The sequence below is a fragment of the Talpa europaea genome (assembly GCF_964194135.1).
Source record: "Talpa europaea genome assembly, contig: HAP1_SCAFFOLD_148, whole genome shotgun sequence".
NCBI classification, from domain to species: Eukaryota; Metazoa; Chordata; class Mammalia; order Eulipotyphla; family Talpidae; genus Talpa; species Talpa europaea.
The window spans coordinates 1-72,089 of record NW_028167971.1 but is presented as its reverse complement, the minus strand read 5'-3'; the positions used below and the strand labels follow the sequence as shown (position 1 = coordinate 72,089).

At 47.7% G+C, this 72,089-nt stretch overlaps 1 protein-coding gene across 1 annotated transcript; it reads left to right on the top strand.

Moving 5' to 3' along the window:
• Positions 1-19,344: 19,344 nt before the first annotated feature.
• On the top strand, positions 19,345-71,451 carry LOC311188067 (calpain-9-like; the record flags this gene model as incomplete). The annotated part of the gene is given in 18 exon segments (XM_084259836.1): positions 19,345-19,548; positions 21,525-21,594; positions 24,480-24,598; positions 24,942-25,075; positions 27,268-27,436; positions 28,287-28,370; positions 29,814-29,899; positions 32,201-32,278; positions 35,154-35,247; positions 35,251-35,314; positions 39,089-39,168; positions 43,033-43,101; positions 43,454-43,575; positions 62,740-62,974; positions 65,501-65,570; positions 68,510-68,628; positions 68,973-69,106; positions 71,283-71,451. Coding segments are annotated over 18 exon segments (2,100 nt in total), but the record flags the coding sequence as incomplete, so codon positions are not given.
• Between the last annotated feature and the right edge of the window lie 638 nt (positions 71,452-72,089).

The window sequence follows — 72,089 nt, the reverse complement described above, 5'->3', positions numbered from 1 at the left end:
AAAAAAATTTCATTATCTTATCCAAGCCTATGACCACACATGTCATAATTACATGTTATCTTCTCTTCCACCCTGACCTCTGACCTGTCCCCTAGCTGGTCTTCAACCAGCAGTGCCTAAACCTATAAATTTTCATAAGCTCAGAGAGATTACCCAGTCTTCCTCAAAAAACCCTCCTGACTTCCAAAGGCTGAAGACAGTCCTCAAACCCCTATCTGGGATCTGCTGAACATGGCCTTTACAGTATTTAACAACCGAGAGGAACGGGACAGGGCAGAGAGGGAACTCCGCAGTCACCAGAAGGCTGAGCTTCAAGCTCAGGCCCCAATAGCTGCCTTGAGACCGCCAGGCCCTGCTCCTCCAATGACTGCAGCGCCTGCTGCCCGACAGAGGACGACAATGGGCCCCATGGGCCCCAACCAACCAACCGCCGCCGAAGCCTGCTTCAAATGTGGTCAAGAAGGCCACTGGTCCAGACAATGCCCCAACCCCAGCCCTCCAGGGACCGTGCCTCATCTGAAACGTCCAGGGTCACTGGAAAAGTGACTGTCCCTCCATGCCTGGCTATGGTGGGCCAGTCCTTCCAGTCCCTGCAACTCTTGCCACCGGCGGTCTTGTGTTTGGCGGCTGAGGACTGAAGAGGCCCAGACTTATCAACTCCGATAACCTTTGAGGAGCCCAGGGTAACGGTCAAGGTAGCAGGTGAGTCCATCTCCTTTCTGGTTGACACGGGGGCTACCTTCTCTGTCGTCCCCTCCTAATCCGGTCAAGTTTATCCTTCTCAGGTCTTGGTTACAGGTGCTGACGGCCTTCCTTCTCGGCTCAGGACCACTGGTCCACTCTTTCCTAGTCATGCCTTCTTGCCCCACACCACTCCTGGGTCACGATCTTCTGACCAAACTCAGGGCTACTCTCTCATGGTTCCAACACCCTAGCACTGCTCTCATCCTCTCACGGCTCCAAACATCTCCTAATCCTCTTCAGTACTACCTGCTGTCCCGCCGTCTCCTTCCACTGTCAACCCCCTGTTCTGAAATATCTCTATCCTGATTGTTGCCAACCATCGTACCCCAGTCCTCATTCGCCTTAAGGATCCCTCTTCTTTTCCCTCTCACGCCCAGTTTCCAATTTCCCTCACTCACCCTCAGGGTCTCAAACCCATCAGCGAACGACTCCTGGAAAAGGGACTCCTTACTCCTATCAACTCGCCCTGTAATACTCCCATTCTCCCCGTTAAAAAAGCCTGATGATTCTTATCCCTTAGTTCAAGACCTTCGCCTCATTAACGAAGTGGTGGTGCCTATCCATCCCATAGTGCCAAACCCTTACACCCCTCTGTCTCATATACCGTCTTCTACTACACACTTCTCTGTGCTTCACCTCAAAGATGCCTTTTTCACCATCCCTCTAAATCCTCAATGTTACTTACTATTCGCTTGTCCTTAGGAAAATCCGGACACACACCTCCCAGCAACTGGCCTGGACAGTCCTGCCTTAGGGTTCTCGGGACAGCCTCATCTGTTTGTTCAGGCATTAGCTAGTGATCTCTCTGACATGTCATACTCCACCCAGCACTCTCCTCCAGTGTGTTGCTGACTCCTCCTCTGACGTCCTTCTCTGCCACTGTCTCAACAACACACTGCACAACTCCTCAGCTTCCTGTGCTCCAAAGGATACTGCCTCCCCATCCAAAGCTCAACTTTCAGTTCCCACAGTCGTCTATCTGGGTCTTCCACTAACTCCTTCCTCCAAACAGCTGACAGTGGACCACAAACAGGCCATCCGGGACCTTCCCTCCCCTGAATCGACAAAACAAATCCTTTCTTTCTTAGGTTTGGTTGGACTTTTCCGTCATTGGATCCCTAATTTTGCTTTCCCAGCCACGCCACTTTACAATGCAGCAAAAGCCTCCCTGAAGGACCTCTCCAATCCCCCGGAGAGTCCGCAGGGTCACACATATCCTTCTTCAGGCACCCGTCCTTACCCTTCCTGATCCAGAAAAGCCTTTGCTCCTGTTCACAGACGTACGTTGGGGCACTGCGGCAGGCGGCCTTTCCCAGCCTCTCGGACCAGCCCTGCATCCTATCCCTTATCTCTCCAAGCAGATGGATTCCACTGTCAGGGGCTGGCAACCCTGCCTTAGAGTCCTGGCAGCGGCAGCCCAAATCACCCGGGAACCCCTCAAACTTACTCTGGGAAGACCTGTCCAAGTACATTCCTCGCACTGCCTTCAGGACATCCTGTCTCCCCGCTTGCTCTCCACTCTTACTCCTTCCCGTTTACAGTATTTCTATATGCTCTTTATTGAAAACCCTCTGGTGAGTCTCACTCAGTCTAATTCTCTCAACCCAGCCACTCTCCTGCCTGTCTCTGGTCCCTTTTCTGCCGCCCATTTCTGTCCTGAAATCCTGGAAAAAACGCAAACCCTCCTTTGTCAGATGCCTCCTGTGTTTGTAAACTGACAGCTCTTGAGAAGGTGTGCGCGGTCAGCGGAGGGCTGCCTAGGCCACTGTTACCATCAATCAGGCAACTGCTCCAGGAACACACAGACGGGTACTTACCCAGTCCTGCCTCGGATCGCGACCTCCTCAACCAACCTTCCCTACCACTACATCCAGGAGACCAAGTCCTGCTCAAATCGCTTCAGCCAAAGCCACTGCAGCCTTGGTGGACCGGCCCACACATGGTTATTCTCACCACACCTACAGCGGTAACACTTCTGGGACACCCCTCCTGGCACCATCTATCACGGGTCAAACGTGCCCCTGAAGACAAACAGTATGTATGTTATAACCTGGGTCCTGCTAGGATGTGCATTTCTTGTCAAAATCTCCCCTAGCTCAGTGTCATGTGTATGGAAATTCAAAGTTAGGGAGACCTTTGTCTCAGGATCCACTGAGACCACCCACTAGGTGGATACTGCAGAGTGCCCACAGGCCGGATGCACAGCACTTATCACTCTCACCCTAACTCTTTCATCGATTACTAACCCTATGAACACCTTGTTTTGTTTCTTTACCATCAAACCTTAGATCACTGCAAAAATACCTTAGAGAATATGGGGGTGCCCTTACTAGTCATGTACAGTGCACCTTCCAGACAAAGGCCAAATGTTCTCTCTGGTCCGTCATAATACGGGCTTCAATATGAATCAAGTTAGCTCTGCTATTTCAGATCCTTGGGACCAACGTTGGGTACAGGGAGTCCAAGCCGCAGTGTGCACTGGCTGGCATTCCTATCCAGTGGCAACACTGTCCATCTCAAGGGAATATGTCCCTACACAAAATGCCACAGTCCAAGTCTCCCAGGACATCCTCCATTCAGAACAAATCCTATAAAATTAGCTAACATCATCAGAAAAGACCGAGACACCCTCAACCTGGATTCATATAATCCAACACGCTATAACCTTCCTAAATGACTTTTTTGAGACTAACACCTCCTCTTGTTTCCTCTGTGCTTCCCTTCAGAGACCTCTGCTGGTGGCAGTTCCAATTAATCTCAATACCACTACCACCAAAATAACGGACGCTGCTTGCCAGACTCCCCAACTCTCTTTCACCCTATGGGACTCCAATCACAGCTACCCCTGCTATCAAACTGATGCCCTTGTCAGCTTTCATTCCTGTGCTTCTAACATTTCGGTTACGTCTGTGCTGCGAACAACAGCAAAGGGAAACTTTTTCTGGTGCAATGGCTGTCTCTCTCAGTGTATTAATTCTGCTACTCCAGGCCCACGTATCCAAGTCCTTGTGGTCCCACAGTTAGCTCTGTACAGACAGTCTGAGCTAGGTTGGTTATTCTCACCACATCAGACTAAGCGGGCAGCCTTTCTTCCAGTCATGTTTGGAATCAGCCTGGCATCATCGATAGCAGCTGTGAGTATGGCAGGTGGGGCCCTGGGACACAGCCTGATTACTGCCCAGGAATTTCATGAAAGAATAGATACCTCCTTAGAAAAAACCTATGTGTCTTTAGCATCATTGCAAAGACAGCTCACCTCCCTGGCACAGGTCACTCTCCAAAACTGGCGGGCTCTGGACTTGTTAACAGCTAATAAAGGGGGTACCTGCCTGTTTCTCAGAAAAAATGTTGTTACTATATCAACAAATTGGGGATTGTAGAACACAATGTAAAAGCCTTAATAAAACTACGCAAAGACATAGGATGGGAAACCTGGGGACTCCAACTCTCCGCTGACATGGTTTCAAAATCCTATAGTGTCATGGCTCCTCCCACTCTTGGGGCCAATACTAATGATAACCTTATTTTTTCTTTTCACTCCTTGCCTCCTAAAATTCATACAGGCTCGCATTCAGAAAATGTCTCCTACCACCTTTAACCAACTCCTTCTCCACCCATATTCTCCCATCCCTGCAGAAGACCCTCATAACCAGGCCTGAGCCACCCCCTTGGTCTTCGCCCCTTTTCAGCAGGAAGTAGCCAAAGAAAGAACCTTCCCCCTTTTCCTATCAACAAAAGGCTGGTATGAAAGGTCCATGGAGCAGGCCACAATGCAAAAGCCTACCCAGAAGCCCACCTGGGGGGCAGGAATGCGGATACCTGCCTGGAGGACTCAGACAATGAGCCTCCCCCCTTCCCCTACAGTCTCTTCTCAGACAAAGAACCTCTAATTGCCCTACAAACTTTTCCCAGCACACGAAATATAAGCCTGCTTCCCCCTAACAACGTGTGCGGCTTCACTGACCCCCACCTTGGGTGCGTGAGGTCCGCCCGGGGCACAATAAACTTTCCCTCCCTTTGAGAAATGTAGCCTGGCTCTCCTTTTCTTTACTGCACCGAACCTTTCACTAAGGTCTAGTGCTATACCGATTTTGCAGAGGTGGAAACAGAGGCATGTAGAGATCTATCACCCAGAACAGAGTGAGCAAACTCTGCCTTCTTGTCTTTAGCCATGGCAGATCTTGCCTGCCTGCCTTCTAGCTCCAATTTGATTGCTGCACCCTGCTTGCTCATATCATCTGTGGATTTCGTGATTCTTGGGTATATGCCCATGTACACAAACACACACACCTCTACCTCAAAAACACTGAGAAATATTCAGTATTTTCCAGTTATTAGGACACAGCAGACGGAGATGACAGAGGGAGCGTGCAGTTCAGAGTTTCAGGGGCTTGGAAGATACGTCCTGGTGGGACTCACCTTTTCCCTGCTGCCAAGAATGTGGTCTGCAAATGGCATATGGGCATCACTTGGGGAGCTGGTTGGAAATGCAGAGCAACAACATAGTGATTACAGTCAACAGTGCCATGTTCTACACCTCCAAGCTGCTAAAAGACTAAGTCTTAATTGTTCTTGCACAAAAAATAAATGACAATTCTGTGATGCGTAAGGGAACCAGGACCACAGTGGCCACCATACTGTAGTATGAAAATGGGCAGAACCAACAAGTTGTCACTTTCAGCATACAGAGTGTTGCATGTCAATTACATCTCAATAAAATAAGTGAATAAAATAAAACAAACACTACAGAGGAGATATGAAGTCCCAGACCTGTTCCATCAGGTCTTGTTTGAGCTGAGTCCCCAGTGACTCTTAAATGTCCTGCAGTTTGAGGATGCTGGAGAGACAAGCGCCCCCCAAAGTTAGAGTAGAAACTGTGGGGTGATTCATGGTTCCCATGGTGTTTGCTTCCCACTATTTCCTTCTCTCTCTGTTTCTCTGTGCAGCTCTGCTCTCCCTAACAGCCTTCCCCATGTCTCAGGTCTTTCTCTCCCCACCTGACTTCCATCCTACCTTCCCAAATTCAGTAGCAGCTTTGGACTTGGCTACCATTTTATTGACTTGTCCCAGTGGAAGGTTGATGACAGTGTGTAGTAGATGGGGATGGACCCTCTCCTTCTGCTGATTTTGGTCACTCCATCTGCTCTGTCCTCAGTTTTACCATTTGTAGAAAGAGATCTTGGCCTTCACCTCATACCAAAACTTTGGTGATCATCATCATGTGCAATTTGTCAGTTTATAATACTGGCTCACACTACTTTTCTTACATGTGTGTCTCAGATCCCTGACTACATTAAAATTTCAATGAGAACAGAAACTGGTCATTTATCATTTCTAGTATTCACTTCGACCTTTAGCATGTGCCACCATGCAGTGAATGTAGCTCTCTGATTGATAACTGTAAAAAATAACCCCCCAGTATTTAAAAAAAAGGACACACTCAAACGAATTCCTTACGAGAACAAGAGTGACCCTAGACACACTTTTATTTCTCATTGACTTCAAAATTTACCAAAACATGCACAAAGGGAGCGTGACAGTCGCTGTCTGTCCATGCGGCAACAGGGGGGAGGGGAGGGTTGTCTTTCAACAGCAACTTGTCCCTCAAAGACCCAAAAGCAGAGAGGATGCTTTCCATTGTTTCAGGTTCAAGGTGCCACTTCCAACCCAACATCCGCTGGCATGAGAACTGCTAAATACTTTGTCCCTGTCCCCTTCGCCTCAACACACCAAAGTCCTCTGGCAGGTTCTTACCCTCATCCCATAGTTATTTACCAACATAACTGGAAAAATATTTGCCTCCTCTCCTTTCATGCTACACTTGCTCGACTGTGATTTTCCATCAGCATCACAGGGGGAGATTTTAAAATCCAGTGCCCTGGCCATGCCCCAGTCCAATAAATCCAAATACCTAGATATAGACCCAAGCATTGGTATTTCTGTTATTCCCTTGTGAGTCCAGAGTGCAGCAAAGCCATTGTCCTGAATGCAGCCTCCCTCCACCTTGCAAACAGCAGGTCCCAGCCTGAGTTGGCCTCACCTGCAGTTTTTCTGCCAAAAGAATCCAGCAGCCTTCCAGAGGGCAGAGAGGAGAGAAAACCTATTATGCTCTTGCAGCCCCCATGCTGTATTCAGAATGCTGGTGGGAAGGAGGCGGGATGGGGTCAGGACATAGATGAGGAGGAACTCTGTGCCACTTCAGAGGCTTGCTTCCCTTTCTGCAACCCCTCCATAATGGAGGATCACCTCTCTCCTCCAGCTGAGGGCACTCCTCCTTAAAGCAGAAAAGGCACCTTATTTTGCTGCCCACGGTGCCTCAGGCACTCTCTGCTTCTATGGGGAGAAAGCAGGCTTGCTCTCTCTCACCATCCGTGCTGGACTTGAGTTCACCCAGCAAAACTTGAAGTGCTGAGGTGTCCAGTTGAGTTAGAAGTCCATGTTTGCGGGCAAAAGGATCAGATGTAGGTGCTCCTGTGACATAAACTGGTAGAGAAGTGGAAGAAAAACCAGCCAAGAATAACCAGCCCTTCTCTCTCCCTTGATCTCTCACTTCCCAGTTCATCACTTGACAATGAATATTTGAAGCCTCCCTGGCAGGGGTGCAGCCACTCCAGCTGAGACTCTACTTGGGTCATGACCTTCAGAATGTCTCCTGGTATTGAGTCATGATGCCCAGGGCTCTCTCCTCTTCCCTTGCCCAATCTTCTCCTCCCCACCCCTCACCCAACACCATCCGGACCTCAGAAGCATGAAATGGACTCAGCTATGCTCTCTGATTTTATGCTACTTCATTGCAAAACAACTGCCCCAGGTGGCTGGTGACACCGATGCCTTCTGTCCAGTTTCAAGCATCACTAGCAATTCCTCCCTTTACATACCCGTCTCCTCTCACTATTCATCATTCAAAGTGCAGCTCCGTGCGCAGAACCCTGGCTTTGGTGTAACTGCAATCACTGCTCTCATGCATCCTGCAAGGACATGGTTTTATAAATGTATGTGGCCTGAAGTGAGAAGGAAAGGTGGGTGGTCAAAATTGGGCATTTTCAGCATCAAATGTATGTTTCCCTCATGAGGCAAACATCAGAGAATTCTGGATGCTTTCTTAATAGGAGGAGGATCAAAACAAGAAGGGTGGGAATTGTGAGGGACTATAACCAAGATTAAAATACATACATTGTGCAAAAATGAAAAAGATATAAAAATATATAAAATAAAATAAAAATGCTCAAAAAAAAAAAAAAAGAGTACAACAACATGAAATCTCACCCTCCTCTTCTGAGAACTGGTAAATTAGACAGTCTCTGGCCAGTCCAGAAGCTCTCTGTGTCCAAAACTGGTGGGTAAAAAGAGCCAAGTACAATGTTATTCCTCCTCCAGAAGTCCAGATTCATATCATACTTGATCTCCTTCATCTCCACCATCATGGGAAAGAACAGGGCGGAGAAGCCTTGCTCTAGCTCCCTGGCACAGGAAAATCCCCCTGAGTTAGAATAGTGGAAGTAACATAGGATATGGCTCAGTATATATTAGGTCTTGGGCCTCCCTGGTGTTGCAAGGGATTAAGAGGCAAACTATGAAGCTAATTGCAGAACCTGCAGCACGCGTTCAATCCCCAGCCAGGGAGATGCCCATGTGACGCAGCAGACCTCTCCTGTCTCACCTGCTGCTCCCCTCAGCAGTGTATTTCAGTCAGTCTGCCTGTTCTGTTTGCTACTCTGTCTCTGGTGAATCCTCTCACCACCACCCACCCTGCACCTCTGGCCTGTACCCCAGTTCTTGTTGCATAAAAATAAAATAAATCTTTTTTTAAAAAAATAAATGTTAGGTCTTATTTTCCGATTAGCACTATGTATCTTGCTAGCCCCACACCCAACCTCCTTCTCTATCAGGCTCTCGCACTCTGGGTCACTCTTGTGGTGGAGAAGGGTCAACAGAGGGGTGAACAGAGAATGAGGGAAGAAGAATGGCTGGGAGGAAGACCAAATTAAAAGTGGAGCATCATCAGAATACTATGTCCTTACTCATGGCCAAAGCAGCAAGGCATTATGGTCTTCTCCAAAGCCTTCCCTCACCCAGAATGAATGCAGGGTACAAGTATTCTGTGCTAACTATATTATCTAGTTTCTGTACTTGATATTTTACATGTTGGGGTTGTCTAACTTTGTTAAAAGACATAAGATTATATAAAGCAAATGTTATAATAATATATTATTGTGGTTATAAACTATATAGCTATATGTTGATGACACAAAGGAGTGGGGTAGGAAATGAACATATATACATAAATGAATAAAGTTAGTATTTAATGGAATAAATGGTATAAATTAATGTACATATTTAATCTGTAGAGCAACCACTAAGAATATAACAACAACAACACAAAAAAGCTCCCCTAAAAAATTGTTTAGCAAAAAAGCACAAAGGGGCATCAATTTTTTTTAATGAGTTTTCAAAAATAAAGTGGCAATCCTAAATCTAACCATCTCCATAATTATTAAATATAAATAGACTAAACACTATAATCTAAAGGCAATGATTTTCAGACTATAAAAAAGCAAGAGTCAATAGATACTATCTACAAGAGGGACATATTTCATGTAATAAGATACAAATGATGAAAAGGGTATACCATGCAAACAGTCACAATAAGAGTCAAGGTGCCTATACTACTATCAGGCAAGATAGACTTTAAGATAAAAAAAAATGTTACTAGAGACAAGGAGGGGCATTTCATCATGATAAAAGGTAAACACATTAGGAAGATAAAACAATTGTAAATGTAATAGTACCTAATAGCAGAGTCTCAAAATTTAGGAAGCAAAAATGAATAGAATTAAAAGACAAAATAAACAATTTAACAATTACAGCAGAATACTCCACTTTCAGTAGTTGATAGAACTACCCTGTAGATTGTCATTCAATATTCAGACAATCATACATTTTGGTTTCCTCGTCCCCCTAAGACACATCTTAAAACAAACCAAACTGAATCTCCAAGGGCTCATGAGCTACCTGAGGAGCAATTTGAAGCCAATGCCGTCCACTTTCTGTTGGAGCAAAAATCAGATGAAGATGTTGAAGCCTCAGTTGGAGGAAGTGGAGTTCTTCCCAATCTTCAGAGTCCATGATTTCATTAAAAAACCTGAAAAGTATTCTCATAATAGTCTATGTGATTAAGGAAATTTTAAAAATAATCTTCTCTTCTGCTGACATTTTGAAGTGAAATGAGCTGGAAGCCTAAGGGTGGTGTTCCTCGTGGGATGGCAGGTTGCAGTGTGGACACCCTCTCTGTGAGCAGTGCCTGTTCACCTAGGCCAGCTCCGCTCAGAAGGGTGACCCAACTTTCTGGGATGAAAGCTGCACAATGGGAGACACAGTGAAATGTGTGTATTTGATAGCACTGCTTGACACATTGTAAGTCCTTGGGAAAAGACAATATAGAAGGAAAAAATTCTCTAATAGCACCAGAGTGGCCGTGGGCTACAGCCAAGAACATCACTTCTCCGGCCCATTCCCTGGGGCGGCAGAGGTGACTCCCCCAGGCGTCTCCCCACAGGCCTATTCCCAGACACATCAGATGTGCGGCCCTGCCGTCACATCTAAAGAGCCTGCACCCAATTCAGGGGGTGAAAATCTTTCCTCACAAGTCCTTACACTGAGTCCCTCAGGCCTCAACAGGTGGGAGCCATGGGCCTAGACCTGACATGCAGAAACGTCTCCTGGCTGCTTTCTCTGTCCTGTCCTGTGCAGGTGCGCTGAGGGGCAGGGATTCAGAAAGTGCCAGTCATGTGACCTGTTGGCAGGAGTGCTGAGGTTATTGGTGCCAGCTCAGTTCAGTGCACTGGATCATTTGTGATAACAAAGCACCGTTGTGCTGAGAGCCAAGACCTCCTGCCAAGTACCAGTTGGAGGGCTGTGCCCGTGCTGGCACTGCAGTGAATCAACAGTAGGCTGTGCTTGCTACTGAGGCCCGCCTGGGGCATTTTCTCAGCCCACAGTGCCTTTCTGATGGGGGAAGGGGCTGGGGAAATGAAAGTGGGACTAGGGGGAGAAAGGGGGGGAGAAGTATGAGGAGAAAGGGGGATGGGGAGGCAGAAAGAAAATGATAGAGGGATGTCGAGGGGGAGGAAGACTCCCCTTAATGCCTGAATGACACTTTAAGATGGAAGAACTTAGCCAGGGATGTTCCTGAGGATTATCCGTACATCACCACGGAACTCTGCTGGGAGAAAGAGTCACTCTCTTGCCAAAGGAAGGGGAAAACCATCGTTAGGTAACTGAGCCATATGAAACATACATAATCATATTATGGAAATGACACTGGATTTGCAGTCCAGAAACTAGTATTCTCGTCTGGAATTTACCTCCAACCAGCAGGTGACCTTAACCACGACACCTCACCTGTCTGGGCTGCCTTGCCCTGGGCACTTATATGGCTGCTACCTTAACTCTGGACCTCGACGGAGACAGGCAGAGGTGGGCCCGGCAAGCCTCAGAACTCACTGATGTGATTCCTAAGAGGGTTCTGAGAAGAATGAGACCATCTAGAGGATTCTCTAGGCATGTCAAGTCCTGGCTCCTAAAAACCCTTTGTAGACAGTCCTTCCTTTCAGCATCTCAACATACAAAGCTCCTCTGTCTTCGAAACTCACTAGAACACAACTTACCCATTTGGTTTCAACTTTCCTTATGGCGGTCCTTCTGGAAGCGGAAAATGTCCAAAGTTATGTTGAAGTTGATAGTAAAGGGGAAGGCAATGACACAACTGCTGCAGTGAAAGTCCCATTAGATGAACATCCAACCCACGTGCAATAAGCCACTTTGATTTCCCTCATCACTTGCAAATTGTCCTTTTGTCTGATGGAGTCAGGCTGGCCTTTACACTATCAAGGCTGCGTGCAAATAGTCGGGGGCTGCTGGAGATCAGCTCCAGGTAGATGTCGTGTCATGGGTCCCCGAAAGGAGAGCACTGCATCAGCGAAAACTTGGGGGGCTGAGGGGATGTGGGGTGAGGCAGACACAGTCACTCTTCTATTGGTGCAAGTCTCTCCTACTGAGGGTCTCAGCGGGTCTTTATTTATACAGTAAGGTGAGCAGTGAGATTCATCAGCATAAGCATTGACTCAGAACAAAGACAATACATGTTTTCTCATGAACATATAGAGTCTCCCTTGGTCTCCTGTCAAAAGGGCATTTCTTTGGTTACCTTAAAAAACATCAGGGACAATTAGTTTCCTAAGTACAGCTCATTTTCTAACATGATCAATTATTTAAGACAGCACAACATTTGGTAACAATTAGGCACTCAGTTGAACTTTCCTAGTTTCAGAGGGGGCGTGAAAGTCCTATTCTATATTTTATTACTAAAAATCAGCCTATGTCCTTAGCACTCAATTAACTTGGCAAATTTATCAATTACTTCAAAGTGGCCTAAGCAACTCATCAAATCCATGTAGGTTCTACTGAGTCTCTTAACTAGAAATACCTAACCTCCGCGAGGCTTGTGAACTATTGACCTTTCGCATACACCAGGGAATGTACTGCTACTGCAAACAGGTACCCCCTGTGTTAGGCTATGGTTTCCAAGCACAGCTGGTTCACGGCAGTTATCAGGGCCAAAACCTTTTTTTCCTGTCTATACCTTTTAGCATTTTTTACTTTCTTTGATAATGATTCATTCATAAGAACAATAACCCTCTTCTCCGGAGTACAGGAAATCCCCTCTTCTCGGGAGTTTCCCCCAATGCCCGGACCTTATCAAGAGACAGTATGGGTAGCGCAGCCTGCCACAGAAACCCCACTTAGGTGAGTATCAGATTAGTCACATTCAGAAACAGAAGTGAGAATGTGGTTGCCGGAAGCAGAGGGGAAAGTGGGATGGACGGTGTAGGGTAAAGAAAATATCAGGCTTTTCTGCCCTTCCGCCATCGGGATAGATGATGGATCCTTGTCCTGAATGCATGCCTGATGGCGGGCACCTGGAATAGGGTGTGGGCATAGGTAGATGGGATTCAGCTGAGCTAAGACTGTGCTTTTAAGGGCGGCGTCAAGGGGATGCCAGCAGCAGCAGCAGCAGCAGCAGCAGCAGCAGCAGCAGCAGCAGCAGCAGCAGCAGCAGCAGCAGCAGAAGCCGAAGCCGAAGCCGAAAGAGAAGCCGAGAAGCAGCAGAACGAACGCTAAAGAGCTCAGATAGAGTGAAGACTTGCTGGGGGCTGGGAGGCCTGCCAGCCTCCCAGCCCCCCAGCCAGCACCCTTGCCTGCCATATGCCTGGTGAACCCCAAATAAAAAACCTGCAAAACTACTGAGGACTCTGACTCCTCCTTTACCCGGTCTACATGGGATCAGAAAACCTGCACCATGCCCTAGTCCTGCCCCCTACAGACAGTTACTGCTTAATGGCTAGGGTTTCAGAGGGGAGGTGCTCGCCTCCTCCACACGCTTATAACCAAATTACAACTAAGCCAAGGCAGCAGGCTGCGTGCCCATGGAGAGGCTGGGAGTCAACAAGACATGGTCTGTCCACACAACAACACTATTCAGCCACGTGGAGAGACAAGCTATTGCCAATGACAACCAATGCACGGAATTGGAGGGACTCCTATTGTAACAGGGTGGTCCCCAGGAAAAGGGGAGGTTCCAGGTTCTCTGCCCCAGACCAGGAGGGAGGAGCTGTGCAGAGAGGAGGAGAAGCTGCAGAGGGGACTGGAGGAGGAAGGAAGCAGGAAGGAAATAAGAGAAGGTCTGGAGGAGGCACATGGAGCAGAAAGACAGGTGAAGAGGCTGCCCTTGCTTCCTGGTCTTGGACAGGTTGAAACAGATGGGGGTGGAGACCTGGGGTGCCGTGACAGTGGTAGCTTTTTTTTTTTTAAAAAAAGATTTATTTATTTATACAAGAACCAGTGTATAAGCCTGATGTGCAGGAGGGTGAGAGGATTCACCAGAGACAGAGTGGGGAGAGAAGAGGCAGATGGACTGAGATAGACTGCTGAGGGGAGCAGCGGGTGAGACAGGAGAGGTCTGCTCGCCATGTGGGACCCTCGCCATTTGGCCAGGATCGCACTGGCACTGCAGAGGCTGTGGACAGCTTCACAGCGGTGCTCAACTGCCTACAACACCAAGGAGGCCCCAACAGTGGCAGCTTTTATCTTGATTTGAATGTTACTCTTTTCCTCCCAGACTTGTCTGGCTTTTGCTGACCCTTTCCTATGGGTCCCCACCAGGGCGTGCCTTAGACTGAGGCAGGCTCTCAAGACCCCAATACACAGAGGGCAAAGGAGCCCCGTAGCCACTTCTCAGAGGAGACCTCATCACTGTAGATATGTGCAGACACTTGGACATCATTATTATTGGAAGAATAAAATGAAACGCAGGGATGAGCCTAAGCGTTGTGAGATGGTCCAAGAAAGAACATTCCATGACTCCAGAAATGCAGCAGCAGGTGGACCCAATTGACAAGAGCTGAGCTGAAGAAGCTACCAGGTGGGGCCACTGAGCAGACCCCATGCACCTCCCAGTGTGAAGACAGGGGTGGGATACAAGGATGCCAAGCCCAGAAGGACAGGAGGGGGCACCAACCCTGCCCGCCAGGGAGAAACCCACATGCAGACCTGTCCAATCTCCCTGCTGCTCCCCTCAGCAGTGTATTCAGGCAATTCGCTTGTTCTGCCAAAGACCAGCTTTCAGCAAAATGTCGGGTCAGATGTCCCTGAAAGATTGAGATGGCCTAGGTGAAACTCTTTAAGGGCTGAAGGGAAGGGGAGTGAGGCAGACACAAAACACTCTTATTCTGGTGTAAGCATCTCCTGTTGAGGGTCTCAGTGGGTCTTTATACTTTAAGGCAAGGGATGGGATTACGTCATTGTATGCATAGAAGCCAAACAAATCAATCAGTACATTCCTTTCTCATAGACATTTTGTCCCCTATGTATTCTAAGAAAAGAAACGACCTTAAAAGTTAATAGATAATTAAAACTTAGATGCATTATTTTAGCCTAAACAACTACCTAGGTCAGCTAACAGTCCTTCGTAGCCCCCTATCACCAAGGTTACAATATCAGGAGACTCCTCTATCTACATGGCTTACAGCTAGAGATCAGTTGCTTCCCAATAATCAGTTATTAGAAATTTTTTCTATTACTTAGTGACTCCTAGCATAATCAAATTCATGATTCATTACAAGGCTTTTCTACGGAACTTCCATATGAGGAATATTATTGTGACCAGCTCTGGGTTGTTTATCAGACATGCCCTTGCACGGTAATTATTTCCCATTGTCAAGTGGGCCAAATTATTCATTGTTTAATTTGTAAGCAAGTAATTTTCCACGCCATGTACTTACAATATTCTTATAATTTATTGCCCAATGTATATTCCATGAGCTTTTTTTCTTTTAATGACCAAGAACAAAAAACAAAGGGATGTTTAATCTTCAGCCCCAGGGTGTGAGGCACAAGAAATCTTCAGCCCCACAGTGTGTGGCTCTTTAAACTTCGGCCCCACGGTGTGAGGCCCTTTTCTTAGTTGCTTGCCAGTGTCTTACCTGGCTGGGGCAGCTAGGCCCCCTGCAACATTTCCCCTTTTTTTGGTTTATGGTCATCATTTGCATAATTTTTAACTTAATTTGTAATTGTCTAATAGCATGGAAAAGTAATTTGATAATCAATGGGAAGAGAAGTAGCATAAGCATGGTGACAAACAAAATGATACCAATAGTAATAAATGATGGGAACCAGGCGGCCTTAATGGTGCAGTGCTGTAAAGAAGCCAGGAAGGAATCAGCAACCTCGGCAGGAGTGGAAGAGGAGACATGAGCTAAGCTAATTGCCTTGATGTCTTCCTGCAAAGCAGTAAGGTCCAGGGAAACATTTGTGTTATCCCATACACCCAACAAATGATTTTTGACATTGTTCCAAGGAATAGAAGAGGAATTATAAACATGTGGAGTAACACAGATCCATGTATAATCAGAGTGACGTTTAGTGGTCAAGTGAGTTTTGATATGCTGCATTGGATTACCAATATATAATATAGTTTCTTCAAGGATATTCAAACGAGCCTCAAATTTTTTTTCAATGCGATCTTGGACAATTAAAGCATATGTGATGTTATGGGATAATTGATTAACATGTGAGGCAGTATGAACCTGTTGTACAAAGACAGTACTAGAAACAGCAACAGAACTCATAATGGCAATAAGTGCTGTAATACACTTATTGCTGTAATGGCAATAAGTGCTGTAATATAAGCGCCGCTACACACCTTTGAGAGCGACGCAAGCCCCGTTCAATAAGTTGGAGAGCATAAGCTCCAGTGTCATCATACCATGGCTGCTTTAGATGCATGGGAAGAAAAACATAAGAGGCTGATGTAAAATAATAAATGTCATACTAGACCATGAACTAACAGGAGTAATACAATTGGTGAGGATGCAACCTGTACAGTTGACATGAAAAGCATGGTGATGACAAGTAATTGTCAAATGTCCGGGGCCCTCAACAAGAAGGGCGTGTGGGGGGCCTACACAAACCCTTTTGATGGAAGAGTGAATAGAATGTCCTGGTCGTTGAAAGAAGTCAGTTGATGTAGCGGCCAACAGGTGAAACAAATCAGGATATGCATGAGTCCCATTGGAAGCCTTGAAGAAGTAGGTGGGAGCAATCCATCCAGTTGAATACCATCGGGTGATGGGTTCCAAAGGTGGAAGGAGGTGATCCGACTGGTTGTAAATGGTGGAGCCCTGTAGGTAAAACTTATAATTTTTGGAGACATTGGTGGTAGAGGCAACTGCTCCAGGCTCTGAGAAGTTATAAACTGAAAGATTAGTCTGGTAAGGCTGGTAGCGAATCCCTGCTGAGGGAAACATGCGATTATGCCAAAGGGGAAATCTGTGATCATAGTCAGGAGTTTTTTAGGAATCATCTAGGTTGTTATCTCTTTATCTCACTGAGAACAAGCATATTTTAAAACATAAAAGAACGCTTTTATTTTGAGAACAGGAGAAGAGGTAAATTTTTACAGTTTGCCTGTTTTGAGGCTTTTATTAAAATCTGAGGTTTAGAATTTGACTCAAATGTCTATTATTATTTCATATTTTACCAGGTTAAGTAGTTTTAGCATGAAACTTAACCTCTTACAGGAAACTTAACCAATTTACAATAAATAACTTTAAAAACTTTCATTCAACCAATAAGCATTTTGCACAGCTTGTTAGCCAGTCCAAAGTAACTCAGTAATTTTTACCTTAGACAATGTAGACTTTAAAATCAGAAAAACACAGGGAAATAGAACCTTTTTTTCCTAAAATGAACCAAAATATATTTTTAAGGTGGACGATGGAAAAGCCCAGTCCCCCACAGCAGGAAGGCAATAGAGACCTGCCAGTGATCTCAACACCAGAAAAAAGTGCAGGCAGCTGCTTGTTGAGACCAGGGGCAGAACCCACCCATCGCTGCAGTGGGTTTATACTATTTTAATAAAAACCTTTTAGTCATATTATAGTCATATAGTCTCATACAGTCATATTTAACCATTTTTTATTACTTTAACAATTGTGAATGAATTTTGAATACTATTATTTGGAAATAAATTATTTATTTATTTATTTATTTTCTTAAAAGGAACAAATGGCAGAACTCTAGTGGGGGAAACTTTAGTAGGATGAACCTAGCCTCCTCCCCAAATAATTAACAGGAAAAGCTTGAAGCATTCCTTTTTCCAATTATAAGATCATGTCACATTATCTTTTACTTGTCTTTGAGTATTTAATTTTATCTCTTAACAATTTTAGCCAAGTTCGGGCTGGAAATTTGGGCTGGAAATTAATTTGGATTTTGGAATAGTTTTATAATTAGGAGGTGACGCCCGAGCAAGGAGGTCAGCACTGGCTCTGGAATTAATTTTTGACTTTTGAAAAAATAATTTCATCATCTGAGGAATTCTGATCACTTTCCCTAATATTGCAGGCTATTTTTTCTTTTACTTTTGGTTTTGCATCTCTTGCTTTGCCTCCAGCCAGGCAAAAATGATCTATCTGTTCAGGCAATTGTTTTGTTAATATCAGGGTATTGGCTGAGGACTCTTTGATGTCTTCCAGAGACACTGACAGCCGTAATTTTCTAAGTTTTTTATTTATCTTTTCTAATTAAGACCCTTGGTCTAGCATGTACTGCAGCAGTCCCCATAGTGAAAAGGGAAAAGGTTTCTACTGGAACTTTTTTGGGTTCGAGGAGAGGGCAGCTAGGGCCCCTGAGGCACTGTTCTTCTCCCACTCTCTCTGGTGAATCCTCCCTCCCCCCCACTCCTAATCCTGCCCCAACCCCACCCCCACCCCCACCTCTGGTCTACACCCCAGTGCTTAAATACACAAATAAATAAATCTTTTTAAAAAATGAAAAGACCCCCACAGGGGCACACACTGAACCCATCCTGCTTGTGAAAACCAGGAGCAAGGACAGAACAGTTGCAAAAGAGAAAAGTCCATCAGACTGAAGAAGACTACCCAGTTGGAGAACCTTTGAGAAGTTGAAATGGGCCGGGATTGGATTCTGACATGGGAACTAACATGGTTTATTTGGGGGTGATGTGCTGGGTCCCTGGAATATTCTGGTTAAATGCAAAAATGGAGGGTTGTGATGAGAACACCCAGGGTGCTGCAGGGAGGGTATCTATTCCCTGAGGCGGGCTCTGACAGTGAGACGGGGGCACCTGAGCTGCTGGGCTGCTGGGAAAGTCTCCCGCGTTTGCAGTCACCGGAGCATCAGTCACTTTCCCAAGGCCTGTCCCCAAACACAGACAAGACACCGCGACCTTAGTGGAGTGAAGCCCTGAGCAGATCCAGGGCCCGCGCCTTCGTGGGGCTGAGTGAGCAGGAGTCTGGGGTACAGGCAGCCACTCCGGCTCGGGCACCAGGGACCCTGTGGCCATCACCTGGGCCCTGCCCGCGGGGGGTGCTGGGGTGGGCCATCTAGGATGCACACCTGGGAGGGGGGGGAGCGGGGTGAGGGGGAATGGGGGGGATGAAGGGGGGCCAAGCAGATAAGCACATCTGGCTCTCTGCAGTGAAGTTGCCCCTGCTCTATGTTAAGTTAGTGATGTGTGAGGGCTGTGTGAGCCCTGATCACATGATAGGTACCTCAATGACTCACCACCGCCCAGATACAGACGACAATTGTCAACTTGAAGACAGGATTCCAGTTCCCGCAGAGCTCTCCCTGACCAGCGAACACTGCCTGCCACCTCCTGGACCCATGTGGCTCCTGGAGTCCTTCCTCATCCCGCATCCTCCAGCTCCCCCGGGTCTCATCAGGGCATTAGGCAGAGGGTGCTGGGTGCTGCCTTGACCAGAATGGGCCCCGCCCCTCAGCTCCCCTGGGTCTGCAGAGTCCCTGGAGGGAGGAGGGCTCTCTCTGCAGTTTATCATCAGGGCATGCCCCATCCCCCCATCTGGCCTGACAGGGAAATTCCCAGGCAAACCGTTAGACCAAGAGCCACTCAACACAGGAACCCTGAGCTGGTTCCCTTTTGACTGGCCCACACATCTTTGGCCTCCCTGCCATTCACAGACCCCGAGCCTACCTGCCAGTTGGGAGCTGCCAGCAGCCATGCCTTACCTCTACCATGCCCCAGGGCCCCAGGTGCCCCCAGCTCCCAAGGACGCTCGCATCATCCACTCCTCAGGCCAGAGCTTCGAGCAGTTGAGGCAGGAGTGCCTGCGGAAGGGCACGCTGTTTGAGGACCCAGACTTCCCGGCCAACAGCTCCTCTCTCTTCAACAGGGAGAAGCCCATCATGTGGAAACGGCCAAGGGTGAGTGCAGCCAGAAGGTGGGGGTGGCAGGCAGGGGCTTGTAAGGAGGATCCCAGGACCCTGGAGAGGGCAGCAGGAGAGGAGGGAGCAGGAGGGGAGGCAGAACACAAACCTGATCTAGGCCGGCTTCCCAGGGGAAGCCATGCAGAGTGATGGCTGGGAATGATGCAGGGAGCACACAACAGCTGGTGGGGCTGGGGGTGCTCTAAGGGGGACTCCAGGGCATCTGCTGCATCCAGCCCCCAGCAGTCTCACTCCCATGGAGGTCAGGACTTGAGTCTGACAGTGTCTTGGTAGTCAGGGAGAGGAGGTCAAGGCTATTCAGGATGAGTTGGGCCAGTCCCAGGCACCAGGTCCCACCCAAGAGGACAGGGTGGGAGGCAGCCCCAGCCCCCACTCCCAGGAAGGTGTTCACCTGGGTGATGTATGTAAAGTGCTCAGCAGCTTCTGCTCAGAGCCCAGGGTGCTCAGTGTGGACGGGGGCTACGAAGCAAGCGTGCAGTGTCTCCATGATGGGGGTGCATAGGAAGCAAGGGGCTGCCCATCACATTTGTTTTCCCTTCCCGCAGTACCCATGAGCCAGTGTCCATGCCCCCCCCCGACCCCTAACAATTGGAGGTGATGGTCCCAAGGGCCATCAGCTGCTGCCAAGGACAAGGAGTCAGTATTTCCTGTGCTGGGTTAGTCAGGGCTCAGCCTCTGACTGGGGGGTGCTGGCTGCTTTCCCTCAGGTGGGGACCTGCCTTGGAGAACCCCCAAGGGTGGGCTTCAACTTCAAGGAATGGAGTGCAGAGAGGGCTGGGATGCAGGTGATACCCTGCCACCCATCTGTCCAGGGACTGTGGTCACACCAGTCACACCACTGCATCCCCACACCTCAGTCTCCTCCCTGTGAAGCTGAGACACTAGTGCCCACGGCAGACACGGCGTCCTGCTGCGGTTACTGGCATCACCATCATTTGCTCTGCATCCCACCTTCTGAAAGGCACTGGGTGCCCCATGTCTGCCTTCATGCTGTCTCCTTTCATGAAAATAATGAAGATGTTTTAAATACACAGCCTGTCTACTTAAAACACACACATGATTCTGGAACTTCAGGGAAGATTTCATGGTTCTTTATACAGTGGTAAGCTCTTTATTGCTATGCCTGATGTAGGGTGTGTGTGTGTGTGTGTGTGAGTGTGTTCTGACCTATTTACCAGTCCACCTGAATCATGTCTAAACTTCTTCTGGTCATCTAGTATTTTCCTAAACCTGACAAGGCTATCACTGAGTGCCTCAGGCTTTCTCCTGAGAAATTCTAGTTACTTCCTTCCTCCTGGTGGCCTCCCTGCCTCCACTCTTAGCCCATCAAGCCACCCCCCTCCCCCCTCGGGGCTCATGCCATCCCCTGATCAGTGCCCTCTCTGGGGTCAGCACTGCGTACAACGAGTCATGGATTCCCCCAAAGGCCTCGTCCTACCACAGCCTCCCTTTGTCCCGCCACCACAACACACTGTGAACATCACTCAGAATGTTGGGCATGGTGTAGGAAGCTGAGGAAGCTGAGGAAGCTGAGGAAGCAATGGGGTTCTCACAGGCAAGCCAGTGCCAGCCTCACAGAAGACGGGCTCTGAAGGGGGCGTCACAGTCAACAACAGCACCGATGGTTTCATTAAAATAGTATGGGTTAGAAAGAAGACACCAAGTGTGCTTGGGGGGATGAAAGCCTCCTAGGGAGGGTCCCTGAGTGTGAGACCAAGTTCCCCAAGCAGAGAAGAGGCTCCCTGCACTGACAGGCATGTAGGCAGAGGGGATGGAGGGGCCAAGTGATGTGACTGGTGCATCCTACCACGAGGCTGGGCTGTCCCTTTGCTTGTCCCTCCATGGGGAAAACATAATGAAACAGGAATGAAGTGTTCTGCTGCAAGAAAGGAGAGCCCGCCAGGAAGGGGCGGGAGGGCCAGGCCTCACTGACGATGCCCTCATTCTTCCAGGAAATAGTGAAACACCCAGAATTCATGCTCGGAGGGGCCACCAGGACTGACATCTGCCAAGGGAATCTTGGTGAGTGAGAGGGTCACGCACGGAGAGCTGGTGGTCGGACAGATGCTACTGGGGGTCTGAGCTGCCGCCAAGGCACAAGCAGCACAGGTCCCAGCCACTCCCTGCACAGGGATTGGGGAACATGACTGCTCCCATCTTCTGCTTCCCCCTCCTCCCCAGTTGGCCACCTGCTCTGCTGAATGGGAGCCAGAGGACTCCACATCCCTGGCGCTCTGCTCCCCACCAGTTTTCAGAGAATAGATAGACCCAGAGGCACTGCCTGGCTGCTGGCTCCATCAGAACGTTAGCTCGGTTGCCTGCGAGGCCTCCCCTCAGTTCTCATTGCCTCACTTAGTCTTCCCAACCACGCTCCCAATTTTACAGAGAAACCCAAGTTGAGGGAGGCAAAGTAAATTATCCAAAGTCACAGACATGATAGACATGCAGACTCAGGGCCCCAAATTCCTCTTAACCACTTTGCCACACTGCCTCTGGGGTTCATGCTTTAAGGACCACCTCAACCCCCAGAGAAATGAACCAAAGAGAGCAAACTACTGTGAGCGGGAGCAGACACTGAGTTCCCTACAGCTGAGGTCACCACTGTGGTCTGACGGATGAAGTGGGACATGCCGGGAGCTTCGTGACAAGTGGCTGAGTTACCTTCCCAGAACTCAAAAGTCACACCTAGAATGATGAGAGATGGTTGATACACAGACAGACAGACAGACACACGAATCATGACAGAAGATAAACAGATGACGGACAGGGAGGTAGGTAGGTAGATGATAGACACAGACATGGTGGACACATGGAATTATACATTCTAAATATGACCTTGGCTTTTAAAAATATAAAGTGTTCAGGTTGGTCTTCATTTTCTGAGGTTTAGTCCCCCTAAGTGGTTCTCCCTCTTCTCTTCAACATCTCCCTCTTGTTGTCAACCCCATTTTTCCTCTACTCCCCTCACACACCCCTCCATGCATCCCCCTGGTGATACTTTTTGGCTAGGGATTATCATTCACTAGAAAATCGTTGATGGGACTCCTTTGTTTTTTTCAAAGTTTTAATTTGTCACTTTGGTATAAAACTATTTTGAAATTACAACCTTAGTTGATAGTTGATGACAAATATTATTTTGTGGCACTTTTTCTACATCTGAATACTGTATATAACATATGAATGAGGGGCCTCCCCTGGTGGTGCAGCACTTGAGCCCTGGGCTTGGGAACTGCGCACAGCCTCTGCAGCACAAGTTCGCTCCCTGGCCACGTGGTGAGGGACCCACATGGCGTGATAGACCTCTCCTGCCGACCGCTGCTCTCCTCAGCAGTGTAATTCGTCAGTCTGCCTGTTCTGATCCCTGCTGTGGCTCTGGTGAATTCTCTCACCCTTCGCCCTCTGACTGTACCCGGGCTTGTGTAAATAAATAAAAAAATCTTAAAAAAAAAAAAACATATGAATGAAGGAGGGCCTCCCTGGTGGCCTAGGGGTTGAGTCTCAGTGCTGTTACTGCTATGGCCTGAGTTGGATCCCAAGCCAGGGAGCTAACCCACATATGGTGCAGCAGACCTCTCCTGTCTAGCAAGCTGCTGCCCTTAGCAGTGTATTTCAGTAAGTCCAGCTGTTTTGCTCCCCACTCTGTCTCTGGTGAATCCTCTCACCACTCCACATGTGGCCTATAGTTCACTTGTATGCAAAAAAAAACCAAAAAACACGTGAATAAAGAATAACAATAAAATGGACAGCTGTGAACCAGCCCCCCAAATAAGCACTTGACTATCACCAACAACATCGTTGCCCCTCCCTATAAGTGGCCACCTGCATGCTTTCACCCGACAAACTGAACTTTGCGGGCACCCTCACCCAGCATCGTGCTTGAGGTGGTCAAACCTATCCATTGGCACAGACTCAACAGTGATCAGTAATTTTCGTCTCTTTTGGGGGATTTTCCCTTATTTTGACTTGTATAAATGGCATCTGAATCTCTCTTCAAAAGCTGAGCACATTTCTGGTGAAATAGTCTCCGGCAATGACCAAGAAAGGGTTGTGTGACAGTGTCCCATGTCCAGTGGAACAAAAAACTTTCCAGAAATGTCAACTCCCAGGAAGCCACACTTGAGTTGCAATGAATTCAAGTGGTATTATCGACTACAAACAAATAGATTTGGGTTACAATGGGGAGGTCCTGTTGGATAAATAGGTAATTCCCAATGTCTGCTCAGACATCTTTCACAGGCAGCAGCTAGAGCTCTGATAGGTACAGATGAGGTGCCCGCCCCATGCTCACTATGAGCACATGAACGCATGTGGGAGTCTGTACAGTGTAAGCTTAAAACACTGCTTGATGTTCACACTCACTTTTGTGTTTTCCTCTGAATGGGGGCTAACTTGAAGGTTATAGCTGGGGAAACCAGCAGATCAGTCTACAAATCTTGAAAATGCAAGATAAGTGAAAGTAGATGATGCCCATGGAGCTATTACTACCTACAACAATGCTAAGTCTAGCCTGGGAAGGCATGAGCCCCAGCAAAGTGCTCCCTCTGAGCTCACCCCAAGTGCCACGGGAGAAGCAGGCATGAGACGTCACTCACCCTGGCCCGCTGACACTAATTCTCTCAGCCCTGGCCTCCTGGACTTCCACGGAGCTGACGTGCAGTAGAGCACATGGACACGCACGTGGGCATGACCTATACCACTGCCAAGACAAGAGCTGTCTGTGCTAAGTGGGCAGGAGAGCTGGGAAGGGAGGCAGAGGGGAGAGATTTGCTGGTAACCTTTCCTTATTTTAAGATACAGAAAATTACGTGGTCCCATCTGGAATGCCCCACATCTCCTTTGGCCATGGAGTTGTCCTTTTTCCCACAAATTAGCAGTAAGAACCGCGATTGAGGACTTTTCACTGACAGGTGACTGCTGGCTGATAGCCGTCTTTGCCTCCCTGACACTTAATGAGAAAGCGCTGGCCAGAGTGGTCCCCCAGGACCAAAACTTTGGCTCCAGTTATGCTGGGATCTTCCATTTCCGGGTAAGTGAACTTACATCATTGGGGCGCAGTGTGATGTCAGGTGTTTCTGCAGTGTTGGTCTTCATGGGTGCCTTTTCCTCTTGAGAGAGAACTGGTCAGAGAGCCCTGGAGTGTCCACCCCGGCTCTGAGGGGGCCATGCAGGGTCTTTGAGCCCATGTCAGGGGCGGGTGGGATGCTCCGCATGTGGCTCCGTGGACAAAGCACAGCTGAGCCCATCGCAGACCCCACGTGCGAGTTCCCTCCAGATCTGATGGAGAAAAAGCAAAGTGATAACGTGGACAAAGGGGGGCTGGACCTCCTGTGAGACTCAACCCTGCAATCTGCTTCTGCCGCGGATGACAGTTCTGGCAACACAGCAAGTGGGTAGACGTGGTGATTGATGACCGGCTGCCCACCTCCAATGACCACCTGATCTTACTCCACTCGGCCGACAGCAATGAATTCTGGGGCGCCCTGCTGGAGAAAGCCTATGCCAAGTGAGTGTCGCCCAGTGCGGGCAGGCCCCTGTCCCAGGGAGGCCAGTCTCCCTCCTGGGTCCTTTTCAGGGGACAGCTGTGGAGAGGGACACTGAGGCTCTGGGATGGCACGTGTGGGGCGGCAGGGCTACCCGCCTAGGTCCAGCCAGGGCTGGAGGTGGAACAGGAGTGGCTGGGGCAGCTTGCTGTCGGGGTCTAGCTGTGCACATCCTCAGGCACATGGCGACGTGCATCCCTTTCCGCCCCTGCATGTGGATCCTGCCTTTGGCAGCAGCCAGAGTGCAGGGATGTGTTCTGGGCAACGGCCCCGCCAGCACAGCCAGGGCAGAAGCCTCAGGGCTCCTGGCCAGTGGAGACTGAGATGTCACTTTCCCCACTTTGGAATTCTCCTTTCAAATTTTTTAAATTGTAAATTGACTGTTTTAACCATTTTTAACTGTATATTTCAACGGCATTAAGTTCATTCACATTGTTAGGCACAATCACCCACACAGCTTCATCCTGCCAGACTCAAACTCTGCACCATTCACACTACACCCCCTCCTCACCCCCCCCAGCCCCCGGCCACTACCCTGCTACTTTCTGTCTCTGTGGATTTCACTGACCTAGGAACCCCAGCTAAGTAGAATTTCGACAGTCATTTTAATCACCTGAGTGGCCGGAGTTCCTCTGGCAATGTTGCTTTCCAGCCCAGCACCTAGTCAGGAAAAGGCCATGATAGCAGAGCTCCAACGATATCCCTTTGGGCTCAACATGTCATCAATCTGTGGAAATACATCCTCAGAGACAGGAAGCAGGGAGGAAGGCCATGCTTCTACCTCCAAGTGGGTATGTAAGTGGCCAAATAAAGTAAAGGTAAACCGAGGCTCAATTCATCCTGATATCAGCAGGATGGGTTTAAACCATGAAAGTACCCAAGGTGCTCCTTTGCCCACATGCCCACCTGGTCTGCATAAACCCCCTCGGTGCCACTGACAGGCTTGGGGTGAGCAAAGGGGATGCTTTCCAGGCCTGGTGGGGGCAACCCAGTCCTTCAACGAGTCCTACCATCAGGGACCCCTCCTCTCTAGGGTCAGCTTCTCTGTTTAGAGCTGGGTAGGGTGTGGTTTCATTCTCCAGGAGCTCAGAAGAGAGAACCCCTCACTCCTCCCCACCCCCACCCCAAGCTGTGCAAAAGCCTTGAGTCAGTTGGTAGAATTTGAAACCTTTGCCTCAGGGAGAAGAGTACAGAATAGGTTTCCTAAAAAGAAGGCAAATTAGCTCATAGAAAGATGTTCAACATCATTTGTCATTAAGAAACTGCAATGGGGGACTCACTGGTGGTGCAAGGGTTTAAGCACAGCACTATGAAGCAATCTGCAGCTTCTGGAGTGAGTTCAATCCCTGGCTGGCCAGGGGGACACACATGGCGTAGCAGACCTCTCCTGCCTCACCCGCTGCTCCCCTCAGCAGTGTATTTCAGTCAATCTGCCTGTTCTGTTCCCCACTCTGTCTCTGGTGAATCCTCTCACCCCCCACATCTCTGGCCTGTAACCCAGCTATTGTATGCATAAATAAATAAATCTTTAAAAAAAAAAAGAAACTGCAAATGAAAACAATAGTGAACATTGCTACACACAAAAAAGTTTATTTTTTAACTCAAGCAGAGTATACATCCATAAAGTGTGTGTCTATATGCACATTCTGTGTGTAGGTATGTGTATGTGTACATATATAGACATGCTATGTATGCAGTTGTGTGATTGGGAGTATCTGAGACCAGGCAGGAAAAGCTCCTTACCTCTCTGTCTACACGACTAATTCTTTCTTGGTCAGGTCCTGTGAAGAGAGAGAGAGACTTATTTAACATCACAGCAGCCCTAGAGGGGCGAGGACAACTGTCCCCCCACTTTGCACATCATGAAACTGAATCGTGAGTGGGTTCACACAAGAACACTCAGCTTGTAAGAGGTGGGTCTGGCTCTTGAACCCGCAGTCAGAGTAACCCACACCAGGCTCCTATCTCACAGACATTTCTTGTGTCTTCAGAGCATCAAGTAGACCCCAAATCCTACTTCCCATCTTCCTTCCATGCCACCCAGCCAGGGCAGCCTTGGGAGGTTTCTGATTCGGTTAGAAAAACCTCTGGCTGGGGGCGCCACCTGGTGGCCTCCCTTATCCCTGCAGCCGTTTCCAAACTTCTGGATTCACAGGTTGAAAGGGAGCTATGAGGCACTGCATGGGGGTAGCACCACGGAGGCCATGGAGCACTTAACTGGGGGTGCAGCCAAGACCTTCACAACCAAAGAGGCTCCAGAGAACTTCTCTGAGATTCTAGAGAAGACCTTGAAGAGGGGCTCCATGGTGGTCTGCTCCACCGAGGTAAGTCGCTCATCTGTCTCACCTTCCAAGCTCTCTGCCAGAGTCAGAGGCATGAGCAGGTGCCCTGAGCACACACAGGAGGGCTGGCACTTCCAGGACTGGGGAGTGTAAGTGTTTGTTTATTTTAATCAAAGCAAAAGTTTCTATTTAATGTCTTTCAAATGACGAAGCTCAGACACCCTTGCTGTGTCAGGTAGAACAATCCCGACAAATCTCTCTCCCTTTCTCTACCCCAGCGGTGCTGTGTGTCCCCTTCTCAGCTCTGCCCTTGCTCATACAAACAGCCACACACACTCAGGAACGCAGAGCTAGGTTTGATTTCATGAAATGAAACACTGCTGTTTTCTGGAATGGTTGTTGATGTCACACATCATGAAAAATGTATCAGTAGATACTTAACAGTATTTTTCTACTTTCTTTATGTACACAGACACATAGTTTTGCCTCATCTAGTTGTGAAACTTATCCAAGTTTTCTGTGTCCTCTTGAATTAACCTTGGGAATTTGTTCTTTGCTACTAAATGACCCATCTCCTGGTGTTTTAAGCTAGTGACCCTGATGAGTGTAACACAATGTCTCATCGTGCATGTGACCGTGCACCCCCATGAGGGGATGATCAGACAGTTTTGTCTGGGGCCAGAAAGTTAACTCGTTTTTGGGAATGAGGAGCTTCTCATCCTGGGAAGAGGCTGGGAATGCCTCATTGTCACTGCTAAGGGGCCTCCTGCGGAACATTTTGTGTGTCCCTTCCTCCTGGGGAGCTAATAAGCCAGGCCAGGCAGAGCTGAGTCTGGCCTGGTAGGGGAGTGACTTACACGATGGGCCCAACAGTGCTATTTTCATGTCTTAGGCCATGAGTACTGCAGAGTCCGAAGCCTGGACACCTTTTGGTCTCCTTAAGAGTCATGTCTACACTGTGACCGGAACTGATCAGGTAGGTGACGTGCAGTCCTGCTGGTGGGTGCAGGGACAGCCGTGACCATGCTTGTCCTTTTCCTTAGTGCGTTGAAGCTTAAACTGAGCTTTCAGACTTCAGAGAATGTGTCATCTAGAGGAGGGAGCCAGCATGCAAAACCGTAAAACAGGGAAGAAAGCAACAGGAGCTTCCATCATAGTTCCCAACTTGTGCAGCAGATAGGAGAACCTGGTCTTTGTTTTCCTTTTCTTCTCTAATTCCACATCAATCCTGTAATAGCGTTCTCCAGAGAAAAGACTCAATAGGATGGATGGGTGGCTGGCTGGATGGCTGGATGGCTAGATGGCTAATGGATGGATGGATAGATGGATGGATGAATGGATGGATGGTAGGTAGAGATAGATGGATAGATGGAGATTGGTACAGATACAGATACACAGTGGACCCTTTTTGCAGGGGCCCTAGCTGCACATAACTGTTGACTCCTCAAAAGCTTAACTGCAATTGTCCTTTAGTGTCTGTGGGGTATTGGTTTTAGGGCAAACCTCCACCCCTATGGATACCCAAATCCATAGATGCCTAAGTCCCTTATAGTAGGTTCTCCAAATTCAAGATTCAACCAACAAAGCACCATCCAGGGTTGGTTGGATCTGAACTTGGAACTCTCTGATAGAATAAAATCCAAGAAAGTGGAGCCACTCAGTTTGTTCACACTGATATTGTTTTGTCCTGTGTAGTGTGATGTATGTGTGTATATACATATATACCTGTGTGTGTATATACATATATACCTCTGTGTATATACACATATACATACACACCTATATCAGGGGAAACTGCTCTGAGAGCTCAAATGACTGGCTAGTTGATGAGCAGAAGTCTTATTTTCTCTTTCTCCAAAGCCCTTGTGAACTGTGCAGTTCCTGCCCCAGAGCAGAGTAAGGACGGCTGGCTGGGCTTTCTTTACTGACTCCGGCTATTGATATGGACAGCAGAGATCCTCAGATGATACCCCAAATGGGAGAATATTGGCTTTGGAAGACTTAGACGTGGTTTTTATTTATTGTTGCTGTTTAAATTCCCAACATGTGTTTCTATGCTTGTCGTTCAGTTGTGAGTAAGAGGCTAAGGATGAAGGAAAGTCAGGAGTAGCTCACTGAGCACTTCTGAGAATTACTCTTCACCTTTCTCTGTGGATTCTGAGGCTCCCCAGATAAACAAGCCTCTAGGGAATTTGCAGTCTAGCAAGTCACTCATTCATTTGAAGATTCATATAACGTTAGCCAGTATGTTTAGCAGGGCAGTTCCGAGGGCAAGTTAAGAATGGATGAGTTTTGACATGTTTTTAGTGTATAGAAGTCAAGAGTCTTCCGGTAAAGCCAGCCCCGGCTGAGAGGAACCACTCCGGAACTCACACATGAACTGATCCTTTCACATTCCCCTGCTGCCTTTGCCTTCCAGGTAAACTTCCGAGGCCAGAAAACTGAGCTGATCAGAGTCCGGAACCCTTGGGGCAAGGCTGAGTGGAATGGGCCCTGGAGCGACAGGTGGGTCCCCACCGCGTCTCTCAGGCTGGTGCCCACCTTAATGCTGTTCATGGGGTCCAGTGGGCCAAGGCTGGCTGGTGTGTCCTGGGAAGGAGGAGAAGTTTGTCTAACCTGCTCCCCTGGCTTTGCTCCCCTGGCTTCGGATGACCTCAAGTCTTTCCCCTTCATGCCCTGGGGCCCGCCTTGCAGTCAAACTTGACTCTCAGGGAAGACTCTTTGAGTGGCCTGTTGTCTTCCCTGGGATTGTTTTCATGTCGGTGACTTTATTTCCTCCCATGAGGATAGTTCACATCCCCATCTATCGTGGGTCTTTATCTCCACGTTTGAGTGGCCCCAGTGAAGTGTGTGTGTGTGTGTGTGTGTGTGTGTGTGTGTGTGTCTGTACATGTGTGTGGTGGCAATGAGTATTTTGTGTGTGAGAACCCCTGAGTGCTGCCAGCAGGTCAGTACAGGATTCTCTGGCCATTGGCCAGAAGCCCAGTGGCCAAGGAGAGGCAGATAAAGTGGAAGAGGAAATTCAGTCACTACGACTGCCCTGATGACCAGCATTATTTATTTGACTCCAATTATAGGAAAGATCTTCCTTTCAGGCCTGTGTCCCCTCCATGTCCCTTGAGAGGTGGCGCCCGTGCCTGGGATGTAGGGATGTAGCAGGTGTGCACAGGCAGGATGCACCCTGACCTGTCTCTACCGCCTCCCTCTCTCCTTCCTCACCCAGAGCTCTGGCCAGCTTGGGCTCTTGCTGTCCTCTCTGCCCACCTGCAGCTCCTGGGACTCTAGGGAGTCTGCACAAATCTAGAACTTGATTAAAGCCAAGTCTGGGTTTGGCCTCAGCTCAGACAAGTCACCAGGGGGCGCCAGTCATCTGCGTGTCTGTGGCTTTATTAACCAGAATCCAGCTTGAGGGCACAAGACTCACACTGAAGTGTCTCCATCACTGCTCCCTTCCTGCCACCCCCACCCCCTCCTGCCTTCCACCACCTCAGAACCAAGGGACTTTGGCAGAGACTGATTCACACCAGACCCACATCAAAGCAGGCATGAACTCGGCCTTCCTCTCCTGGCGGAAAGGGAAGGAAGAGAAATCACGAAATCAAAAGGAATGAGACTGCTTTTAGCTCCTAAGATTTATAGAGTCCCTTAACTCAGGGGACAGAGTCTCTAAAAGGACAAAGGCTACCTTTTCCTTTCCCTGAGAAACATGGTGAAGAGGGAGAAGTGGGTTTTACTGGAACACAGCTGGGGACTGCCTGCCTCCAGGCAGCCTTGGGGGGATGGGAGGGTCTGTCCCCACCCTGATCCCAGATCCTGATTTTGCCTGGTGCCAGAGGGAGGCTGGAAAGCTCAGCTTAGCCTTTGGACCCATTATGTGGGTGTGAGCCATTGGAAGAAAATGGCCCAAAGGAAAAATCAAGGCTCTTATTTCTGTTCTCCAGACCCTGCCAGGGGCAACCTGGAGAGAGGTTCTGGGTTCACTTGGCTCTTCTGAGCCCTCCCCCAGGAGTCAAGACCCATGGGGTGTGGGGAATTGGTTCCCCCCATGAGAGTGCTGAGGTGGTGGCAGAGGCATTTGAACTGCACTTGATCATTCAACAACACAGGTTTAACTGTACACGTTCATTATACTCAGATCTGTTACCTCTCAGCAGGTTCTGCAGCCACTGATTCAACCAACCTTGCGTGATGGTTGGCTGAATCCTCAGATGCAGAACCCTCAGGATAAGGAGGACTGACAATAAGTTCCATTTGGATTTTCTACTGCACAGAAGGTTGATCACGCCGTTGTTCAAGGGTGAACTGCTTCTGGAGACTGATGTGTGTGTGTGTGTTGGAGAGAGGAGGATGTCCCAAAGAAGCTGTGGCCTTAGAGGTGTCATTCCCAATTTGGAGGGCAGTAGGTAGCTGCTAACCTGAGGACAGGCAAGGCCCCCTGGCAGAACATGACCAGCTTCTTAGGGAGATCGCAGAAAGAAAGTACTTGGTAGATCAATGTCAAACAAGCTTGTCAAACAAGTTATGATTATGACTTTTCAAAGTGTCAGCTGACAAAGAACAGAGGTCAAGTGAGTTTCCCTGCTTGTGGTGGTCTCATGAGAAGCACCTCCTTCCATTGGCTGTGCTTGGAAATGTACTTTCTGACCAATCTCAAAGCCTCTGCCACATTTCTGGGGTCCATGGTATAGTCACTGACCAGGATCTATTCCTTTCATAACTGCACACCCTGGTTCCTATGGAAGGGTGCTCCCCCAGCCTAAGGCCAGTACTGCTCATGACCCACATGCTGATTTGGTTTACTCCTAGTTCTTCTGAGTGGAGTTCTGTGGACCCCGCTGAGCAAAAGCGCCTGTGTCACCCTGCTCTGGATGATGGAGAATTCTGGTACAGTTCTTACCTCTTTATTTCTGTACTAACTGCAAAACAGGTATGACAAGCCCCCATGGCCTTTAGGTGTAATGAACACCCCATTTCTTCCTGTCATTTTATCATACATTTCAGTAAATCATATACTCCTGTCTCAAAACCCTTATATCCTCCCAGGTTGGCAAAGGATTTAATATGTCACGTGTTGGGGACTCTCCCCATCTCCAGACTTGTTTAGAGTGTCAAGGGAATCCATGTGACCCAGGAAACAGAAGGCTCATCCTCCCAGCTCTCACCCAGCCTCCCTCCACTGAACCATCCACCATCCAAGTTTGCATTTGAATCTGCAGCCCAGTGAATTTGCATGCAGGCAGCAAAGTGCTCCTGGGTCACTACCTCCAGGCCCAACTTGGTGACAGGGACCCTTGAAGGCAGCCACCTTTGGAGCATCTCAAAATATGGATCAGTGGGAAGGAATTCTTAATCTGGCCTTTCCACAGAGCTGAACATCTTTGCTAACGGAAAGTTGGTTAATGGCCCTTTATCTCTAGAAATCATGTCAAGTCTTGTTTCTTCCTATGGGACCCGGAAACAATTGACTCTTTCCAACTCTGCAAGACCACAGATGTCTGATTTCTGGTTCTGTTTTCTTTCATATGCTCATGCCAGTGAATTCTTGCCTGAGTTCTTCCCTTTTTTTTTTTTTTTCATTTTATATATATTTTACACCATTATTCATTTTTGCACAATGTATGCATTTTCATCTTGATTATATTCCCCAACAATTCCCACCCCCCTTATTTTGACCCTATTCCCTCCCTTTCTGTTCCTCCCCACCACCCGTGGTTTGTCTCTGGTTTTAGTTGCTTGTTGAATTTGATTTTTACTTTATTATTATTAGTCTTTTTCCTGGTCCCTTATTTAGGTTTTCTAAATTCCTGCTATGAGTGAGACCATCTGGTATTTTTCTCTTTCTGGCTATTTCACTGGCACAATACCCTTCCAGCTCCATCCATGTTGCTGCAAATTTCCTGAGTTTATCTTTATTGATTGCCGAGTAATATTCTATTGTGTATATGTACCACATCTTCTTGATACAGTCATGTATTTTTGGGAATTTTGTTGCTTCCATAGCTTAGCTATTGCAAATAGTGCTGCTATAAACATGGGGTGCAGGTGCCCTTTGGAATTAATGTTTCTTTGTCCTTTGGGTCATTAGATATGAGCAAAACCTAGTCCCTCTCATTAGATGCATCCCAAACTCCCCTCCTTTACATAACAAAAGACACTTTTTATCACTTTCAACACTAAGAAAATTCAAGTTCTGGGAGCCATTGTCAGGAACTGTGGATAAAGACCAAATATATGAGAAATATACTTTGGTCACCTGAATGACAAAATATTTCTGATAAATTAAAATATCACACTGTCTTTACACTGATACTGAAACCAGCAATAGGCTCACTTCCTGTCACTCCTCAAAATCAACCACTACAGCACCATTTTAGGGGGAAGAAAGTGCTTTTTTAATTGTGAGGTCAACCAACAAGGAGATAGGAGGCAAGGCTCAAATCTGGAAAGTAGAAATGATTTTATAGAAATGGAGGTAGAAAGGAAATAAAAGTTAGGAATGTAAAGTTTATGGGCTTGACTAAGTCTGATCAAATAGTTACAAATGGATCTATATATGAAAAGGTTTCCAGATTCTTGGGATGGACCCCTTGCTTCTGGATGTGGTCTAATCTGTTCTTTTTCCCTGTTTTCTTGGTTTTGTGTCAGTAGTCTCTTGGTTCTGACCAGCTTGGAATATGGCTTAAGATCAATTTCTTCTGCACACGTTTGTGTCATAGGACTCATAGAAAAGTGTCACACGATGTTGTCTTCCTAAGAGCAGGTTCAAGAGATTGTCAAACATGCACAACTCTTCTGGGGATCACCCATGGTTTCAATACCCCCAAGTTTATATCTGCAGTTCCTTTCCTTGGAATTCCAGAGCCATATATTCAAGGATCTACTCAGTATCTCCCTGTGAATATCTACTCAATAGCACCTCACAGGATCACATGCCTAAACCTCAAATCCTTCTCTCCCAAACTTGCTACAACACAGTCTTCTCCATCTTTATCCATCCAACTATTCAAACCACTTATCTTCTTGCCTTTCATTCTTTTCCTCACATTTAATCCTCCAGCAAGTCCTATAGGCTCAACCTTCAAAATATGTCTTAAACCTGATCACTGCTCACCACCTCCCGTCCTACCAGCCTGGATTGACCCACCCTCATCTGTCACCTGGACAACAGCACGCACTTCATAGCTGGTGACTCCACTTCTATCTGTGCCCTTTCTCATGGGTCAAGGGTTATGGGTCATGTTAACACGTCCTACTGTTTCTCCATCTAATCAGAGTCAAAGCTGAAAGCCTTATGATGACCACCCTGGTCCACCATTATCTTTGAACATCATCCTTCACTCACTTAGCCGTCTTTAGATCTTGTTCTCCAACTACCTGGACTGCCAAAAAGTCATTATGTCCCAACCCCTACACTCCAGGCCTCCACCTGAACAGTCAGAAGTTCCCTTAGCTGTTTATCTAAAATATCCCCCACACTGCACGCTCCCCCTTCACCCTACCTTGTTTTCCTTTGCAGTGCTTATATATATATATATATATATATATTAACCTATATTTTAAGCTTTTCTTCCTTTTTATCTTTCTTAACCTTTTCGTTACCTTTTTTTGGGAGGGAGTCTATTTTCTTCTCCCCAGACCTGATTTCTCCCCAATCCTCCAGGACAGAAGCAAGTGCTCAATAACTGTTGGATGATTGAATGAATGAGTAGGTCATGCCATGTCATCCCTCCAGAGCATGTCTGTCTCCACTTTGCTGCAGGATGGCATCTGTGGACTTCAAGGCCCATTTTGTCGACGTGATGATCTGCTGCCTCACTCCTGATGCCCTAAAGAATGATGGCCTCCACAAGTGGTAAGTGACGGTCCACCAAGGAAGCTGGGTGCCGGGCTCCATGGCTGGAGGCTCCCGCGAATCCCTGAGTTGGTAGTCTCCCTGCCCTTCTCTTTGTCATTCCCAAGTGTTGAGTCCAAAACAGGACAGCAGTGGATCAGGCCCAGGACCCTAGAGAAGGCCCAAAACATGGAACTGGACAGAAGCATTTCAGTGATGATTGGGAAAAGAGGATGGCAAAGGTTTGGAGGGCTTTGGATAAGAATTGCTCAAGGAACCTCCTCTGTTTTACCACTTGGGTTATCTTCCCTGACAAGTAATAGAAAACACACTCCCACTAGTTTAGAAATAGAAAACACACTCCCACTAGTTTATCCCTGGTGGCATAAGGGGTTAAGTCTCAGCACTATGCAGCTATCTGCAGCCTCTACAGCACGAGTTCAACCCCCAGCCAGGGAGGTGACCCACATATGGCACCTCTCCTGTCTTGCCTGCTGCTCCTCTTGTTATAGGGCAGCCCCAATACAAAACGGGTTGCCTGACTGTGGGTCCTCACCCACACTTAAAAGGCCTTATCAATGCTCTACTGCAGGCACACACGAAAGGTTAATAAAAGGTTTATTTACAAGGGAAGGGCAAATGAGGCAATGTACAACTCAGGGAGAAAAATGGGAGACAAAGTTATAAATGCATCCTACGCGATCCGCGGATTTGGAATCCCAAATGGCACTCTGAGAGCTGGCTGCAAGCCAGGAGCCATGAAGCCAGGAGGTGAGCTAGAGAGCGAGAGCCCCTAAGGCCCACGTGTTTCGTTTTTATACCAACCCTGGCTGCTTAACTCCACCCTCAGGTCCCAGCCACATTCCCTTTGGTGGTGACGGGATTTGTCTTTCCCAATGTCTTGATGGCTTTGGTCTGGAGTGGGGGTGAGTCCACAAAGCCTGCATGGAATTAGCTCAGGACATCTTTCCCCCTAACACCCTCAGCAGTGTATTTCAGTCAGTCTGCCTGTTCTGTTCCCCATTTTGTCTCTGGTGAACCCTCTCACCCCCACACCTCTGGCCTGTACCCCAATTCTTATATGCATAAATAAATAAATCTTCAAAAACAAAGAAAAGAAATAAAAAGAATTTATTGTCCTACATAACTGACAAGTCCAGAGGAGTAGAGTGGGCTTCAAGCACAGATTGATCAGTGATATGCTTGTGATAGTCTGTTCTGCCCTCCCTGCTCTGTTGACTTCTCCCTCAGGCTGTTTCACTTTACAGGAATGGGAGGGCAGCCAGCTCCCCAGCCCTCATTCACTGACCTGCTCAGCAAGAACTCCTAAGGGTCATCAGACAAAAGCCCTTAACTTCCCTCTAACTGGGCATTCCCTAAGCCTGTATGCCTGGTGAATGCTGCTGACTGGACTTGCAGAAGCCATGGTTCTTTCTCGTCAGCAACAGAGAAACAATGCAATCTTTGATTGTTAAAACTCGGCTTCAAAGTCTTTCTCCAGTCTTCTCTCAGACACTGATACACACTGAGGATGAACTGACCAGTATCCATTCACACAAAAGACCACTATGCGAGATCCGTGCAGATCGGCAACTCCTGTGGCTGAGCCCATCTTTTACCCTTCATGTTCTCTGTCTGTTAGGGGGGTGAGGTCAAAGGTAACCCCATTCTCAGTGCATGTACAACAGTGAATAATGGAAGGTGATATTGAACATAAAAAATGCAGCGTATAATTTGCTGTGATAGTGAATATCATACACATGCACCATCTGCTGTGATATCACAAGTATCAGTAACAGACACAAGTAGCTCAGTCACAGAAAAGCCACCTTCAGCTCAATTTCCCTTGGCTTCATCCTCACTGGAGACTCCTAAACTATAATGAAAAGCTCTGAAAGGGTTATGTTGTGGAAGCCCAGGGGATGAGGAGGTAAAGAGGACTGTCCTGGTTTCATCTAAATGTTTGATTATTTTTTCCCTTTGAATTTTCAATAATTTGTCTTTGGAAATGCTTCAGGATTTAATCTGTAAAACTGAATTCTTCCAGGCCCTTCCGTGGTGGATATCTCACATGGCTCACCTCAGCAGTGGACTTCGTTCTGGCTGTTTTCTCCCTGTTCTGACTCTGGTGAATTCTCTCACCCTCTCACGCTTCTGACTGTACCCAGTGCTGGTATAAATAAATAAATAAATCTTTCAAAAAAAAAAAAAAAAAACCAAACAAACTGAATACTTCCAGATATTTTCGTATTTAACAGCTGAAGGCTGCTCCTCCCCTAATCTGACTACTTCCCAAGTGCTGCGGGTTCCCCTATATGTGTGGGCACCAAAGTAAACTTGCTGTCACGGTTCTCCTAATTCCTCACCTGTGAGCACAGAAACACACCCTCCCAGTGGGCTCAGGGGTTCACATCGATGGGGGAAGGGCCAAGGGTGAAGAATCCAGCTTCAAAAGTGATCTTGTTGGTTCCACTTCAACTTGCTCTATAATCTTTTAAAAGTTTCCCACGAATGATTAACCCTCAACAAGCTGAGTGTCTTCTTTCAAAACCCAGAATTGATGAGTTCTGCCTGGAGTGATGACCACATGGTCTTCCTCGAACTTTCATGCTGAGCAAGGTCTCAGTGACGAGTGGAGAGGGAGGTCCGTGCCTGGTGGCTGCACACCCTGCGAAATGCAGTCACAGAAGAGGAAGGCTTCTATGGTACAGAACCTTCCAGCACCTCTGAACCCTGTAGCTCTGCAGCGTCTAATGGGGAAGTGAATCTATGATTATCAACATGGTTTTTGTGCCCACAGGGACATGGATGGAAATGTAGACATTGACCTTCCTGAGGTGAGCCTTCTTGGGCTACTGTGGAGGGTGGGATTCAGCAACTGTCCTGGAAATTTCCTTCAGACCATAACATCACTGAAAATTCCCAAGTTCAAGGAATGGTTACCTCGATGCAAGGAAGTACCTTGATTCTAACCTCTTGGAGAACAAAAGTGACCTTTCTTCCAACAGAACTGCCCACTCCCTCTGTTCTTTGAGAGGTTACTGATGTTTTTTAGGTGGATGGAATATCTTTAAAAAGTATGCAATTTCAGAAAAGCAACTGATAAAACAAAAATGGGAGAAGCAGGCAGAATTTTTGACCATGGTCTTGGAGAACACATCAATATTCCCTGATGTTGTCTGTTGGGAGAGAGGTCGGGGCTGCTTTTATTCTTGTCCAAGGGTTGTAAGGCTTCCAAGAGATGCTGGTGTGACCAGAACATCTGACACCCCCATCTCGAGCAGTGACCAGTTTTCAGGAAGGACTTTCTTCTCCTTGCTGCCCTCTCTGGGATGCAGCTTATGAGCAGACCCGAGAGAAAACATCCAAAACCTTTACTGACCTTTGCCATGCACCAGGCCCGGTGCTCTGTACTAGAAAGATCCTACCTATAAAGATTTACCAACTACCATGACAAATGATGAAGCAGGGAATTCTAGTCAAGATGGTGCAGTAGGCGCTGGAAGAAGGGGAGGGGTGATGGCAGCCCTGGATGGACCAGGCCTCTGCCAGGATTCAGGTTTACAAAAGTCCTCTCATCTGTCAGGTGAGGAGGCAGCACCCGTCCCAGTAAGTCCTTCCAGATGTTTCTTCTAAAGAGCCCTCACAAGGAGAGGAAACTCTCATTCCTAATGCTACTGGCTGTGGCCAGTCCTGGGCACCACCCAGCACAGGCATGTGAGGCTGCCATGGAAGTCCTGGCCTCCACCAGCGGGCGGCACCACCACCTGCCCAGGGCTGACCTTTCTTGCTTTTTCTTTGGGAAAGTAAATGTCAATTTCTCTCTTGTGGCTCCCAAGCAAGTTCCTCTGGTTCATTTTTAGCATCAGAAGCCAACTTCGCCTGCTTGGGGACAGAGGAGGAGCAGAGGTTACGGGCCCTGTTTGAACAAATCGCTGGTGAGGTAGGGCTGCCCGTGCCCTTGATGCCCTGCAGGGCCGAGGGGCCTGGCCTCCCCCTCCAAGGATGAGGTGACACTTCCCAGAGATGGACCCAGAGGCAGGCAGGAGCTGGCGGGGAGGAAGCAGCCCTGTTCTCTTGAGAAGGGCTAAGGATGGCCTCCTCCTCACAGCTCTCACTCCAGACTGCACTGATGGGGCCACAGCACCCAGCGGAGCCCAGCCAGGCCCAGAAACTTTATGTGGGAACTACAGAAAGCCTTAGGAGGGGATTCCTTTGACCTCTGCCCAGAATTTGGCACCTTCATCCTGCTCTCTCTGCTCTGCTGAAGGTGGTGTTGTCAGGACAGTTACCGTGATGCCACCAATGCATGCCCGCATTTTGCCAGTTCACAGAGATGTGGCCAGGTTGGGCAGCTGCGGGTCAGGCAACCTGGAGCATCTGTGCCCTGCTTCCTGCCCTTTCCCTGCCCGTTCCCACCCTCTCAGCTGCTCAGCTTGCTTGTTGGAGACCCTGGCTGTTTGGAGGTCGGGGGAGTGGGCGTCTTCCCTGTCCTGCCCAGGCTTCCTATGTCCTTGATACTGCTCTAGCCGTGTTCCCTTGACACCTCTCAGCTGGTAGTTGTAAATAGTATTAGCCTAGGTCTAAGACTCTGTATTTCTCTCAAGCTTCTGAGCGCAGCTGGTGCTGAGATTTAGTGGGATTTACTGGACCATCTAGGTCAATGGTTCTGAAATTCATCCACAGTGCTTTTAAAAATAATCAAAGAACCATAAACCCAGTTGTCCTGATCAAAGTGGGATAAGCCCCAGTATGGGCATTCTTGAAGCTCTCCTGGTGTTTCTGCTGTGACGCAGGCTTGGAAACTCAGATCCTAGTGTCCTCTGACACAAGAGCCATTGGACTCAGGGCTAGGGGAAGCATGCTTGGGCTGGCCTGACTTACTCCCCTCCCTGGGTAGCTGGAAGGTCTCAGAGATGTGAGCAGGCTGCGCACAGTACAGGGCACCCAGGCAAGCAACAGGGTGCTGAGGGATGGACTAGCTCTCAAGTCAAATGTGTAATTCACATACATACAGTATACCCATTTAAAGCACACAACCCAATCGCTCTTAGTTATTCACAGAATTATGCAATCATCACCACAACCAATTTTGAGAGCATTTCATCACTCTAAAAAGAAACCCTATACCAATTTGCCATCCCTTCTCCACTTCCTCCATCCCCTGGCAATCACTAGTATACTCTCTGTCTCTATAGATTTGCCTGTTCTGGACTTTTCATATAAAAGGAATCATGTAATATGTGGTTCTTTTGTATCTGGCTTCTTTTACTTAGCATGTTATTTTCAAGGTTCATTCACATTGTAGCATGTAATATACAGGATAATATTCATTTATATGACATGTTTGTTGTGTGGACATGTATTTTCATTTCTGTTGGGAATTTAGTTAAAAGAATTGCTCAAATTCAGAAGTAATTTTATAGCTAATGTTTTAAGGAACTGCCTGACCATTTTCCAAAGCATTTCTTTTACATTTCCATTAGCAGTGTATGAATGTTCAAATTTCTCCAATAATTTTAACCCTGTTTGTAGACTGAATTTTTATGAACATTTCCCCCAGATCATTAAATATGCTTAAAAATTCATAAAGATTGTGTAATAACCCATCATAGGAACATAACCCAACTTATTGTTCAGACCCTTCCACTGGTGCTTTCTAGAACTTCTAATTTTTGCCATTATAAATAACCTAATAATGAAAGTCTTCATTTACAATTCTTTGCTTAGAAATCATAAAGAGAGGGCCTCCCTGGTGGCGCAGGCAGTTGAGCACCACAATGTGAAACTGTCCACAGCCTCTGCAGTGCGGGTTTGATCCTAGTTGGCCGGTGAGGGCCCCACATGGCACATCAGACCTCTCCTGTCTCTCCCGCTGCTCCCCTCAGCAATGTGTTTCATCAGTCTGCCTGTTCTGCTCCCCGCTCTGTCTCTGGTGAATCCTCTTACCCTCCTGCACATATGGCCTGTACCCCAGTTCTTGTATAAATGAAAATCTCTTTTAAAAAAGGGGGGGAGGTTTAATTTAAAAAAAAAAAAAGAAACCATAAAGAGAGGATAAATGGATGGAAGGATATTCCCATTTTTAAGGCATTATTCATATTTTGTAAATTTTCCTCCCCAAGGGCCATGTCAACTTCCACTCTCCTCAGTATCCTAAGAGACTGACAAGGTCAACACCCTAGCCAGGCACAGATTTGACCACCCTGTGGGACTCCTAGCTGCTGGGAACAGTCTTATCAGATTTCAACTGAATTCTGCTTTCATGTGTGATTTCAGATAAGGACATTCAGTTTAAGAAGCTAAGTCTGATTTCCTGTAAAAATGTCATTTCTCTAATGGACGTATCCTTCTAAATATGTGGGCAAAAATAGATGTTAAATGTTTTTGTCTGCAGACCTCCCCAGGACATAGCACCCGTAACCTGCAGGCTAGTCTTCACAAACAGTAGCCAAAGACTGGGAGACACCTGGAACTAGAAATGGAACAGAACCCAGAGGCACAGACTCTCTGTGGGGGATTGTTTTTGAAGATGTTACCAGAGCCAGGGTCCTGCTACTTGCATCTTGAAGGCCAAAGCTCGAGAGACGAGAGCTGGTGGAAGGAAACTAGGTTTAATCAGGAGCCAGCAACCTGAAGAGGTGATGGGCTATTTTCTCAAAGGCCATCTCTGAACTTGAAAGGTGCAGGGGCTGTGGGGCAGGTGGATGAGCATGTGCTACCTGTTATCTTGGCTTTGTGGCCATTAGGTGATGGGGTTGGCGTCATTCATCAAGGGTAGTGGCTATGGAATTCACCACCTCGGTCCCAAATCGTTTTCCTTAAGTCAATTCAGGGTTGGTGATCCCTACAAAAGTTCTCCATCTCAGTCTCAGTTGGGTTTGTTTCAGGACCAGAGCAAGGACGAGGAACTTTTAGTAACTGGGCTGGGGTCAACACCTCATTCTGGAGTTACTCCTGCGCCTCATCTCACCACCTGCTCCTCCTTCTTGAGAGGTGATGAGCAAGGCCTTTCTTCTGGGCCTGCTTCCCAACAAATGCAGGGGCAGATATTTGGTGCCCAAATATGAGGTAGAACTGATGGTAACATGGGTGTAAGCCCAATGTTTTATACCATTGAGTGACAATTATTCGGAAGTTTTAATGTCCCCAGCCTGTGGGAGACAAAGGGAACTAAGCAGTTCAGGGCACAAGATTCCAAGATGAAAAGAAGCTGAACAGTAGGTGAGGGGCAAAGAAATGTGGACTTGGCTGAAAGTTATTGGCTCGATCAGGGGCACTTCATAATGATGAATGAAGAAGCTTCTCGTCAGATAATTGCAGTTTTGAATTTCCGTTGGTGCTGCCCTCCTGCCCTGGAGAACCCCTTCTCTCTCTGCATCTCAGTTCCCAGCTGGCCCTTCAGCTCAGCCCAAGGTTGTTTGCATTTGCTGCATCTGTGAGTACCAGCCTCAAAGAGAAGAGTTTAGATAAGTTGTTTTCCTTTTGTGCTCTTTAGGGTCTGAAATCAATTTAACTTTCCGCCTCACTTCCAAAAGGACTTGAGAATCTTACTGCCACTTTGGGGTCCCATCCCAGGAAATGAAGAGGGGTGTGTTGGGGGGGGGGGTTGCACGGATGTTTAATCTTCAGGTGTACTCCCTGTCTGACCCTACCTTGTGCCTTCTTTAGAGATTCCTGGTTTAATAATTTAACCATCTCCCTAGAAGGCTGAATCCATGTCACCCATGCCCGTCACACTGCCCGGCTCTGAATTCTCAGGTAGAAACATACTTGCTGCTTCTTCCTTAACTCACTCCTGACACAGACCAGCGGCAACGGGAAGCTGGAGTTTGATGAATTCAAAGTGTTCTGGGACAAACTGAAGAAGTGGATGGTACGAAACCCTGCTGAACTTGGCCCCGAGGGGATTGTACAGACCTAGAGCAGAAGGGGCTTTTAAAGATCATGGTGTTGCAGGCAAGAGGGTTAATTTTCAGAAAAGGCACAAGAGAACAAATCATGATGAATTCCAGGAGGGCTTGTGATACTTCTGGAGGCACCACGGTGCTTCCACCCCGAGGGAAAGCCGAAGGAAGCAACCTCCTTTGCAGGGCCCAATGCAGCCCTTGGCTCTTTGGGCCCTGGAGAGGACTCTGCCCTCCACACTGGCCGCCCCCCACTACTGCACGGGTGGGTGTCCCCTCCCTGGGGCCCTCCTCCTCCATGCCTCTGCTCTCCTCCCCCAGAAACTTTTGCGTCAATTCCACACTGACAAATCTGGCACCATGTCCTCCTACGAGCTGCGGATTGCCCTGAAATCCGCAGGTAACAAAAACCCGGGGCCGGGTGCAGGCTGCCTGTGTGTCAGGTGCTGCCTGCAGACACCGCTTGCTTTGTTCTGGACTCCAGGAGGCGGCGGGTTTTTGACCTGAGCAGATGCCTCTTAAGGGCAGAGCCAGACGTCAGACCCAGCACTCGCTCAATCACTTCAGGGCCCGCATTTTAAATCACTGTGCAATGTTGGCAGGATTTTTAAAAATATATCCACAGAAGATGAACTTAGTCTGACCCCCAGAGGCCTCGGAGTCTCGGACCAAGTTTTCTGCCCAAGCAGATTTACATGCGACCCTTCGGCGGCAAGCCACAGTGCTGCAAGGCCTCTGATCTGCTTTCAGAGGGTGAGTGTTACCGACAGACAGGGCACGCCTGGCGCTGTGGTTTGCAGTCAGCGGGCCTCTCACACACTCACACACTCACAGACTCTGCCGTCGGCGTCCCTTCCCCGGCCTGGTCACCAGCAGACTGAATCCTAACTGGATGATTTATACATAGTTCGTCCACTGCTCCTGGCAGGAAGGATGGGTTTGGGGGTGCCTCTGGCTATGCCACGGCCATGGCAGGCTGAGCCTCTGGGCTCCACTGTCCTTTGCCACCCACAGCCCCCACCAAGCTGTGTGGTGCTTCTCACAGAACATGTTTTGGGCAAATGGCCCCTGGCCTCTGCCGACACCTGTGCTCTCGTGTCCTCCCAGGTAACCAAGCATCTGGAAAGCTTGTCAGCTTTCAAGTCTACAGGGACAGAATTTACAAAATCAGGACCATTTGGGTCCTATGTGAGGGAGAAGACAAGAGATAAGTTTTAAATGTGAGAAACAGTTGAGATGAGCCTGGTTTTCTTAGGGGTTGGTGACCTGTTTCCAGAGGAAGAAAACCAAGTAGGGGACAAAAAATTTGCCCTTCCTAGAGGATGTGACCAAGTCTTTCCCATCCTGATTTGGGGAGAGAACGGGATCGCCCTCCCCACCTTGTCCCCAGTGAGTGCAGCTGCTGCACTCTGGGCACCCACCGTGCAGGCTCCCAAAACTACTCAGGGGTGGGTCTTCTCTGTGTGGAGCTGGACTGAGCAGACAGGGAGACCCTGGCAGGGTTTCTAAGCAATACTTTGAACATTTCCTGGCAAGGGAGGATTAGGTTAAAATAAAATAGAAGGGGGGAAAATCATTCCTAAGGAATTTGGTTAGAAATCAAAGCATTAACTATTGGCTCTAGAAGGAATTTTACTTGGGGAAACCCCTTATTCCACCTTCGAGGAAATCCAAGTAAAAGACCACCCCCACTGGCCTGAGCAGCACCCACCTTGTATGCAGGCCTGTGACCGCGCCTGGTGTTCTTTCTCCCCCAGAAATGTGTGTGAATGAAGCCTGCACCTTGTCATTCACTCTGGACAGTGGCATCTCCTTTGAGAAACAGTTTCTAGAGCCCCCAAAAGCTTTGAGTCCAAATGCCACTGAGAAATGTTCACTTACTATGGGTTTTGTGGCTGGAATGCCCACATGCCCAGCAGGAGCAGCTGGAGGTGAGCTCAGGCAGGGAACTAGAGGGAGGCTTGGGGAGAACGTGAGTGGGTCTCATCGACAACAAGACCCAATTTCATTGAACTCTGGGCACAGCTGCCTCCCTCCTGGACACACGCCACCCGCTGCATTCAAACCCAGGACAGTTATCAAAAATAAAGTGACAGGCCTAAATCTAAACATATCCATAATTATATTAAATATAAATAGACTAAACACTATAATCTAAAGGCAATGATTTTCAGACTATATAAAAAAAGCAAAAGTCAATAGATATTATCTACAAGAGGGACATATTTGATGTAAAAAGATACAAATGATGAAAAGGGTATACCATGCAAACAGTTGCAATAAGAGTCAAGGTGGCTATACTACTATCAGGCAAGATAGACTTGAAGATAAAAAAAGTTACTAGAGACAAGGGGCATTTCATCAGGATAAAAGGTAAATGCATTAGGAAGATAGAACAATTGTAAATGTAATAGTACCTAATAGCAGAGTCTCAAAATTTAGGAAGCAAAAATGAATAGAATTGAAAGACAAAATAAACAATTTAACAATTAGAGTTGAATACTCCACATTCAGTAGTTGATAGAACTACCCTGTAGATTGTCATTCAATATTCAGACAATCATACAAGTTTGGTTTTCTCATCCCCCTAAGACACATCTTAAAACAACCCAAACCAAAACTCCAAGGGCTCATGAGCTAGCTGAGAAGCAATTTGAAGCTAATGCCATCCACTTTCTGTAGGACCAAAAACTGGATGAAAATGTTGAAGCCTCAGTTGGAGGAAGTAGAGTTCTTCCCAATCTTCAGAGTCTATGATTTCATTAAAAAACCTGAAAAGTATTCTCATAATAGTCTATGTGATTAAGGAAATTTTAAAAATAATCTCCTCTTCTGCTGATATTTTGAAGTGAAATGAGCTGGAAGCCTAAGGAGTGGTGTTCCTTGTGGGATGGCAGGTTGCAGTGTGGACACCCCCTCTGTGAGCTGTGCCTGTTCACCTGGGCCAGCTCCACTCAGAAGGGTGACCCAACTTTCTGGGATGAAAGCTGCACAATGGAAGACACAGTGAAATGTGTGTATTTGATAGCAGTGCTTGACACATTGTAAGTCCTTGGGAAAAGACAATATAGAAGGAAAAAATTCTCTAATAGCACCCAAGCGGCCATGGGCCACAACCAAGAACATCACTCCTCCAGCCCATTCCCTCGGGCGGTAGAGGTGACTCCCCCAGGCGTCTCCCCACAGGACTATTCCCAGACACATCAGTTGCGGCCCTGCGGTCACATCTAAAGAGCCTGCACCCAATTCAGGGAATGAAAATCTTTCCTCACAAGTCCTTACACTAAGTCTCTCAGGCCTCAACAGGTGGGAGCCATGGGCCTAGACCTGAAACACAGAAACTTCTCCCGGCTGCTTTCTCTGGCCTGTCCTGTGCAGGTGCGCTGAGGGGCAGGGATTCAGAAAGTGCCAGTCATGAGACCTGTTGGCAGGAGTGCTGAGGTTATTGGTGCCAGCTCAGTTCAGTGCACTGGATCATTTGTGATAACAAAGCAACATTGTGCTGAGAGCCAAGACCTCCTGCCAAGTACCAGTTGGAGGGCTGTGCCCGTGCTGGCACTGCGGTGAATCAACAGTAGGCTGTGCTTGCTACTGAGGCCCGCCTGGGGCATTTTCTCAGCCCACTGTGCCTCTCTGATGGGGGAAGGGGCTGGGGAAATGAAAGTGGGACTAGGGGGAGAAAGAGAGGGAGAAGTTTGAGGAGAAAGGGAGATGGGGAGGCAGAAAGAAAGAGACAGAGGGATGTCGAGGGAGAGAAAGACTCCCCTGGATGCCTGAATGACACTTGAAGATGGAAGAACTTAGCCCAGGGATGTTCCTGAGGATTATCCGTGCATCACCACGGAACTCTGCTGGGGGAAAGAGTCACTCTCTCTCCAAAGAAAGGGGAAAACCATCGTTAGGTAACTGAGCCATATGAAACAAATACATAATCATATTATGGAAATGACACTGGATTTGCAGTCCAGAAACGAGTATTCTCATCTGGAATTTACCTCCAACCAGCAGGTGACCTTAACCCCGTCACCTCACCTGTCTGGGCTGCCTTGCCCTGGGCACTTATATGGCTGCTTCCTTAACTCTGGACCTCGAAGGCAAGGCAAGCCCTGGCTCCATGGGTGGGAGACAGGCAGAGGTGGGCCCGGCAAGCCTCAGAACTCACTGATGTGATTCCTAAGAGGGTTCTGCGAAGAATGACACCGTCTAGAGGATTCTCTAGGCATGTCAAGTCCTGGCCCCTAAAAACACTTTGTAGACAGTCCTTCCTTTCAGCATCTCAACATACAAAGCTCCTCTGTCTTCTAAACTCACTAGAACTCAACTTACCCATTTGGTTTCAACTTTCCTTATGGTGGGCCTTCTGGAAGCGGAAAATGTCCAAAGTTATGTTGAAATGATAGTAAAGGAGAAAGTAATGACACAACTGCTGCAGTGAAAGTCCCATTAGATGAACATTCCAACCCACGTGCAATAAGCAAGTTTGATTTCCCTCATCACTTGCAAGTTCTCCTTTCATCTGATGGAGTCAGGCTGGCCTTTACACTAGCAAGGCTGCATGCCAAGAGGAGGGGGCTGTCGAGACCAGCTGCACCTAGATGTTGTGTCAGGGGTCCCCGAAAGGAGAGGATAGTGTCGGTGAAATCTTGGGGGCTGAGGGTGAGGCAGACACAGGGACTCTTATATTGGTGCAAGTCTCTCCTACTGAGTGTCTCAGCCGGTCTTTATACAGTAAGGCGAGCGGTGAGATTACGTCAGCATAAACATTGAAGTAGTACAAGGACAATAATTACATATTTTCTCATGAAACTATAGAGACTCCCTTGATCTCATAACAAAAGGGCATTTCCTTGGTTACCTTAAAAAACATCAAGGACAATTAGTTTTCTACGTACAGGTCATATTCTAACATGATCAATTATTTCAGATGCACATTTGGTGACAATTAATCATTCTATTATACTTTCCTAGTTTTGGAGTGGGTGTGAAAGTCCTATTCTATATTCTATTACTGAAATCAGCCTATCTCCTAGCACTCAATTAACTTGGCTAATTTATCAGTTACTTCAAAGTGGCCTAAAGCAACTCATCAAATCTGTTAGTTCTACTGAAGTCTAACTCTAAACTAGAAATTTTAAATACTGAGAGAACCGCAAATAATTCAGTCTTTTAGGCCAATGTTTCAGTCGTTTGAACGGACATTTGTTTGTCATTGATAATGAAAGCAGCCTTGCCATTGGAGGAACCGCCCATAAACACCAAACCCCGCAAACCTGCCTATTCTAAACGGGTTCTGCCATCTGTTGCATCAAACCATAGGAGACTTTAGTGGGAAGGAATTTTAATACAATTAGAAAACAATGCAGAAAAGGCAAAGAATATAGTTTCTAAATCAAGCACCCAAAGTTACCTGTCCCCTCGTGAGTAAAAGTTCACCCAAGCAGGATTGGCCCAGAGAAAGGCCCCAAAGCCTGTCACAAGTCTTAAGCATCTTCCAGTGGGGACCCACAGAAAAGGATCAGAAACAAACAGACAAGTCTGGAAGGAAAAGAGCAAAATCAAAATCAAGACAAAAACCACCATTGTCACCTCCCCTGGGTCTCTCACCCACATCTGTGTCACCCGGTCTAAGACCAAAAGGGAAGTGTAGCGTCTTCACGTGTCTCTTGCTTCCATGTGCCTCCTCCAGGTCTCCTTCTGGATCTCCATCCTGCTTCCTTCCTTCCTCAGTCTCCTCTGCAGCTTCTCCTCTCCCTGCTCAGCTCCACCCTCCATTTGGGTGGGGCAGGGAACCTGGAACCTCCCCCTTTCCTGGGGACCACCCTGTTGCAAAATGAGAACAGGGAATTCTTGGCCAAAAAGTTCAATGCTCCTATGCCTTCCTTTAACAATGAACACAGCTACTAGAGAGGCCTAGGGACAAACAACCTTCTTTGCTGTGACTGGTAAATGCAACCATTCCAGTGGCCCTTTTTGCCACAAAACGCTGGTTGGGGTGTTGGGTGGCTAAGATTATGAATTCCCATGGCTTGGTATAATCTAGCCATAATAGTTGCTGATATTTCAACGCAGCATTTACCTTTTGTAAGGCTTGTGCTGCTTCTGGTGTTAACTGCCTAAGGGAGTTTGGATTAGAATCACCTTTTAACACATCAAACAGTGGGCATAAATCAGCCATTGTCAGTTGCAAACGAACTCTAATCCAATTTATGTCTCCAAGTAGTTTCTGGAAATCGTTTAACGTTTGTAAATAGTCTGTTCGCAGTTGCAGTTTTTGTGGTGACACAGTTAAAGAACCAACGACCCTTCCCAAATAATTAATTGGTGGAGATGTTTGGATTTTTTCTGGTGCTACTACAAGTCCAAAACTCTGCAATAAAGCCACCAGACGTGTCAAGGCCTGATTTAACAGATCTACTTGGGCGTTACTGATTAGTATGTCATCCATATAATGAACGCAGTAAATGGAAGGATACTCATTCCCAAAGGATGATAGAACGATGTCTACAAATTTTTGACATAAAGTCAGACTGTTTTTCATGCCTTGGGGAAGAACTGTCCATTCGTATTGCTGAAATGGCCTCCTTAAATTTCCAGAGGGGACACAAGACTCAAATCTTTTGCAGTCTTGGGGAGACAGAAGAATGGTAAAGAAGCAATCTTGTAAATCAATAACAATAACATGATCATTTTTTGGGACGGCCACAGGCGATGGCAATCCTGGTTGTAAACTTCCCATATCTTGCAAAGTAACATTTATTTCTCTGAAGTCTTGTACCAGCCTCCATTTTCCTGATTTCTTTTTTATCACAAATATAGGAGTGTTCCAAGGGCTGGTTGTAGGGCGAATATGTCCCTTTTTAAGTTGTTCCTGAATTAAAGTAGTTACAGCCTGAATCTTTTCTTCTGTCAGGGCCACTGCTCAACCCAAACTGGCTCATCACTCTTCCAGACAGCTATAACCTATGCAATGGCCCCCTTCATAAATTTGAATTGTACCCCAAACCTTGTCCTGGCAATCTTTGAGTCACCTCAATGGGAAACCCGCCTCCCTCCAGTCTCTTTCCTAGACCTTGATCTGGATGAAAACCCATTGGTAACATCTGAGCAGTAACTTTATCATTGGGGCTAAATGAAAGCACCCCCATCTGGGAGAGAATATCCCTCCCCCATAATGTCATAGGAAGAGATGGCACAACGTAAGGTTGAAAAGTCCCAGATATTTCTCCATCATTCCAATTTAAAATTTGAGAGATTTTAGCCATATTGTTTGCGGATCCTAAGCTGACCAGAGAAGCGGGCGTGGTCTTAGTAGGCCAGGCACTAGGACAACCGTGTCCCGCTACACAAGTAACATCGGCGCCTGTATCTAGCAATCCTTCAATTGTTTTTCCTTGAATGTTTATAATTTTGGTTATTGATCTAGTGTCTTTGATTTGTTGGACCCAAAAAGCCATGTCACTGGATGCAAAACCTGAATCCCCTTTGGGCAATTGGATGCAATTTTATTGTCAATGGATACCACGGGCAACAAAAGCAACTGAGCAACTTTTTGTCCTGGAGGCTCCACTTATGACTTTTATTTCATCTGTAAAAATTTGAGTTAATAACAGCAGGTATTATTTTAATGTCTTGCAATGAAGTAGCGCCCCAGCCAAATACCAGCCCCACTGGTTCAGGCGGGAGGGGCCCAAACACTCCCGTAGGCGCCGCAGGATATGATTGATCAGGAGTTAATGTCGCTGCAGAGGTGGAAGGCCAGTCCAGGCCTGCGCTGGTCGAGGTCCTGCGGGCGAGATCAGAGACTGCTTCCCGCTCTGGTGGTTCAAGCCCCCAATTATTTGAGGGCCCTGGGTAGGGCCCCTGTATTGTTTGAAAGAACAGTCGGGGCAGTGGCAGCAATAGATTGTCCATGAGGTGGCAGTAAAGCGCCGTTTTTATGCAATTTGCATAGACAGTGCTTTACCCCATGAACTCCTTTATTGCATTGAGGACAAAGACCTTTTGGAGGCGTTACATTCAAAGGATCTGCACTATTATTGGCTGCAAATGGCTTATTAAACTGTTTAAACAAGGTTGATGGAGGCCCAGAGACTGGTTTATTGGGGCAATTTCTGCTGAAGTGCCCCTGTTGTCCGCAAGAAAAACAGGTACCAAAAGTTTGGCACCACCTTGTTTGCTTGTTTGCCCTTTTGTCTATGAATGGAGGCGAAACACTGGCTGCTGGTCTGTCCCTATAAGGCAGCGGCTATAACCACTCCTTGAAGGTAGGATGGGGTGACTTCTGAACAGACTCGTACATATTCATTAAGGTCGCCTGTTCTTTGAATAGGTCTTCTTAATGTCTGACATGGGATGGAAGCATTTTCAAAAGCCAGCTGTTTTATTAGCATTTGAGCTGCCTCCTCATTATGAATAATTTGGAGACAGCATCCATCAGCTGAGACAAAAAATCTTGGTAAGTTTCCTCGGGCCCGTTTGCTATGACTAAGGCCAGAGGTTTTCATTTCACCAGCTGGTAACCGGGTCCATGCAAGAACTGCAACCTCGCACACAATACCAAAGGATGCTGATGGAATCTGGATTTGAGCACTATTTTCATGCCAATCTCTTGGCCCATAACCATTTCAAGCGGAATTTCATCTTTTTTCTTTTTTGCTTCCCATTATGTTTATTTACTAGTCTCCATGCCTCCTCCTCATAGTTTGCATTCCACAGCAAGAAAACGCCTCCATGGGCTTCCCCGGTGGTACAGCGGTTGAGCCCTGGATTGCGAAGCTGCCCGCAGGTTCTGCAGCGCCGGTTTGATCCCCAGCCGCCGGTCGAGGGTCCCACATGGTGCGCAGACCTCTCCTGCCGCACCTGCTGCTCCCCTCAGCAGTGTACTTCGTCAGTCTGCCTGTTCTGCCCCCCCACTCTGGCTCTGGTGAATTCTCTCACCCTCCCGCACTTCTGGCTGTACCCAGTGCTTGTATAAATAAATTAATCTTTAAAAAAAAACAAACGCCTGCAGGCAGACTAGATCTTGCTATCATTTGCCAATCACGAGGAGTGAGAAATCGATTGGCCACTCATTCTATTAGCTGTATAGTATAAGGGGAAGTAGCTCCATAATCATTGGTTGCCTTTTTTAATTCTTTTAAAAGCTTAAAGGGGAGGGGCTCCCAATGAGGTTCCTCGAGTTGGCTATCAACATTAATTACAGGAAAGCACCGAAAGGTAAAATCACCCTTCTCTTCTGCTTCTTTTATTGCATTTGCAAAGCCAGTTTTGGGGATTTTATGAATTAGATCACAGGATAATGTTTGTGGTCTCAATGTGGAGGAATCTGATTGAACATTACCGGAATAAGGCTTGAGATCTGTCTTTCCTTTGGCTAAGTCACTGACATTATCTGTTAAAGATCTCAGCCACATCAGGCTGGGGGCAGTTCAGAGTTTAGGCTGGTTAGGTAATTGGAGCCTATGACCTCGCTAGGAGGTCTGCATTGGCTCGGGAACTATTTTCTGACCTTTGAAAAACAATTTCATCATCTGAAGAATCCTGATCACTTTCTTCAACATTGTAGACTATTTTTTCTTTCATTTTCGGTTTTGCGTCTTTTGTTTCACATTCAGCCAGGCTTAGCCAGTCTACTTGTTCAGGCAGTTGTTATGTTAGTACAGGGCTGTCAGCCACCAGTTCTTTGATGCCCTCGAAGGTTAAAGAGGCACCAGACACGGACAGCCATGACTCCCTGAGTTTCTTATTTGTTTTTTCCAATTCAAACCCAATCTAGCATGTCTTGTAGTAACCCGCACAGTGAAAACGCATCTATGGGGACATTTTCAGGTCCGTGGAGAGTATAATAGGTTGTCATTTCCTCTCCTACTCTGGTCCAGGTTCTTGCATCCAGAGTTCCATCCCTTGGAAACCAAGGACAACACATCTCAACAAAATTTAGGAAGTTAGCCAATTGTGCATGAGAGGTCTTCACGCCTCTCTTAGCAAGTGTATGCTTAATGATAGCAATAAAGATATAATTATCTTTCCTTAGACTCAGGATGGCCCATAACTTCTCAATAGATAAGACACCCACTCGACTTCTCTGTTCTGAATTACTGCTCCGGTACACACCTCACCCGCGAGCAGAGCCTAACCATCCCGGAAAAGGAAAGAAACTTACCTCTCAGGTCCCTGTTCGGCAGCCACCTGCTAGAGACCAGCTCCAGCAGAATGTCGTGTCAGGGGCTCAGAAAGGAGAGGACAGCGTCAGCGAAATCTTGGGGGGCTGAGGGGAAGTGGAAATGAGGCAGACACAGACACCTTCTCTCCTGCAAGTATCTCCTGCTGAGGGTCTCAGCGGGTCTTTAGTTATACCTTAAGGTGAGGGTGAGATTACATCAACACAAGCATTGAAGCAGGACAAAGACAATCAACACATGTTTTCTCATGAACAGCTAGAGACTCCCTTGGTCTCATAAGAAAAGGGCATTTCCTTGGTTACCTGAAGAAAAACATCAGGGACAACTGGTTTCTTAGGTACAGCTCATTCTCTAACATGATCAGTTATTTAAGACAGCACAACATTTGGTGACAATTAAGCACTCTATTGACCTTTCCTAGTGTCAGAGTGGGCGTGAAAGTCCTATTCTATATTTTATTACTAAAATCAGCCTATGTCCTTAGCACTCAATTAACTTGGCTAATTTATCAATTACTTCAAAGTGGCCTAAAGCAACTCATCAAATCTATGTTAGTTCTACTGAAGTCTAACTCTAAACTAGAAATTCCTAACCTCCACGTGGCCTGTGAACTATTGACCTTTCGCATACACCAGGGAATGTACTGCTGCCGCAAACACGTACCTCCTGTGTTAGGCTACGGTTTCCACCCACAGCTGGTTCTCCATAGTTATCAGGCCAATACGTTTCTTTCCTGTCTGTACCTTCTAGCATTTTTTACTTTCTTTGGTAATGATTCATGCATAAGAACAATAACCCTCTTTTCCGGAGTACAGGAAATCCCCTCTTCTCGGGAGTTTCCCCAATGCCTGGACCTTATCAAGAGACAGCATGGGTAGCTCAGCCTGCCGCAGAAACCCTACTTAGGTGAGTATCAGAAACATAAGTGAGAATGTGGTTGCCAGAAGCAGAGGGGAAAGAGGGATCGAGAGTTACTGCTTAACGGCTAGGGTTTCAGAGGGGAGATGTTGTAGGGCAGGAAGACCACAGAGCAGGTTTTCTGATCCAGCAGACCAGGTAAAGGAGGAGTCAGAGTCCTTGGTGGCTTTTGCAGGTCTTTTATTTAGATTTACCAGGCACATGGCAGGCAGGGGTCCTGGGGGGCCGGGAGGCTGGCAGTCCTCCCAGCCCCCAGCAAGTCCTCACTCTATTTGGGCTCTCTCTGGTGTTCTCTCTGCTTCTCTTCTTTTCCTCTCACCTTCTGTTCGTTCTCGGCTTCTTCTGGCGTCCCCGTGATGCCGCCCTTAAAAGCCCAGTCTTAGCCCAGGTGAATCCCATCTACCTATGCCCACACCCTATTCCAGGTGTCCGCCATCAGGCATGCATTCAGGACTGCAAGGATCCATCATCTATCCTGATGGCATGAGGGCAGAAATACCTTACATTTTTCCTTACCCTACAGGTGCCCAGCTCGCCTCCTCCACACGCTTATAACCAAATTACACCTAAGCCAAGGCAGCAGGCTGTGTGCCCACGGAGAGGCCAGGGTCAACAAGACGTGGTCTGTCCACACAACAACACTATTCAGCCATGTGGAGACACAAACTATTACCATTGACAACCAAATGCATGGAATTGGAGGGACTCTGTAGGGGCTGGACTGGCCATAGGGCAGGTTTTCCGATCCCATGCAGACCGGGTAAAGGAGGAGTCAGAGTCCTCAGTAGTTTTGCAGGTTTTTTATTTGGGGTTCACCAGGCATATGGCAGGCAGGGGTGCTGGCTGGGGGGCTGGGAGGCTGGCAGGCCTTCCAGCCCCCAGCAAGTCTTCACTCTATCTGGGCTCTCTGGCGTTCTCTGCTTCGGCTTCTCTTTCAGGTTCTACTGCTGCTGCTGGTGCTGCTACTGCTGGTGCTGCTGGCATCCCCCCGTGACGCCGCCCTTAAAAGCACAGTCTTAACTCAGCTGAATCCCATCTACCTATGCCCACACCCTATTCCAGGTGCCCGCCATCAGGCATGCATTCAGGACAAGGATCCATCATCTATCCTGATGGCGGAAGGGCAGAAAAGCCTGACATTTTCTTTACCCTACAACCACCAAGGAGGCTCCAACAATGGCAGCTTTTATCTTGATTTGGATGTTGCTCTTTTCTTCCCAGACTTGTCTGGCTTTTGCTGACCCATTCGTACCCCCACCGGGGGGTGCTTTAGACTGAGGCAGGCTCTCAAGACCCCAATACACAGCGGGCAAAGGAGACCTGTAGGCACTTCTCAGAGGAGACCCCATTGCTGGAGACATGTGCAGACACTTGGACATCATTATTATTGGAAGAATAAAATGAAACGCAGGGATGAGCCTAAGCGTTGTGAGATGGTCCAAGAAAGAACATTCCATGACTCCCGAAATGCAGCAGCAGGTGGATCCAATTGACAAGAGCTGAGCTGAAGAAGCTACCAGGTAGGGCCACTGAGCAGACCCCACGCAACTCCCAGTGAGAAGAAGGGGTCAGAAACAAGGATGCCAAGCCCAGAAGGACAGGAGGGGGCACCAACCCCAACTCCAGGGAGGAAGCCACATGGTAGACCTGCCCAGACTCCCTGCTGCTCCCCTTAGCAGTGTATTCAGGCAATTCTGTTCTGCCGAAGACTAGCTTTTGGCAAAATATCGAGTCAGATGTTCCTGAAAGGATGAGACAGGCCTAGGTGAAACTTTCTTAAGGGCTGAAGGGAAGGGGAGTGAGGCAGACACAAAACACTCTTATTTTGGTGTAAGCATCTCCTGCTGAGGGGCTCAGCGGGTCTTTATTTATATGGTAGGCAATCGATGGCATTACATCATTGTATGCATAGAAGCAAAACAAAACAATTAGTACATTCCTTTCCCATAGACATTTTGTCCCCTACCTGTTCTTAAGAAAATAAACCTCCATGGGCCTCCCTGGTGGCACAGAGGTTGAGCCCTGGGTTGCAAAACTGACTGCAGCCTCTACAGGGCTAGTTTGATCCCCAGCTGGCTCTCTGGCCACCGGAGGAGTGTCCCACATGGCGCGCAGACCTCCCCTGCCGCCTGCTGCTACCCTTAGCAGTGTACTTTGGTCCTTCTGAGTGCTCTGCTCCCTGCTCTGGCTCTGGTGAATTCTTTCACCCTCCTGCGCTTCTGACTGTACACAGTGCTTGTATAAATAAATAAATATCTCTTTAAAAAAAAAAAAACTATTCTTAATTTCTTAAAAAAAAAAAAAACCTCTGTAAAAGTTAATAGATAACAAAAAAGGTAAAGGATCTATACACAGAAAACTATAAAACACTGTTAAAAGAAATAGAAGACACAAAGAAATGGAAAGACATCCCCTGCTCATGGATTGGAAGAATAAACATTATTAAAATGTCCATCCTACCAAAAGCAATACACAGATTCAATGCTATTCCAATAGAAATTTCAATGTCATTCTTCAAAGAAATAGAACAATTATTGATGAAATTCATATGGAATCACCAAAAACCCCGAATAGCCAAAGCTCTCCTGAAAAAAAAAGAAGGGAATGGAGGCATCACATGCCCAGACTTCAAACTATACTACAAAGCCATAATCATCAAAACTGCATGGTATTGGAACAAGAACAGACACACAGACCAATGGAATTGAATAGAAAATCCAGAAATAAACCCACAGATTGAGGGTCAACTAATCTTTGACAAAGGAGCAAAGACTATCATTGGAGCAAAGAAAGTTTGTTTAATAAATGGTGCTGGGAAAACTGGGTCGCTACATGCAAAAGAATGAAGCTTGACCGCTACCTCACACCATACACAAAAATCAACTCAAAATGGATTAAATAACTAGACATAAGACATGAAACCATAAAATACATAGAAGGAAATATAGGCGAAACACTACGTGATATGCACATCAAAGACATCTTAACAGACACATCACCCAAATCAGTGATAGTGAAGGCAAAGATAAACAGCTGGGACTACATCAGACTAAAGAGCTTCTGCATAGCAAAAGAAACAATAACAAAAACAAAGAGAAACCCCACTGACTGGGAGAACATTTTTGCACGCAATGCTAATGATAAAGGACTGATCACAAAAATCTGCAAAGAGCTGATGAGACTCAACAACAACAAAGAAAATAATCCTGCTCAAAAAATGGACAGAGGAGCTAAAAAGAAACTTCTCTGAAGAGGAAATGCAAATGGCCAACAGGCATATGAAAAAATGTTCAACATCACTTGTAATCGGGGAAATGCAAATCAAAACTACCATGAGATACTATCTTACACCAGTGAGAATGGCACATATTTAAAAAACTAGCAACAACAACTGTTGGTGAGGATGTGGAGAAAAAGGAACTCTCCTGCACTGTTGGTGGGAGTGCAAACTGGTCCAACCACTATGGAGAGCTGTGTGGAGATTTCTGGACCTACTAAACATAGAGCTTCCATTTAATCCAGCAATTCCACTCCTAGGTATTTACCCAAAGGACACAGAAACATCAATTCCAAAGAGCACCTGCACTCCTATGTTTATAGCAGCACTGTTTACAATAGCTAAGCTTTGGAAACAACCCAAATGCCCCAAAATAGATGACTGGATCAAGAAGATGTGGTACATATATACCATGGACTATTACTCAGCATTCAAAAAAGATAAACAAATGCAATTTGCAGCAACATGGATGGCACTGGAAGGGATCATGCTCAGTGAAATAAGCCAGAAAGAAAAAGAAAAATGCAGATGGTCTCACTCATAGCAGGAATCTAGAAAACTTAAATAAGGGACCAGGAAAATGAATAACTATAAGAAAGTGAAAATCAAAATCAAGAAAAAACTATGAACCAGAGACACTCTATGGGGGGGTGGGGGGTGTGGAGGGGAGGGATGGGGGTCAAAATAAGGGGGTTGCAATTGTATGGGGAATATAAAAATAAAATTTATTTAAATAAAAGAAAGTTAATAGATAAATAAAACTTAGACGCATTATTTCATCCTAAACAACTACCTAACTCAGTCCTTGGTGCTGCCTTGTCGCCAAGGCTACAAAATCAGGAGACTCCTCTATCTATATGGCTTACAGCTAGAGACCAATTGCTTCCTGGTAAACAGTTATTAGAACTTTTTTCTATTATTTAGAGACGCCTAGTGTAATCCACTTTATGATTCATTAGAAGGCTTCTCTAAGGAACTTCCATATGAGGAACATTATTATGACCAGCTCTGGGTTGTTTATCAGACATGCCCTTGAACAGTAATTATTTCCCATTGTCAAGTGGGCCAAATTATTCAGTGTTTAATTTTTAAGCAAGTAATTTTCCATGCCATGTACTTACAATATTCTTATAATTTATTGCCCAATGTATATTCCATGAGCTTTTTTCTTTTTATAACCAAAACAAAAAACAAAGGGATGTTTAATCTTCAGCCCCACGGTGTGAGACACTTTAAACTTCGGCCCCACAGTTGAGACCCTTTTCTTAGCGGCTTGCCAGTGTCTTACCTGGCTGGGGCAGCTAGGCCCCCTGCAGCATTTCCCCCTTTTTTTGTTTTTGGTCATCATTTGCATAATTGTTAAATCAATTTGTAATTGTCTAATAGCACGGAAAAGTAATTTGATAATCAATGGGAAGAGAAGTAGCATAAGCATGGTGACAAACAAAATGATACCAGTAGTAATAAATGATGGGAACCAGGCGGCCTTAGTGGTGTAGTGCTGCAAAGAAGCCAGGAAGGAATCAGCAACCTCGGCAGGAGTGGAGGAGGAGACATGAGCTAAACTAATTGCCTTGATGTCTTCCTGCAAAGCAGTGCGGTCCAGGGAAACATTTGTGTTATCCCATACACCCAACAAATGATTTTTGACATTGTTCCAAGGAATAGAAGAGGAATTATAAACATGTGGAGTAACACAGATCTATTTATAATCAGAGTGACATTTAGTGGTCAAGTGAGTTTTGATATGCTGCATTTGATTACCAACATATAACATAGTTTCTTCAAGGATATTCAAACGAGCCTCAAATTTTTTATCAGTGTGATCTTGGACAATTAAAGCATATGTAATGTTATGAGATAATTGATTAACATGTGAGGCAGTATGAACCTGTTGTACAAGGGCAGTAGTAGAAACAGCAACAGAACTCATAATGGCAGTAAGTGCTATAATACCCAGTATAAGAGCCGCTACAAACCTTTGAGAGCGACACAGGCCCTGTTCAATAAGTTGGAGAGCATAAGCTCCAGTGTCATCATACCATGGCTGCTTTAGATGCACAGGAAGAACAACTTAAGGAGGCTGATGTAAAATAATAAATGTCATACTAGACCATGAACTAACAGGAGTAACACAATTGGTGAGGATGCAACCTGTACAATTGACATGAAAGGCATGGTGATGACAAGTAATTGTCAAATGTCCAGGGTCTTCAACAAGAAGGGTGTGTGGGGGACCTACACAGGCCCGTATGATGGAAGAGTTAATAGAATGTCCCAGTCATTGAAAGAAGACAGTTGATGTAGCGGCCAAGAGGCGAAACAAATCGGGATAGGTATGAGTCCCGTTGGAAGTGTTGAAGAAGCAGGTGGGAGCAATCCATCCAGTTGAATACCATTGGGTGATGGGTTCCAAAGGTGGAAGGAGGTGATCCGACTGGTTGTAAATGGCAGAGCCCTGTAGGTAAAACTTATAATTTTTGGAGACATTGGTGGTGGAGGCAACTGCTCCAGGCTCTGAGAAGTTATACACAGAAAGATTAGTCTGGTGAGGCTGGTAGCGAATCCCTGCTGAGGGAAACATGTAATTATGCCAAAGGGGAAAATTGTGATCATTGTCAGTAGTTTTTTAGGAACCATCCAGGTTGTTAATGCTTTATCTCACTGAGAACAAGCATATTTTAAAACATAAAAGAACACTTTTATTTTGAGAACAGGAGAAGAGGCAAATTTTTACAGTCTGCCTGTTTTGAGGCTTTTATTAAAATCTGAGGTTTAGAATTTAGCTCAAAAATGTCTGTATTATTATTTCATATTTTACCAGGTTAATTAGTTTTAACATGAAACTTAACCTTTTACAGGAAACTTAACTAATTTACAATAAGTAAATTTAAAAACTTTTATTCAACCAATAAGCATTTTGTATAGCTTGTTAGCCAGTGCAAAGTAACTCAGTAATTTTTACCTTAGACAATGTAGACTTTAAAATCAGAAAAACACGGGGAAATAGATCCTTTTTTCCTAGAATGAACCAAAATCTTTTTTTAAGATGATGGAAGAGCCCAGTCCCCCACAGCAGGAAGGCAGTAGAGACCTGCCAGTGATCTCAACACCAGAGAAAAAGTCCAGGCAGCCGCTTGTTGAGACCAGGGACAGCCCCCATCCATCTGCTGCAGTGGGTTTATATTATTTTAATAAAAACCTTTTAGTCATATTATAGTCATATAGTCTCATATAGTCATATTTAACCATTTTTTATTACTTTAACAATTGTGAATGGATTTTGAATACTATTATTTAGAAATACCTTATTTATTTATTTATTTATTTATTTTTGCTTAAAAGGAACAAATGGCAAAACTCTAGTGGGGGAACCTTCAGTGGGAGGAACCTGGCCTCCTCCCCAAATAATTAACAGGAAAAGCTTGAAGCATTTCTTTTTCCAATTATAAGTTCATATCACGTTATCTTTTACTTGTCTTTGAGTATTTAATTTTATCTCAACAATTTTAGCCAAGTTCGGGCTGGAAATTTGGGCTGGAAATTAGTTTGGATTTTGGAATAGTTTTATAATTAGGAGGCGACGCCCGAGCAAGGAGGTCAGCATTGGCTCTGGAATTAATTTTTGACTTTTGAAAAATAATTTCATCATCTGAAGAATTCTGATCACTTTCCCTATATTGCAGGCTTTTTTACCTTTTACTTTTGGTTTTGCTCCTCTCATTTTGCCTCCAGCCAGGCAAAAATAATCTATCTGTTCAGGCAATTGCTTTGTTAATAAGAGGCTGTCAGCTGAGGACTCTTTGATGTCTTCCAGAGACACCGACAGCCGTAATTTTCTAAGTTTTTTATTTATCTTTTCTAATTCAGACCCTTGGTCTAGATGTCTTGTGCAGTTCCCAAGCGAAAAGGGAAACGTCATCAACAGGGACTTTTTGGGGTTCGTGGAGAGGGCAGCTAGGGCCCCTGCAGCACTGTTCTCCTCCTACTGTTTCTGGTGAATCCTCCCTCCACCCCACCCCTAACCCTGCCCCAACCCCACCCCCACCCCCACCTCTGGTCTACACCCCAGTGCTTGGATACACAAATAAATAAATCTTCTAAAAAATGAAAAGAAGAGACCCCCACAGAGGCACACACTGAATCCATCGGGCTTGTGACAACGAGGAGCAGGGACAGGAACAGTTGCAAAAGAGGAAAGTCGATCAGATGGAAGAAGACAATATCGCCCAGTTGGAGAGCCGTTGAGAGTTGAAATGGGCCGGGGATTGGATTCTAACGTGGGAAGGAACATGGTTGATTCGGGGGTCGATGTGCTGGGTCCCTGGAATATTCTGGTTAAATGCAAAATGGAGGGTTGTGATGAGAACACGCGGGGTGTTGCAGGGAGGGTCACTATGCGGTGAAGCGGGCTCTGAGCGTGAGACGGGGGCACCTGAGCTGCTGGGAAAGTCTCCCGCGTTTGCAGTCACCGACGCTTCTCCCCAAACACCGACAAGACACCGCGACCCCTCGTGTAGCGAAGCCCTGAGCAGATCCAGGGCACGCGCCTTCGTGGGGCTGAGTGAGCAGGAGTCCATGGGGCACAGGCAGCCGCTAAGGCTCGGGTTCCAGGGCCCCTGTGGCCATCACCTGGGCTCTGCTCGCGGGGGCCCTGGGGCAGGTGAGGGTGCACACCTGGGAGTGCCTGGGCAGAGCAGATAAGCGTACCTGACTCTCTGCAGTGAAGTTGCCCCTGCTCTATGTCACATTAGGTGGCGTGTGAGGGCTGTGTGAGCCCTGATCACATACTAGGTACCTCAATGACTCACCACCGCCCACTACAGACGACAGTTGTCAACTTGAAGACAGGATCCCAGTTCCCGCAGAGCTCTCCCTGACCAACGTACACTGCCTGCCACCACCTGGACCCATGTGGCTCCCAGCGTTCCTTCCTCATCCCGCATCCTCCAGCTCCCGAGGGTCTCCTCAGGGCATTAGGCAGAGGGTGCTGGGTGCTGCCTTGCCCAGAATGGGCCCCGCCCCTCAGCTCCCCCATGGGTCTGCAGAGTCCCTGGAGGGAGGAGGGCTCTCTCTGCAGTTTACCATCAGGGCGTGCCCCATCCCCCCATCTGCCCTGACAGGGAAATTCCCAGGCAAACCATTAGACCAAGAGCCACTCAGTCCAGGAACCCCTGAGCTGGTTCCCTCTTGACTGGCCCACACATCTTGTGCCTCCCTGCCTATCACAGACCCCAAGCCCACCTGCCAATTGGGGAGCAGCCAGCAGCCATGTCTTACATCCACCAGGCCCCAACTCCCAAGGACGTTCGCATCATCCATTCCTCAGGCCAGAGCTTCGAGCAGTTGAGGCAGGAGTGCCTGCGGAAGGGCACGCTGTTTGAGGACGCAGACTTCCCGGCCAACAGCTCCTCTCTCTTCTACAGCAAGAATCCCAAGAGTCCCGTCGTGTGGAAACGGCCAGGGGTGAGTGCAGCCAGAAGGTGGGGGTGGCAGGCAGGGGGCTTGTGAGGAGGATCCCAGGACCCTGGAGAGGGCAGCAGGAGAGGAGGGAGCAGGAAGGGAGGCAGAGCACAAACCTGATCCAGGCCGGCTTCCCAGGGGAGGCCATGCAGAGTGATGGCTGGGTGTTGGAGGTGGCCACCTTGCGCAGTGAGCAAAAGGGCCTTGACCCGAGTCTCTAAGGCATGTGAAAACACATGTGTCTCGGAGGAAAACCTCTGAGTGACAGGACTTGGTGTTGAGAGCCTGGAAAGTGACCTGCGTGGAGTCGGGCTTCTACATCTCCACAGTCTGAGAATAACAAAATGGAGAGATCCTGCGCAGTAAGCAGAAGGGCCTTGACATGAGTCCCTAAGGCATGTGAAAACACATGTGTCTCGGAGGAAAACCTTTGGGTGATAGGACTTGGTGTTGAGAGCCTGGAAGCGAACTGCGTACATCTCCACAAATTGACAACAACAAAATAATGAGCAAAATTCCCAGGCTCAGACTAAGAGACAATAAAATTATGTGTATAAAAACTAACCACCTGGTACCCTACTGTCTGAAGTAATAGATAATAATAAAAAAATAAACTAATCATTCATACATGTTGCCATTATATGGTATACTTTAATATTACACCTGCTACAATTAAAATAGTATATAATAAGCACTAAAAAAAATAAAATTTGGGAATGATGCAGGGATCACACAACAGCTGGCGGGGCTGGGGGTGCTCTAAGGGGGACTCCAGGGCATCTGCTGCATCCAGCCCCCAGCAGTCTCACTCCCGTGGAGGTCAGGACTCGAGGCTGACAGTGTCTTGGTAGTCAGGGAGTGGAGGTCAAGGCTATTCAGGATGAGTTGGGCCAGTCCCAGGCAACAGGTCCCCCCCAAGGGGACAGGGTGGGGGGCAGCCCCAGCCCCCACTCCAGGAGGGTGTTCACCTGGGTGATGTATGTAAAGTGCTCAGCAGCTTCTGCGCAGAGCCCAGGGTGCTCAGTGTGGACGGGGCTCACGAAGCAAGTGTGCAGTGTCTCCATGATGGGGGGTGCATAGGAAGCAAGGGGCTGCCCAACACATCCTGTTTCCGCCTCCCGCAGTACCCATGAGCCAGTGTCCATGCCCCCCTACCCTAACAATTGGAGGAGATGGTCCCAAGGGCCATGAGCTGCTGCCTGGGACAAGGAGTCAGTATTTCCTGTGCTGGGTTAGTCAGGGCTCAGCTTCTGACTGGGTGGTGCTGGCTGCCTTCCCTCGGGTGGGGACCCACCTGGGAGCGCCCCCAGGGGTGGGCTGTGATGGCAAGAAAGGGAGTGCAGTGAGGGCCGGGACACAGCTGAGACCCTGCACCCATCTGTCCAGGGACTGTGGTCACACCAGTCACACCGCTGACTCCCCACACCTCAGTCTCCTCCCTGTGAAGCTGAGACACTAGTGCCCACGGCAGACACGGCGTCCTGCTGCGGTTACTGGCATCACCATCATTTGCTCTGCATCTCACCTTCTGAAAGGCACTGGGTGCCCCATGTCTGCCCTCATGCTGGCTCCTTTCATGAAAATAATGAAGATGTGTTAAATACACAGCCTGTCTACTTCAAACACACACACGATTCTGGAACTTCAGGGCAGAGTTCAAGGTAGACATGAGTTTTTATACACTGGTAAGCTCTTTATTGCTATTTCCTGATGGAGGTGTGTGTGTGTAAATGTGTGTATGAGTGTGTGTGTGTGAGTGTGTGTGTGTGTATACTGACCTATTTACCAGTACACCTGAATTATGTCTAAAAGCTTCTTGTTGTCTAGTATTTTCCTAAGCCTGACAAGGCTATCACTGAGTGCCTCATGCTTTCTCCTGAGAAATTCTAGTTACTTCCTTCCCTCCTACTGCCCTCCCTGTCTCCACTCTTAGCCAATCAAGCCACCCTGCTACGGCCTGTGGGGCTCATGCCATCCCCTGCTAGTGCCCTCTGTGGGGTCAGCACTGCGTAGCAACGAGGCATGGATTCCCCCAAAGGCCTCGTCCTACGACAGCCTCCACTTTGTCCCGCCACCACAACACTCTGTGAACATCACTCAGAACGTTGGGCATGGTGTAGGAAGCCGAGGAAGCAATGGGGTTCTCACAGGCAAGCCAGTGACAGCCTCTCAGAAGACGGGCTCTGATAGGGGCGTCACAGGCAACAACAGCACCGATGGTTTCATTAAAACAGTATGAGTTATAAAGAAGACACCAAGTGTGCTTGGGGGGGATGAACAATGACCGTGAGACTGAGTTCCCCAAGCAGAGAAGAGGCTCCTACACTGACGGGCATGTAGGCAGAGGGGATGGAGGGACCAAGTGATGTGACTGGCGCATCCCACCACGAGGCTGGGCTGTCCCTTTGCTTGTCCCTCCACGGGAAACAATAATGCAACAGGAATGAAGTGTTCTGCTGCAAGAAAGGAGAGCCCACCAGGAAGGGGCGGGAGGGCCAGGCCTCACTGACGATGCCCTCATTCTTCCAGGAAATAGTGAAAAACCCAGAATTCATTCTCGGAGAGGCCACTAGGACTGACATCCGCCAAGGGGATCTTGGTGAGTGAGAGGGTCACGCACGGAGAGCCGGTGGTGGAACAGATGGTCCTGGGGGTCTGAGCTGCCGCCAAGGCACAAGCAGCACAGGTCGCCAGCACCTCCCTGCACAGGGATTGGGGAACATGACTGCTCCCATCTTCTGCTTCCCCCTCCTCCCCAGTTGGCCTCCTGCTCTGCTGAATGGGAGCCAGAGGACTCCGCATCCCTGGCGCTCTGCTCCCCACCAGTTTTCAGAGAACAGAGAGACCCAGAGGCGCTGCCTGGCTGCTGGCTCCATCAGAACATTAGCTCAGTCACCTGCTAGGCCTCCCCTCAGCACTCATTGCCTCACTTCGTCTTCCCAACCACGCTCCCAATTTTACAGAGAAACCCAAGTTGAGGGAGGCAAAGTGAATTATCCAAAGTCACAGACATGATAGATATGCAGAGTCAGGGCCCCAAATTACTCTTAACCACTTGGCCACACTGCCTCTGGGTTCATGCTTTAGGGACCACCTCAACCCCCAGAGGAATGAACCAAAGAGAGCAAACTACTGTGAGCGGGAGTAGACACTGAGTTCCCCACAGCTGAGGTCACCACTGTGGTCTGACGGATGAAGTGGGACATGCCGGGAGCTTCATGACAAGTAGCTGAGTTACCCTCCCAGAACTCAAAAGTCACACCTAGAATGATGAGAGATGGTTGATACACAGACAGACAGACAGACACATGCATCATGACAGAAGATAAACAGATGATGGAAAGGTAGGTAGGTAGGTAGATGGTAGACATAGAGACACAGACATGGTGGATACATGGAATTATACATTCCATTATATATACATAACCTTGGCTTTTCAAAAAAAGCACTGGGTATAGTCAGAAGCGCGGGAGGGTGAGAGAATTCACCAGAGCCAGAGCGGGGAGCAGAGCAGGCAGAAGGACCGAAGTACACTGCTGAGGGGAGCAGCGGGCGGCAGGAGAGGTCTGCGCGCCATGTGGGACCCTCGCCCCATGGCCAGGGAGCAGCCGGGGATCGAACCGGCACGGCAGAGGCCGCGGGCAGCTTCACAACCCAGCACTCAACTCTGCGCCACCGGGGAGGCCCTTTTTTCAAAGTTTTAATTTGTCACTTTGGTATAGAATGATTTGAAATTACAACCTTAGTTGATAGTTAATGACAAATATTATTTTGTGGCAATTTTTCTACATCTGAATACTGTATATAACATATGAGTGAGGGGCCTCCCCTAGTGGTGCAGCAGGTTGAGCGCTGGGTTGCAAAGTTGCCCACAGGCTTTGCAGCGCCAGTTCGATCCCCGGCCACCGGGTGAGGGTCCCACATGGCGCGACAGACCTCTCCTACTGTCCGCTGCTCCCCTCAACAGTGTATTTTGTCAGTCTACCTGTTCTGTTCTCTGCTCTGGCTCTGGTGAATTCTCTCACCCTCCCGCGCTTGTGACTGCACCCAGTGCTCATATAAATAAATAAATAAATCTTTTCAAAAAATAACATATGAATGAAGGAGGGCCTCCCTGGTGGCCTAGGGGTTGAGTCTCAGTGCAATTACTGCTATGGCCTGAGTTCGATCCCCAGCCAGGGAGCTAACCTACATATGGTGCAGCAGGCCTCTCCTGTCTAGCACGTGCTGCCCTCAGTAGTGTATTTCAGTAAGTCCACCTGTTTTGCTCCCCACTCTGTCTCTGGTGAATCCTCTCACCATTCCACATCTGGCCTGTACCCCACTTCTACGCAAAAAAAAAACCATGTAAATAAAGGATAACGATAAAATGGACAGCTGTGAACCAGCCCCCCAAATAAGTACTTGACTATCACCAACACCATCGTTGCCCCTCCCTATCAGTGTCCACCTGCATGCTTTCACCCGACAAACTGAACATTGGGGGCACCCTCACCCAGCATCGTGCTTGAGGCAGCCAAACCTATCCATTGGCACAGACTCAACTGTGATAAGTAATTTTCATCTCTTCTGGGGGTTTTTCTCTTATTTTTATTGTATAAATGACATCTGAATCTCTCTCTTCAAAAGCTGAGCACATTTCTGGCGAAATAGTCTCCGGCAATGACCAAGAAAGTGTTGTGTGACAATGTCCCACGTCCAGTGGTACAAAGAACTTTCCAGAAATGTCAACTCCCAGGAAGCCATACTTGAGTTCCAATGAATTCAAGTGGTATTATCAACTACAAGCAAATAGATTTGGGGTAGAATGGGGAGGTCCTGTTGGATAAATAGGTAATTCCCATTGTCTGGTCAGACATCTTTCACAGGCAGCAGCTAGAGCTCTGATAGGTACAGATGAGGTGCCCGCCCCATGCTTAGTATGAGCACATGAACGCATGTGGGAGTCTGTACAGTGTAAGCTTCAAACACTGCTTGATGTTCGTACTCACTTTTGTGTATTCCTCTGAATGGGGGCTAACTTGAAGGTTATATCTGGGGAAACCAGCAGATCAGTCTACAAATCTTGAAAATACAAGATAAGTGAAAGTAGATGATACCCATGAAGCTATTATTACCTACAACAAAGCTAAGTCTAGCCTGGGGAGGCATGAGCCCCTGCAAAGTGCTCCCTCTGAGCTCACCCCAAGTGCCACAGGCCAAGCAGGATGAGACGTCACTCACCCTGGCCCGCTGACACTAACTCTCACAGCCCTGGCCTCCTGGCCTTCCACGGAGCTGACGTGCAGTAGAGCACAGTGACACCCACGTGGGCATGACCTTTACCACTGCCAAGACAAGAGCTGTCTGTGCTAAGTGGGCAGGAGAGCTGGGAAGGGAGACAGAGGGGAGAGATTTGCTGGTATCCTTCCCATATTTTAAAATACAGGAAAAAACAGGGTCACATCTGGAATGCCCCACATCTCCTCTGGCAATAGGATTGTCCTTTTTCCCACAAATTAGCAGTAACACCTGCGATTAATGACGTTTCACTTACAGCTGACTGCTGGCTGGCAGCTGCCATTGGCTCCCTGACGCTCAACGAGAAAGCGCTGGCCAGAGTGCTCCCCCAGGACCAAAACTTTGGCTCCGGTTATGCTGGGATCTTCCATTTCCAGGTAAGTGAACTTATGTCACTGGGGCGCAGTGTGATGTCAGGTGTTTCTGCAGATGCTAGTCATCAGGGGTGTCTTTTCCTCTTGAGAGAGAACTGGCCGGAGAGCTCTGGAGTGTCCACCCCGGCTCTGAGGGGACCGCGCAGGGTCTTCAAGCCCATGTCAGTGGCGGGTGGGATGCTCCACACGTGGCTCTGTGGACAAAGCACAGTTGAGCCCATCGCAGAACCCACATGAGAGTTTCCTCCAGATCTGAGGGAGAAAAAGCAAAGTGATAACGTGGACAAAGGGGGCCTGGACCTTCTGTGAAACGCAACCCTGCAATCTGTCTCTGCCCCGGGTGACAGCTCTGGCAACACAGCGAGTGGGTAGACGTGGTGATTGATGACCGGCTGCCCACCTCCGGTAATGGCTTGATCTACCTCCACTCGGCCGACAACAACAAGTTCTGGGGCGCCCTGCTGGAGAAAGCCTATGCCAAGTGAGTGTCGCCCAGCGCGGGCAGGCCCCTGTCCCAGGGAGGCCAGTCTCCCTCCTGGGTCCTTTTCAGGGCACAGCCGTGGAGAGGGACACTGAGGCTCTGGGATGGCACGTGTGGGGCGGCAGGGCCACCCGCCTGGGCCCAGTCAGGGCTGAGGTGGAACAGGAGTGGCTGGGGCAGCTTGCTGTCGGGGTCTAACTGTGCCCATCCTCAGACACATGGCGACGCGCATACCTTTCTGCCCCAGTATGTGGATCCTGCCTTTGGCAGCAGCCAGAGTGCAGGGATGTTTCTGGGCGACGTCCCCACCAGCACAGCCAGGGCAGAAGCCTCAGGGCTCCTGGCCAGTGGAGACTGAGATGTCACTTTCCCACTTTGGAATTCTCCTTTATAATTTTTTAAATTGTACATTGACTGTTTTAACCATTTTTAACTGTATATTTCAGCGGCATTAAGTTCATTCACATTGTTAGGCAACCATCACCCACACAGCTTCAGCCTGCCAGACTCAAACTCTACACCATTCAACACTACACCCCCTCCCCGCCCCCCAGCCCCCGGCCACCACCCTGCAACTTTCTGTGTCTGGATTTCACTAACCTAGGAACCCCGGCTAAGTAGAATCTTGACAGTCATTTCTAATCACCCGACTGGCCAGAGTTCCAATGGCAATGCCGCTTTCCAGCCCACCAGCTAGTCAGCAGCAGCCATGATAGCAGAGCTCCCACGGGATCCCCTTGGACTCAGCCTTTATCTTCAATTGTGGAAATCCGTCCTCAGAGACAGGAAGCAGGGAGGAAGGCCATGCTTCTACCTCCAAGTGGGTATGTAAGTGGCCAGATAAAGTGAAGGTAAACTGAGGCTCAATTCATCCTGAAATCAGCAGGATGGGATTAAACCATGAAAGAACCAAAGGTGCTGCTTTGCTACATGCCCACCTGGTCTGCATAAACCCCCTCGGTGCCACTGACAGGCTTGGGGTGAGCAAAGGGGATGCTTTCCAGGCCTGGTGGAGGCAACCCAGTCCTTCCAGGAGTCCTCCCATCATGGACCCTCCTCTCTAGGGTCAGATTCTCTGCTTGGGGCTGGGTTGGGTGTGGTTTCATTCTCCAGGAGCTCAGAAGAGGGAACCCATCACCTCCCCCCACCCCAAGCTGTGCAAAAGGCTTGAGTCAGTTGGTAGGATTTGAAACCTTTGCCTCAAGGAGAATACGTTTCCTAAAAAGAAGGCAAATTAGCTCATAGAAATATGTTCAACATCATTTGTCATGAAGCGACTGTAAATGGGGGCCTTCCCGGTGGCACAAGGGATTAAGCACAGCACTATGAAGCAATCCCCAGCCTCTGCAGAATGAGTTCAATTCCTGGCCTGCCAGAGGGACCCACATGGCTCAGCAGACCTCTCCTGTCTTGCCTGCCGCTCCCCTCATCAGTGTTTTTGGTCAGTCTGCCTGTTCTGTTCCCCACTCTGTCTCTGGTGAATCCTCTCACCCCTTGCATCTCTGGCCTGTACCCCAGCTCTTGTATGCATACATAAATAAATCTTTTTTTAAAAAAAGAAACTGCAAATGAAAACAATAGTGAACATTGCCACACACCTACAAAGTTTATTTTATAACTCAAGCAGAGTATACACCCATAAAGTGTGTGTCTATATGCACATTCTGTGTACAGGTATGTGTATGTGTACATGTACAGACATGCTACGTATGCAGTTGTGTGATTGGGAGTACCTGAGACCAGGCAGGAAAAGTTCCTTACCTCTCTGTCTACACGACTAATTCTTTCTTGGTCAGGTCCTATGAAGAGAGAGAGAGACTGATTTAAACATCACAGCAGTCCTAGAGGGGAGAGGACAACTGTGCCCCCACTTTGCACATCATGAAACTGAATCATGAGCGGGTTCACACAACAACACTCAGCTTGTAAGAGGTGGGTCTGGCTCTTGAACCCTCAGTCAGAGTAACCCACACCAGGCTGCCTATCTCACAGAGATTTCTTGTGTCTTCAGAGCATCAAGTAGACCCCAAATCCTACTTCCCATCTTCCTTCCATGCCACCCAGCCAGGGCAAGCCTTGGGAGGTTTCTGATTCAGTTGGAAAAACCTCTGGCTGGGGGCGCCACCTGGTGGCCTTCCTCATCCCTGCAGCCGCTTCCAAACTTCTGCCTTCACAGGTTGAATGGGAGCTACCAGGCACTGGAGAGGGGCAGGATCATCGAGGCCATGGAAGACTTCACTGGGGGTGTAGCCGAGACCTACACAACCAAAGAGGCTCCAAAGAACTTCTATGAGATTCTCGAGAAGGCCTTGAAGAGGGGCTCTCTGGTGGGCTGCTCCATCGATGTAAGTTGCTCACCTGTCTCTCCCTTCCAAGCTCTCTGCCAGAGTCAGAGGCATGAGCAGGTGCCCTGAGCACACACAGGAGGGCTGGCACTTCCAGGACTGGGGAGTGTCAGTGTTTGTTTATTTCAATCCAAGCAGAAGTTTCTATTTAATGTCTTTCAAATTACGAAGCTCAGACTTTGACCTCGGGGGCGGAGCAGCATGGCGGCGAGGAGATGCTGCGAGTAAGATCTCCCATTAAAAAAAGTTAATAGGGAGGAAAAGCGGCAGGTCCCAGTGAGAACTGGGACACGGAAGATAAACGGACAACTCCAGCAAACTGCCCGAAGAGGAAAGTTACCATAAAAGAGGACCAGAAGGGAGGGAAGCGCAGAACCCTGCTCCCCTCCCCCGCCCACAAAGTCTGCACTCTCCGACCAGCAGAGAGGAGGGAAACAACAAACCAAAATGGCCAACAAGAAAAACGGACGCAGCAAGTGGGACTGTGAGTGGAAAGGAACTATTTCAGCCACCACACCCCGTGAACGGGAGCTGTGGAGAACCCTGCAGGATCCGCCGCGATGGTGAGCTCCAGGCGCCATTAAAGAGAGCCCCGCCCCCCAGGAGGAGACCAGCACCAGCACACAGCCCCGGCCGCC